This window comes from Solanum stenotomum, chromosome 2, assembly GCF_019186545.1.
Source record: "Solanum stenotomum isolate F172 chromosome 2, ASM1918654v1, whole genome shotgun sequence".
Lineage (NCBI taxonomy): Eukaryota > Viridiplantae > Streptophyta > Magnoliopsida > Solanales > Solanaceae > Solanum > Solanum stenotomum.
In genome coordinates, this window is record NC_064283.1 from 56,645,356 (window position 1) to 56,717,444 (window position 72,089).

The following is a 72,089-nucleotide window of genomic DNA, read 5'->3' on the forward strand; positions in this document are numbered from 1 at the left end:
GGGCGGCATTACATTATTGCCCAATTACTCAATTAATTAGAGCATCGTGTGAATTTCAACTTCAATCAAAAATCAAACTCGTGTTATGAAACTATATAAAACAAGAATAAGAATAAAGTAGGGAGAAGAGAGAACACTTTTGTATTATTTTTTATTATTACTATTAATAGCATTCTTGATCTTGTATTAGATTACTTAACTAAAGGTTGTTGTTGGACATTCTCCCCAACCAGAGCAATAACAATGGTTTATGCGATTAAAAGAGGAGGAAAAATTATCTTAATGCCAAAACTGTAGCTAATTGATTACATGTTTGAGCATTATCGAATGTCTAATGTGGAGTCCAAGTTAGAGAAGAACGAGTGCTTCGAATTATTCCGTAGAATGACTTTCTTACTTTCAAATGTGTTGAGGAACATTGGCTTAGTTGAAGTAGAATATCACTACATCATGCAAAAAAGTAAATGCAAACCTGCAAATATGTCGTACATGTAATTGTTTAATCTCAAAAAAAGAATTGTATTTATGGTCTATCTTTTAGTTGTTGTTTCTTACTGTTAGTTATTAAGATTTTATTGAAAAAAAATATGATGTAACTAAATGTAAAATATTTGGTGAGTTTTGACTTGTGTAGTAGTCTTAGGCTTTGTATCAAGTTTATTGTTAGTTCTTAAGATTTTATTGGGAAAAAATATGGTGTAATTAAATGTAAAAAATTTGGTGAGTTTTGACTTGTGTAGTATTCTTTGGCTTTGTATCAAGCTTATTTTACCACTACTCTGAACTTCTTGTTAAAGATGTAAATGTATTTTAATTTCAATATTTTAACATCTAATGCCAGAGATTTTTCTTCTCAAACATAAGTTGTGTCTTGTATTTAATTCAAGATATTAAAATTTAAATTTGGTTATTTTATCAACATTTTTCTTACAATTCAAGTGGGATCGAATCGGATTTATTACAAACAACAATTTAAAATATTAAATAAAGATAAAAATATCACTTTTAATATATTAAAATGGCAGAATGGCTTGAGAGGCCCTTGTACTACTTGACTCGATTTGTAAGTTGGATCCCTGTACTTACGACTTTGCCAACTTATACCCTTAAACTCATTCAAACACAATATTTTAGACCCCTTTCTCATTTGATGGGTGTGCGTGTATTACACTCATTTTACACATGAAATATTACATCATTTTTTAATGACACATCTTTATTATTATTTTAATGACACATCAGAAATTAAATATTAAAAAATAAATAATATTTAAAAAAATGCAATTTTCTCTCACTGTACCATTTCATTCCCTTCCCACTTCATCTTCTTTGTTCCCACCTTCTACCATTTTCATCCCAAAAAAAAAATCACCATTTTCATTTTTCTTCATAGTTCACACTCAAAAAATTCTTCAATCACAAAATGTGATAGACTATAATTAGTTCTTGCACATGCTTTATGATTCTATTTATTTTGATTTGATAAAAAGAGATATTAAGAAAACTTTAAATTGAAAAAAATATATTTATATGTAAATTCAAGTAGTAGATCTTAAAGAATTAAGTTTATAAAAATGATGAATGGTATATTTTCTTGCAAAAAACACTTTTTTCAATTTTTTATTTGATGATTTTATTGTGACAATGTGTACGTCAAAGAAGAAGAAGAGAAAAGGAGTAGGGGGAGGGGGGGGGGGGGGGGGGGGGGGGGGGGNNNTGAAGAAGAAGAGGAGGAGAAAATGAGTAGGGGCAGGGGAGGATGGGGGGTGGGGGCTGAGGTTGAGAAGAAGAAGAGAAAAAGGGTGGGGTGGGGATAAAGAAGAAGATAGAAGGGGTGGGGGTGGGGCGAGGTGGGCTGGAGTGAAGAAGAATGAGGTTTTTAGTATTTTTTTTTAAAAAAAAAAAATTATTATTGTTTTGTCTTATAATTTTGATAATTTTAAATTAAAAATATTGTATTTACTTGCTTCAAAATGTGTGGTGTCACATATTTGTCCAACTAAGTCATTTCAGTGCCACATAAGCTTGGTTAATGGTCAAAGGGGTTTAAAAAAATAGAGTTTCATTGAGTATAAGGGTTCATTTGGCAAAGTGATGAGTAGAAGGGTTCAACTGATAAACGTAGCCAAGTACAGGGGCCTCTCAGGTCATTCCGCGTATTAAAATTGATATTCTATGCAAAAATTTATTTTCAGTCTAATTTTTTTATTATACTTACCTTAATTTAAGAATACTAAAAGAAAATAAATAAAAAATATGATTTCTAAAGCGAATCAGAGGTAATTATTTTATCACTTTATAAATAGTATAATTAAGGAAACTGTGGTAGGTCTGTATTTATTTAATGCCTATTATTCATGTATTATCATTATTAATATTATTCTAATTATATCGCGTATATGTGATAACTTACCCTATCACTATGGTATAAATACCTCCAACCAAACACATGATATAATAATCCTACATTTTATTTCGGAACGTACTATTATACCTTATACCTCACACTAAACAACTCTTAAGCGTAGCTTTTCAAAAAGTGTTTTGTTATTGGGTGAGGGGGATAACTTGTTTTTAGCTTCCGAAAAACAACTTATATTACTTAATAGAAAACCTTATTTTCTCTTTGTCAAACACCTTGCTATTCTAAAAAATAAGCACTTTTTGAAAAAAAAAATTAATAATAATCACTTTTGACTTTCCAAAAACTTATCAGAGGTAAATATTTATAAGATATTCTATACGATTACCGCTCTCTTTGTCCCATTTTATATGGTATCATTTGAATTTCAAAAGTTAAACAATTTCAATTTGATAGTGAATGTGGGCATGAAATCTTCAATATTTTCTGAAAGAAAATTAATACATTTAAAAACTACGTAAAAAGATAGTATATGTCATAATAATTGATAATTCAAATTTATTTTCTCATTATCTAAATCTCTTTAATAAAAATACAACAATTCATCGTAACTAAACTTTTTCTTTTTTCCCTAGAAAATATTTTGTACTATTACGGTATTCGGAAGCTGAAAAAAATGGTATGTGTTTTGTAGTAAGCAAAGAGAGTATCTTCTACACCATTGTTGTAAGTTTTCTCTCTAGGTAGCAAAGAAAATAGTCATAATAGTGTTCTACAGTACGAGTTCATATGTGTCTATGAAAATTAGTTTGTATATTGACTTCAATTCTATGATACCCAAAAAATTAAATTGTTTCCTTCATTTAATTCAAGTTATGAAAATTTAGATTTGATTATTTTATCAATATTGCTTCTACAGCTCAAGTGGAATCAGATTGGACTTTAGCACAAATAACTATTTAAAATATTAAATAACGATAAAAATATCACTTTTAATATATTAAAATTTATATTCAATGCAAAATTTTATTTTTTATCAAATTTTATTTACTATACTTATCTTAATTTAAAAACTACTAAAAGAAAACAAAGAAAAATACAACATCTCAAATAAATCAGATAATTACTTAATTATAATAGTGTAATTATTTTATCACTTGATAAATAGGGTAATTAAGGAGACCATAGCAAGTCTGCCTTTTATTAATACTATTATTTATGTGTTATCATTATTAGGGTGGGATAAAACGTCCTCCTTCACACTCAAGATCAAGGAAATTATTGTAAGTCACAATTTTATTAACCACAATTATTGTATTATTTTTATTATTAGTATACTTAATTTTATATTAGATTACGTAAGGTTGTAGTTGTACATTTGCTTCAGACGAAGCAATAACGGCAATTTATGCGATTAAAAGAGGAGGAAAAGTTATTCTAATGTTGGAATAGCAGCTAATTGATTGCATGTTAGAGCATTATCAAAAGTCTAATGTGGAGTCCAAGTTAGAGAAGAATGAGTGCTTCAGATTATTCCATAGTATGACTTTCAAATTTGTTGAGTAATATGGTGTAGTTGAAGGAGGAGAATATCACTACATCATGCAAAGAAGTAAATGCATGTCACTCCCTGAGCCTACAACCTGGACCGGACTGGCACTCGAGAACCATTGATGGCCCCAAGTGAACCCTTGGTCTGGCTTACTTACTCAGCAGAAGACTTAAAACATTAAGAAAAGAACTCAAATGCAAGATAACTCAACTGTCTCAAACTAAACTCATAATGTTTTAGAAATAAACATTTAACTTAGCCAAAGTGGCAACTCAAAACTGAACATATGTCAATAACAAGATAAAGACAATGAACTAACTGACTGTCTATCTATGAAGCCTCTAATAACTGAGATGGATGTCGGGACAAGACCCACGACATCCTAATGAACTAAATACTGAAAAGCAATAAAAAAGGATACTTCGAAAAGCAAGGAGGCTCACCACAAGACTCTGAGTGCTCAATTAGATCAACGAGGTATTGGATGTTGATCTTGATTACCTGTNCGACATCCTAATGAACTAAATACTGAAAAGCAATAAAAAAGGATACTTCGAAAAGCAAGGAGGCTCACCACAAGACTCTGAGTGCTCAATTAGATCAACGAGGCATTGGATGTTGATCTTGATTACCTGTGTCTGCATCATAATAAGATGCAGGTCAACTGGCATCAATACATTGAATGTACGAGTATGCAAGTTGGAATGCTAAACATAACTTAAGCTTGAAAAGAATCTGAAAGAAACACTTACCTTGGCTTTACTCAACTCCTGAATAACTCAACTCAAAATGCAGTGTAAAACAACAATGATAGTGCAATTTATACAAAGCATTTAAACAGTAGAAAACAACTTAGTTCATTAAAGAAAATGCAATAACAAACTCAACTTTACTCATATAATAAAGTAATATAGTTTCTGTGGGAGATTCTCTAACCGACAACCACCACTATGAGCCTAAGTGGTGATACAATGTCTTGCCCACGCTGCCAAAACTGTCATATACTTTGCCGTCATATAGAACTATTTAACTTAGTTTATCCACTAGCTTATGCTAAAAGCATCTTAAGGAGTCATCTAAAAAGTATGATTCTTTACTACCCATGATGGCTACATGGTTTATGGAGACTTGAGTTAATATGAACTCGCATCCTCTCCCAAATTGTACTTAGCTCATATGTTTTAAAAAAAACTTCTTTCTTTGGTTTGAGATAATTACTCAAAACTTAGCTTAAAAGCTCTCTTGGAATCGATGTTCCCTTTTCTTGCTCAAATGTGAAAATATTTATAAACTCTTTGGGAATACTTAGTTCCCTTATAACTTTTTGAGAAATGAACTCAACTCTTTACTCTTTGCTTAACTTGAAACTTAAGTCTTAAAACAAAGTTAAAACATTCGTTAAAGACTTTTGAAAGCTTTATAAACTTTGCTTTGACTTGCTTCTTAACTTCTAGACTTGACTCTTAACTTCTCTTGACTTTGATCCTAACTTTCCTTGAATTTCATGATCTCATGTTTATGGATGATTTCATGATGTTTAGATGTACCTTAGAGTGTTGGAATGAACTAGAAAACATAGGTACATTGCTAAGGAACTAGTACGAAAAGATGGGAAACGAGTGGGGAGAACTGGCGTCCCTAGCGCTCTAAGAGGCGCGGGGAGCCAGCCCTCAACATTTAGGGACTGGTCTGGAGCACGCTGGCTGGCGCAGCGCCCCAAGGGTGAAGATTCAGAGACACTTTTGGGGCGTGCTGGCTGGCGCGATGCCCCACCTCTATCCCCAGGTGTTTGACGACTTTTCTTCTCCATTTTTCATCTCTAAACCCTCTAAACTTTCATGGTTCCTTCCCCAAACACTTAGAATCATTTATACCCTCAATACATGATAGATTCAAACCGAAATTACACCCGGAAACATGAATCAAATCACAACAAACTCCAACAAGACAACCCAATAGAAATTCAACGAAACTTTCAACAATGTTCATCAAGAACTCAGTTTCTAAACTTTCAAAGACTTAAATTTGTTGAATTGAATCATGGTTGGCGCGTGGGCGAACTACCAAACGCTATGTGATCTCACATACCTTTTTAGGGATCACCCCCGACAAAATCCACAAGCTATCCTTGACGAAATCGACGAATCTTGAACGTTCTTCTCCTTTCTCCTCTTTTCTCCTCTTCTCCAAGCCCTAGCTTGCAATTCACTTTTCTAAAACTGACTAAAATCTGACTTTACCCCAATTAAACTCCTAAAAACGAATTAGAATAATTAGGTAAGGAAAAGACTAATTTACCCTTCCAAAATCCAGATTAGACTTTCCTTAATCCAACAGCCCAACTTTAAAAGTGTATAACTTACTCATACGAACTCGCAATCGCGTAAACTCAGCGGAGTTGAAAAGATCATTCCAAGAGCTTTTCAACCATATCTGGAAGTACACCTAACTCATCCTGAGCTAGGAGTTATGGCCGTTTGAAGTTGACCAAAACTCAACTTTTCCTAACCAAACAAATTTCCAGATTTTCATTCTTTCCAAAAATGACTATTTCCAATTATTAGCTTCTTCCTAGTTATTTCAAATTGCGAGATGTTACAATGCAAATATGAGGTACGTGTAACTGTTTAATTTCCGAAATAAATCACCTTAATGATATTTCGTTTACATCTGATTGTTGTTTTTTAGTGTTAGTTCTTGAGATAAAAAGTATGAATGTATGAACTTTGGATTTGCGAAATATCTTGAAAAAATGGTTGAAAAAAATGAGTGGAAATAAAAAGAATTTGCGAAAATCAAACATGACATTATCTATAATTTATCATATTAAATTTTATTCATATATTTATTAAAGGGAGGAAACATGATTTTTTCTGTTAAATACTAGCTATGAATCTCAATAATTAAATTGTTTTCAACATTTAATTTAAGCTATTAAAATTTAAATTTGATTATTTCATCAACACTTCTTCAGCAACTCCAATGAGATCGGATCGGGCTTTATCACAAAAAACTATTTAAAATATTAAATAAATATGAAAATATTACTTTTAATATATTGAAATTGATATTCAATGTATAATTTTATTTTCTATCTAATTATTTTATTATACTTATCTTAATTTCAAGAATACTTAAACAAAATTAAAAAAAAATCGACTTTTCAGGCAAATCGAAAAACTACACAAATATAATAGGATCATCATTTTATCATTTTATAAATAGGATATTTAAAAAGACCATAACAACTCTGCCTTTTATTAATACTACTAGTCATAGATAGTTATTATTTTGTTGGGAAGAAAAGTCCCCCTTCACAGTCAAGATTAGGAAAATTATTGTAATTCACAATTTTATTAATCACTATTATTGTATTATTTTTTTATTATTACTATTAATAGTATTTTTAATCTTATATTGAATTACTTAACTAAAAGGTTGTAGTTGGACATTTGCTTTAACTGGAGCAATAGCGGAAGTTATGCAATTAAAAGAGAAGGAAAAGTTATTCAAAGTAGTCTGGTGGCATGGATGTCTAGCATCATATGATTTGAATTCGGAGAGTCCTGAAGATTGGATTTCGAAATTTCCTCTTCTGTTCCTGTGATTATTAAGATTGAGCTGATTATTAAGAGACTTATGTTTGTCTCTAGTAGGGATTTGACATCAAAGATTATCCTGGTTCGGCTCCAATGAGTTCCATATTTCCCATGCCACCAGACTACTTAGAACATCCTGAACATATGGAAAAGATGAAGGGTTTTGCTAGACGGGACAATGAAAAATGGTATGCTCTAGTCACATTGTCTTTCTAGTTTTCTTCTATAGAAAGCTGATTGTGTATTCTTTTAGGGCACTTCATATGTGGTTAATGAGATTCTCAAGGTTAATGGACATGGCATCAAACACTTCATATACTATATTACCCTTTCAGTCAAGAACGAATATTTTCAAGTTAAGGTGGTGGATCGCCTTCATCTATTGGAATTCCCAATCGTTAGGCCAAGGGTAATGAGATATACATTCCTTTTTACTTTATATTGATTAATGACTAACTCTCTCTCTTCTACTTTTATGTAGGCGAAGGCAAAGGGAGGTTTGGACATATAGTAGATGTGAAGTCTCTACATTCGTGTTGGCTCGTGCTCAAGCTTTAGCTTTACATTGATAGATCTCGTCAATGTTGGATATTATTACTAGTAAATTACAAATCGTTTTTTAGTTAGTTCATTGTAGTAGTTTAGTTGGTAGTAATTGAAAGTGGATCATCTATTCTAGTCTTGTGTAAAAAGGAGAAAAAACAATTGTGACATTTGAAAGTAGGTCTTTCTTAAATATTAGTCTGTCTTCAAATGCAGGAGCTCTTAACATTCATTTTTGTATATGATTTGAAGTAGTGAGTGTCAAAAGAATGCCATAGAATGCGTGCGTGTTGTATCCTCCTAAACTTGTTCATTTTTTTGAAGATTTGAAACAGATGTTGTTATGAACCAAGTCCAGTCTAATATGGATACAAAAGTCACACAACTAGTTGTTGGGCTGACAAGAGCTGTTAGATTGAGAACAAGCAATAGGGCCGGATTAATTTGGAATTTGGATTGAGTAGTGGGTGTGAGAACAGTTTCATCAAAAAGGGATAGTTGTATGTGATTCAGGGTTTATGCATATCGAAGAAAAATTATTGTCCTTTCTTCTTCTTCTAGAGTCTAAGCTTCTCATTCTTATCAATATCATTAGTTACTTATTATTTCCATTATAATTCAATAGTTTGGGTGTTGCAAGTACTATTCTAAAAAGTTATAATTGCGTTTCAGTTATGAGCAATTTAGGTTTGTTACAGATGCAACAACATTTTTTTGAGAGCCTGAACAATATAGGAGCAGAGTACCATGAATAAGGTATCTGATGGTTGTATTAGTATCTAGTCAAGTATCATGTTAGCCACAAATTATTTAGCGATAAATTACTAAATATCGTAATTGATTCATATTATTATTGTAATAGCTAGAAAGATTGCATTCGTCATATTTCTCAATAATTATTGTTATTATATATCTTAAAATAAGTTGTGACATGAACAAAAGGCGTTTAACATCCCTCTAGTGACTTGTTAATTTAGTTTAGTAAGTATAACATGTACTAGAAAATGCTAGAATATCATACAGTATACACAATTAAATAAAAATGTTTGGTGACAAATTTAATTTGGTAAAGAAATAGATACTAGTCAAAATCATGCATGCCTTTTTAGCCAACTATCCAGAAGCAATGGTTTTTCACTTGGACATGTGTCACAACTAGAGCCAATTTAAAATTATGGAGTACTTGTTTTTCCCTAATATTAATTAGTATAAGTGGACTAATTATTCGAATAATCTAGGTACACACTTGGACTATTCTATGAAATACTTATTAACTTTCAGTGACAATATCAATCCAACTCGCTCATTTAATACAAACCTCTTACTAACTGTTATAAAATAGTTCAATTACTTTAGTCGAGCATATTTTATTTAATTTTTTATCAATAGTATATTTTGTTAAATTATCACTTTAACCTTAATTCTCAAATCAAAGACTAAGGAGCCCTTGCTCCCGATTCACTCATCAAAATTTACTCGCATACGATATTTACACTAAACATATTTAAATAATGGTTGTGTATTTATACTTTTGACGCGAACCATGATTAAGCAATGTTTGTATTTTTTATATATAATATAATAGTGACTTAAAATTAATTTGTTTGATTTTCTCTTCTCTTTTTCTTTTATTTCTTTCTTCTATTTATTATTATTTGGATCCTTCAGACCAACCAATAGCCAATTACAAAAATCCCAATTTTTTTGTGCCTATAAATAAGTGCACAACCCATCTAATTCTTTAAAACAAAACAAAACAAAAACATCAAGAAAAACCAAGTGATTTTAACACTTTTCATGGCTGGCCTTCAATACAATTTCTTCCCAACAGATCTCCTTTATCCTCTCCAAAAAACAAACAAAAACATCAACACTTCCCAACAAAACTCTCTTTTAATCAAAACCAAAAAGAATAGTGACAATGAAATTTTAGATGATTCGAAATCATATAATAAATTCATTAGTAGCACCAACAACAATAATAACATCCTTAAAGCCAATTCCTCTTTTGCCTTGGCTCCCATTACAAAGCACGAGGAAAATCAAGATTACGATCAAAATCAAGACTTCTGATTTCAATAAGAAGATCTTGATCATATATTAATTTTGAGATAAGTACATATTATTGTGATCTATGTGAAATCTTCTAATGATCAACAACGACAACAATAAGGCTCTCAAAGTCATCTCAAAAGAAGAAGAATAAAGATTAAGATTGAGTATATTATTATGGTTTGATATATCCTTTTTTTATAGTCGAAAAATCTCTAAGAATCAGGCGTGCATGTATCTCTTTGTTTCTTTTGATGAATATATGTGTATTTGGAGACCTTTTGGTGTTGTAAAAGGCTTCTCTAAACTCATCAAATGTTATTGATGTATCATATTAATAATAGTTTGTATCATATTAGTTATGAATATTTTCCAATATCCACATGTTTAAGGCTAAAAGAGAGGTAAAATTTATCCTATATATATCACCCTTCATTAATAAATAAATAAAAAGGTGATAAAGATATCATTATGAATCTTCTTCCTTCCATTAAGTCAATTCAATTATGCTCATAATCAATTAGTCAATTCAACTTTCTTGTTCATTAGGGAATGCATCAAAATGTTCAATCCAATTAAAATATGTAATTAAATATAAAAGGAAATAAGAAATGAATATTCTAGAATGTATCTAGAATATTCAAGATTGATAAATAAAGTTTAGTTTATTGATCTTTTGACTTCATGAAAAGAAAGTTTTGTTTAATTCTTACAAATTAAAATTTGTTTATAAATAAAGTGTAGTATCAGTGTTTGGAAGCAATATATTCTTTCAGTGATGCTATTTATTTATTTTTTGGTTTATTAACATCCTTTGATAGCTCAGGAGTTTTACAAAAAAAAAAATTGGTCAAATATATAATTAAGCTACATCACATAAGATGAAATACAACANATATAAAAGGAAATAAGAAATGAATATTCTAGAATGTATCTAGAATATTCAAGATTGATAAATAAAGTTTAGTTTATTGATCTTTTGACTTCATGAAAAGAAAATTTTGTTTAATTCTTACAAATTAAAATTTGTTTATAAATAAAGTGTAGCATCAGTGTTTGGAAGCAATATATTCTTTCAGTGATGCTATTTATTTATTTTTTTGTATATTAACATCCTTTGATAGCTCAGGAGTTTTACAAAAAAAAAATTGGTCAAATATATAATTAAGCTACATCACATAAGATGAACTACAACAAATATAAATACCTTTGTCATTTTTATAAAGTAGAAGTAGATTTGATTTTATTTTATTTTGTATATTTTACACAAAACTCACAGTGTTAAGAGTTAATTACATCATATACCTACTCTATTCCAAATTACAAAAATCTCTTAAAATTTAAGGATTTTGGATATATCATTCAACGTCCCGATAAATCGCGTTTCGATTTCAGATATATTACTCAACATCTGATACATCATATTTCGATACATTACTTTTGTTGATACAATACACCTGTCACAATACATCACTTAGTGTCCCCATACATTACCTTTGTTGATACAAGACACACCTATCCTAATTCCAAGAATATGAAAAAGTAGAAATTTTTATAATTTTTTCAAATAATTTTAGAGAATATGATAAAATAAATTGTGTATTTAAATTATTATTATTATTTGGGGGGTGAGGGTGAAGGGCAGCCTAAAGAGATTATTACTAGTAGTTAATTGACTTCTTATAAAAAGTTGTGGTCCTCAAAGGACTTTAACCAAACAATGCACGTGAATGAAAAGTGGTCTATATTTTCATTCTAGAAGGTTGGTTTATTATTAGAAGCTTAGCCTAATGTTGATCGATTGATAATTTCGATCATAGGGGGTTTTATATTGGGAATCAAAATTATTAAAGCAATATTCTCCCTTTTAACTTTTACTTATTAACTATTGAATTATGAACAAGTTACAGAACTAATTAGTTTATTAAAAAATCGAATTAGCAATTTTTATCTCAATTATTAGGTGGATAAAATTGATCGATGGTCTTAGTTTGAAGATGAAATAGGGTATGGACCATGATATTAGAAGAATGAACTTTACTTGGTTGCCAACATAAACATTGAGTTATATTTTAGCAATTATCCACTTAACTAAGTAGGTAGAGTATGGCCAAAAAAAATACTAGCCAAAAAAACACTTTTATATAATGATAAAAGAAAATAATTTTATTCTATTCAATCACTTAAAACATAATTACATGAGATAGTCTATAATAAGTGGAACTTGTAACTTAAAAATAATACAAACATCATCCTACAACAGATTAATTAAGTAAACTCATAACATAAAAATTCTTTTCACCATCAGTGCATATGATTTTAAGGGCATTTTGGGCCTCCTCTCTTGGTCTTCCAATTATTGTAACAAGGGCAAAATTGTTTGTTCCCATAAGTCCCAGCAGGAACACAAAGACACTTTGCACAACATTTTTGGCAAAAGAACATACATGGCTTCCTATATTGTGTATTTGAGCATCTATATGTGCACTTTGGTAAACAATCTGCAAAAAATAAATAATAAAAAAATCAAGTTCACATAGTATATTATAAATTCAACGGCGAAGACAGAAATTTCGCTAAGAATATTCAACTGACCACCCTTCGACTACTGTAACTCTATCCTATGAGTTCAGTAGCCAAGAGATCATAATTTGAATCATACATAATAATAAATATAAGGATGTTTAAGGGGAGTTCAAGAATTGATGTACATACATTATAAATTACATTATATTTTTTTACGAAAGATATTTAACTGATCACCCTTACTAGAATACAATTCATTTTTAATTACCTTGAGGATGGAGACTACCAGGAGTAGTACCATTCTGCAGAAAAATAAAAACAATTTTATAAGTAAGAATTGGCAAATTTCATAACCAAAAAAAAAAAAAAAGGACAAAAAAAGTGATAATTCAAACAAGACTTACCATTGGTAAAGTGTTAGGAGGTTGTGGCTGAGGTGCTGGAGACTCTATTATTATTGTTGCCTGACATAAAAAAAAAAATTTAAAAATTGTTGTAAGAAACAATTAAAAGAAAGGTCTATATTAGTTCAACTAAACTTATTATTTCGAAATATATAAATTACTTTATAATGTACAAAATTCACTGACTCTAAATTTGAGTTCGATTGTAATTATGAAGAGTGTGTGTGGTGATAGCTTACATGGGTTCCAACAAGAAGAAGCATTATTAGAAGAGGGAGTAATAGCACTAGGCAAAGTTTCTTCTCCATTTTGTTTTTTTCTTGATATATTATATTGAACAAAAGAGAGAAATGATGTTTGATGGTTTATGTTGGTTGGGAATATTAGATAGATGAGGTATTTATAGGCAGTTGGAAACTCAAAAAGTGAGTAGAATTCTATGGGTATTTCTCAATGTTCTTTGATAGCAAACATGATTATATATAATATATACCGCTATGGGTTGTGGTGGGACGATAAAGACTTTTTCATTTTTAACAAAAATTTCAATTTCAATTTTGGATATGAGTATTCTTTGATAGGAAACAATAAAATGTCCTAGTAAGCTTCTATCGCATGAATTCAGGAATCCTAATTAATTTGATCGATCAATGAATTTCGTATATCATATTGTTTTGTTAGTTTATTATTGTGTTGAATAAAGCGAATCGAGATTAATTAGTTCAGTGGATTATATATACCAAATATATTTAAAAATAATTTTGTGAGTTTATTGTATTGGATCAAACTCAGCACTATTTATGTATATATTGTACAAGTAGAGTTTTACGATAAAAACTTAGTAATTAGTAACCTAGTAAAAATGATATAAAAAGTTGAACTATCTTGATAATGTAAAAATTATTTAGAGTGTATATACAAGAAAACAAAGCAAAAGAAATTGGTGGTCAATTTACATAGGGAAAACAGCCAAGAATCCATGTGAAAATCCAGAATATGAAAATGAAAGTAGAAGAAACTTCACATGTGTTGATCACTAGCTCACATGTTCCCAATAAGATTTTAGAGGTCTGCAATGTTTTTGAAGACCTAACAGATAAAAACTTACATAAACCATATAACATTCAAAAGAAAACAAAGCTCTTATCTTCAAAATAACTACTTTTATTATTTAAAAAAATTGTCTTCATAAACAAGTGGTAGCTAGGAAGATCATTCAATCTAATAATCTATTCAAACTTCTAGTGAACCATTGTTTCTTTTTCTTTTCTTATAAACAATAGAATTCAGATGCGCGCATCTCAATTAGTTCATTGAATACTTAATATGGGGTTCATAAGACACTTCGACTATGTACTGAATAACTTTGTCCACTGAGTCTTGGATAGATGAGAGAAAACTACCTAATATTTTTTATTTGGCTCTATCGATATTTAAAACCAAGTACACTATGCTAAACTTCTCGTGAACCATACTTATATAATTTATCAGTTTGCAGGAAAATTCTAGTAGTTTGTTATCTTCTGTTATTAGCTTTTGTATTTTCTTGGAAGTTAGTGAAAACTTGGAGGTATTTAGCAGGTTATGGTATGTTGGTTCACTTTAGTAGCCTCGTGACTTGCTTTTTTTACCATTTTTGCTTGTTGTCAATCAATAGGGATCAAAATTATGATATATATTGTAATAGGACCAAGATTGAGAGATTTCATGTTCTAGCATAATCATTTAATACAACAATAACATACATAGTATAATCCCACGAGCAGGATTTGGAGAGGGTAGTGTATACACAAACCATACCCCTACCGTTAAAGGTAGAGAGGTGGTTTCTGATAGACCCTCTCTTCTGATGGCTGCAATAGAGGTACCGAATAATTACCTAATATGATAAAAATTGCATTGTCAACAGAATCAAATTACTTAATTCAAATGGCTCAAGCAGTGACAATTTTTTTTTGCAGTAACGAAAATATGAAACACTAGTTTACATAAGTTCTTCTTGATCAAAGCAGCCTAGACAAAACACTCAAAATTAAGGTTGTTGTGCTGCAGCTCCTGCTGGTTGAGGCTTCTGCTGATAAGCAGCGTGCTCACCGGTAGGAGGTGGGGGAGGTGGTCTGGCAGCTTGATAAGGCGGGGGATACTGCTGATAATGTGGAGGAGGTGGTGGTGGCATATACCCATAGGGTGGTGGTGGATAGTAAGGTGGGTAAAATTGACCTTGAGGTGGAGGCACCGGTGGATATGCATAGTGTTGTCCTTGTGGGTGTTTCTCGGACCCAATCTTGTTTTCAGGCCCTGACCCTGCAGCTGAACTAGAAGCCCCATCCTGAGATGAAACTACGGCACCCATCCTTTGAGGATCCATTGACGGATAATATGCTCTTTCCTGCTGAAGCATTGGCGGAATGTTGAAGTATGGCATCGGTTGTGGGGGTTGTTCCTGAGTGCCTGGGGGTGGAGGAAGCTGGTTCTGTTGTTGTGATATGACAGCTCTGGGCAACAATCCACTGTGAGTCACTGCAGCCTGCTGCCTTGCTTCATCAGACAGTTCGGTGTCTGGTTTAGGAGCTTGTGGTCTCCCCCAGAGCAGCTTCAGTCTCAAGCCCTTTATCACTAGCTTGTTCGCTAGTTCCTCAGCCGCCTTCACTGCACCTTCTCTTGTAGTGTAGGTTACAAAAGCACAACCACGCTGCAACACCATTTTAATGGACTCGATTTCTCCATGTGCGTAAAACTGGTCCCTTAGGTCCTGCTCACTGATTCTTGCATCAACACCACCCACATAGAGGGTTCTAATGCTCTCGTCATCAGGGGGCTCCAATGAAGGCATTTCACCTGCCTTATTAAGTAGCTTCATCGCCACAGGATCATTAACTCTGCAAGCATTGCAGGTAACACAATGACAACACTTCTTGAGCCAAAAATATGAACAAGATAGTAATATAGCTTTTTTAAGTTAATGAAGATCATTAGGATAATTAACATTCAGGAAAGAGGACATGCAACAAGATGTCACTAATCTAGCCACAGTGAGGGTAGACATTTCAAACTATAAATGGTACAGTATTTGCTTCTTGGAGTATGAGAAAAATGATTGCTCCAGCATTGTCTAATAAACTTATAATCCAGAAAACAGAACCATGCAGCTACGATGACATCACTAGTCCCACCTTATCACCTGTACTTGACCTAAATCACCTAGACCCGTTAAGGGATGCCAGACATCCATGTCTCTAGAGGTGATTGATTTTCCAAAGGTTTCATATTTAGGAAACAAGGAAATTAAAAGATCACCAACACTGATGAAAGGATATGACTATTAGGCAATGTCTGTGATCTTTGACTATCAAATATCTTCTCAAGAAACAATGTGAATGGGCGTTTACATGCAGAGACAGTTATTGTGATCACATTGAAGAACTTAGGAAACAAGGAAATTAAAAGATCATTAACACTGATGCAAGGATTTGGCTAGTAGGCAAGCAAATTAAGGTTAAATCATAAATGTCTGTGAACTTTGATTATCAAATATCTTCTCAGAAAAAAAAGGTGAATGGTCGTTCACATGCAGAGATAGCTCTTGTGATCATGTGGCTCAGCCTCGAGTCTATATTGAGGTGCAGACACAAGTTCAGCTACGCATTATCAGAGTTCAGGCAACATAGTCCCTAACCACATGTGTGATCAAGCAACTTTTTTGATGTCCACAGGTTTTAAAGTAGGCAAAATTTGAGCAAGAAAAAACACAGGATCACTATTGAGTCAGCTGATGTTGCCTGTTGCTGAGCTAGGTTCCATCTTCTCCTGGTGATCCAGGGACCAGGGCATTTGACTGGATGACAGATTCTTATCCTGCACCTCCCGACCAAGCCAAGCATCAAACCTCTTTCTAACTATCCTGTATGTTGGCTCTTTTGTTCCATGTTGAAATAGAACCTTAATTGTTACTACTTCTTATTATTGGTCACTTATAATTAGATTTTAGATTAATGAATTATTAGATTGTATTGGACAAGATTTACGAAAAAAATTATTTTTTCAATTTCAAAAATTATTTATACAACATAAATTATCAAACTAAAGTATGAGCAAGCAATAAGAAATATGCTATAAACAGCCTGGAGATATTGAAAGTTTGACATCAGGAGATTAAATGTCAAAATGATCATATGAGATTTATTAAAACAAAAACCATTCAAATTAACAGGATAAAGATTCAGTTGCACATACCCATAGTAACGGTCCTTAATGTTTTGCTGTGACAACTCCCCAGTCTCTGGCATTTCGTGCCTATAAGGGCACTCCAAACCTCTTGTGCATTGACCACGTATATAGAAACTGCAAACATGTGCCCGATTTCTCTTGTAGTATGGAGTTGTTCTTTGGAGCTTCAAAATAGTGTCATTTGCACGGACTTTTCCATATGAAGATTCATAATCAATCCCTGCTCTTGCCTGTTCAGAAAGAAGGCATAAGTCAACAGGAGAATATAGAAAAGCAAAGTGATTATCATAGAACAGTTTTGTCTGAAGCTAATCTTTTATGTTTACTATCTATAAAGGTTCTACATATATTTTATATATATATATGTATATATATGTCCTTCTCATTCCTTATGTACTCCTCCCTCTGAGGTGAGGAAGGAGGGAAACCCAATAATTATACAGCCCAATCAATTTTGGGCTAAAAGAAAGTTTCAGCACAAAGATTTAGTAACTTTTCGTATAAGCTAATCCACATTTGCACTCTGAAAGTTGCAAGTAAAAATTGTTCATGGTAACAAGCACATACCCTCAGTAATAGATGAGTATTATTCTAAATTTGTGTGGGGTGGGCGTGGGGGTGGGGGATGACCTTTTTATGCATGTAACTGTGAATATGCAGGTGGAGCACAAAGGCATGTTATAATAAGTATTAACAAACTTCAAGTTGAAACTTCACATACCCTGCGGTCATGCTCCTCTGCGAAATATTCTCTATTAACGTCACTCTTGGGAATTGCATCATTAGAATTGATACTGAGAGCAGTGTCTCGGACCTGAACTGGCAAACCATACTCAAGATCCAAAAGACAAACTTGACATACATTCTTCAACTTGCTGCAGGTCTGACAGATCTCAGATTTTTTGTATCTTGCATCCCGACCAGGTCTCCATCTGAACACTGTGAAGGGTCGTGTGCATATCTTGCACTCCTTGTCATAATCTGCTTTCGTCTGAAAGGAACAATGACAAGATCAAAAGGTTCAATACTTGAGCATGGAAATATAATGTAACTTGACCACGTCATAAAACTCAGATCAATCTCTATGCCTTGTACAAAGAAAACTGACATTTTGACAACAGGAGTGGCCAGTAGAAGCAATCAAGTAGGAAACAGCTATTTATTAAGGGGAGCTGTCATCAGTTAACAACATGTAAAATGAATGTAGAATCTATTTTGATAAGAACGTGATGCAAGCAAGCGTATAACCTAACCAATAATCAGCAAACAAGGACTAGAAAGAGAGTAATAAGCCTAATAGGCTAACAGCCTTTTCCTTTATTAAGAAAGGACAACTTATTCTTTCCCTATGACTCAAAGAAAATACTTGACTTGTTATCTTCATTAAATATGAGCAGCCAGATCAATCACACGTCATAATTACTTCAGTAAGAAGCTGAGGGTGTGAGGCGTATCAGATATAAAAGAATGGCGCTCTAACCTTTGATGTTTGATTCCTTAGAAAAACACAACTACACCTTTTAGTTCCTAACTGAATAAAGTGACCCTGTTTATTATAGTTTTTACCAAGTAATGCAAATCCTGATTGCTGAGAAACAGATGATTTATCTACTTTCCTTATTCCTGATATGCCAACCCCACTATACAGAAACAAGCTTTTGGATATTATCAATGTAAGAGTGCTATATACAGGGGCTGTCATGCCAATGTACAACATAGACTCAACGAATTCAATTTTTAAACGGCACAGCAAATATTAAGTTCTAAACCCATAATTGCAGAAGTGCTATAGTTCAGTGATGAGGCATAAAGATTGAACCCATTTGGTTTAAATCCTGGAACGCTCTGATTATATTCACCTAAAGTTAAGACAAATGACTTCCTCAAGTCGGTACGTATGATGTATGGTGGGTGCACGTAACAAGTTAGAATCTGAGTTGTGGACAAGTCTAGTATTTACGTGGAGAAGGGTAAAAAGGCATACCACTATCTACCTACTGTCGAAGTAATTTCTCTGTGGTAATAAGAATAACTTCATCAACTTCTTTTTCAAACATTAGAATGTGTTAACCAAAGTGAGGCTTTTTCTCTTTAATCTTTTAACCACCTTGCTAAAGGTGGTTAATGAGAACATAGCAAAGACCAAAAGGTCTCAAATTATGTCCAATTTCATGCTTGCATTCTCTCTGCTAGCATGCTGTTTCGTTTAATTTGTTGGTATAAATACAGTCAACACATTCCTATGCATAGGAGGGGAGATTCAAATAAGAAAAAGGTGTGATCTTTTTAAACCAAAATTAACTAATTTGAATGGAAAAGGTTCAATCAATTAAAAATTAGCACAAAATCAGTTCCTAAATTCCATAAACACACAACCCCTCAATTCTAGTTCAAAAACACCATAAACATAACAAACAAACCCTAATTCTATTCACAAATGAAAACAAAAATGAACACCAAATCATGAAATTATTCACAAAATAATAGAAAAATCAAAGAAGAGAAGTTCAAAATATTACCATTCGCACATAAGGACTATCCCCGAGACAAGACTCACATATAATCGGAAAATCAGATCGCTCCCATCCATCTGCTTCTGCATCTCTAAGCAACCTATGCGCCATTAATTACTATATTCCTGTTTCACAAAAAACAGAAACTTATCAACTGAAGCTTTTTCTTCACACCCACTGCATCAAAAATTTCCAATTTATCAAAATATAAGGTACCTAATTAGGTTGATTTTATCAAAACGAAGCACAAACTTTACCTCAGTGAAATACAGCGATGGAGCTTACGGCGGCGGAAGAAATAGAGCGGCGACGCTTACGGCGGTGGAGGAGATACGGCGGCGGAGCAAAAGGGAGGAGAGGAGAAATAAAAAAAACCACTAATATTAATGTGAAGAAGAGGAAAAAATCGAAATTTTAGTAAGTTTAGTATTATTAGTACGTTTAGTCCTTCTAATATAAATATATTATAATTTTGATCCTTATATTTCTGGTTAGGGATATTTTACTTTTAGGGTGTGTTTGGTACGAAGGAAAATGTTTTCCTAGAAAAACAAGTAGATTTCTAACTTATTTTTTCATGTTTGGTTAGCTTAAAAAAAATTCTGGAAAATACTTTTTAATGTTTGGTTGGTGAATGAAAAATATTTTTCAGAAAATATCTTTTATTTTTGGCTTGAGACTAAAAAATACTCTTTAGAAAAATAATTTATGATCCGAATATCAACCTTGATAATTGATCTAGGATCCGACCCCGACACCCAAACTAGGACAAGACCCCGGTGACCGTTTTAAAATCCGACCCTAAGATTTGACCCAGGAAAAAAATTTCAAAAATAGTTTTTAAAAAAAAAATTGATGGTGTTGCGGCGGGAGTGGGAGTAGTGGGCGGGGTGGCATAAAATGAATTTTTGTAAAATTTGAAATATTTTTCAAAAACAATTTTTTTTAAAAAAAATTGATGTGCGTGGCCTGGTGGGGGGTAGGGGTTGGGGTGGCATAAAAAATAAAAAATAATTGACAGGAATGGCTTGGGTAGGGTGGCAGGGGAAAGGGTAGGGGTAAGGGGTGGCGTAAGAATGAAATTTTTTTAAAATTTGGAATATTCTCCAGAAACAATTTTTAAAAAAACTGCCAGGGATGGCCTGGGTGGGGGTGGCGTAAAAAATGAAAGAATTTTAAATTTGAAAATTTCCTAAAAATAATTTTTTTTAAAAAAAATTAATTTTGGCGATGTGGCATTGTGGGGGAGGGGGGGTGTGGCGTAAAAAAAATTAAATTTGAAATATTTTTCAAAAGCAATTTTTTGGGGGTAGGGAGTAGGGGTGGTAGGGGTTGGGTGAGGTAAAAAAAATCTTAAAATTTGAAACATTTTTGAAAAATAATTTTTTATTTTTTTTGTTTGGGGGGGAGGGGAGGGGGAGCTGGTTTGGTGGTAAGGATAAAAATATATTTGAAATTTAAAAAATAAGAAAATTTAAAAATTTAAATTATTTTTTTTTAATGGGGAGGCTCGAGTACGGAGTATGAGCAGGGTAAGAAAAAATATTGAAGGATGAAGTTGAGTTTTGGAAAATGTTTTCCTTAATTTTGGAAGATAAATCATTTTCCTTAAATTTGAGAAAAATGAATTGATTTGGAAAATATTTAAATCAATCAAACATGGAAAAATTGAATAATATTTCCCAGAAAATGTTTACCCCCTACCAAACACACCCTTAATACAAATTAATTTGTATACTCTTTTTTTTAATAACTAACGGTTTCATTAATCACCAATGTAAAGCGATTACAATCTTCATAGCTGACTACACACAGCTAGCTATCCAATACATCAAAGAGCTCCTACTCAGTCACAACTAAATCTGAAAGTAGACATGAGAGCACTAATCTTGGGTGGGGCTCGAACACTACAAACAAAAGTTATCTCTTTAGCAATGGCATTTGACTCTCTACTCTTTTTCTCAAAGATTCGCATATTTCTCTCTATCCACAAACAGTGTACGAACTTTGTGTAAACCATTTTGAAAACTTGAGTTGCTTGTGTCTTTCCTTTCACACACCTTAGCACTTCAGTAAGATGTTGATCACATGGCAAGGATTGAATTGGCTTGGCTTGGATCCACCGCTACACTATTCTCCAGATTCCTACCACATAAACACAAGAAGTGAAAATATGATCCCTAGACTCGTTGTGCAAAGTGCATAGGGGGCATATTAGAGAAACATATTTCCCCCACTTGATAAGTCTATATGTAGTCAATAGCTTATTATGCACTTGCAACCACAGTATAAATCTTGTTCTTGGCCTAGCTGCATTTTTTTACATGAAGTTCCTCCATATTACTCTAGGTTTTGGGTTCGGCAAGTGCATGTAGAGTTGCCTTGTTAGACTGCGCCTACTTGATTTATCCACCTAGAATTGGTCAAAAGTAGTTTTAGCTTCAATTATTTTCTATATCATCCAACACGCTTGTGTAGGTACCTTCATTGTCTCAAGTTGTAGCCCTTTTATATAATAGCTATGAACCCACCTTATCCAGACCTTGTCCTCTTTTTTGGCCAGTGCCCAATGAGTTTTAGCAATAGCTGCTCTATTCCATACATTCACATTAGTCAAGTTTAGTCCATCAAAACATAGAGGAGAGCAAACTTTATTCCATGTTACCAGTGCATTTTTGGTGATACTATTACTTGCAGACCATAGGTAACTTCTACAATAGCTATCAATTAATTTTATTACCTTAGCGGGGAGTACAAATAGTTGAGCCCAGTATGCTTGGATGCTAAATAGCACATATTGGACAAGTTGTGTTCTACCCGCATATGAGAATTTCTTTGAAGTCCAAGAGGAAATCCTAGCTATCATCTTTGTGATCAGCGGGTACCATTGAATTAAAGAGATCTTCTTGGTGGACAAAGTTACTCCGAGGTATTTGAATGGGAGATCTCCATAGGTGAAGCTACTACTATTTCCTTTTCTTGTGTAGTTACCTCTCCAAAATATATGCAGTTTTTCCCCATGTTTGCTTGTAGACTTAAAGCACCTGAGAATAGTCGAAAACATTCCATCATAGCCTGGACAAAAGATCTATCACCTCAAGAAAACATGAGTAGATCATCAGCAAAGCACAGATGAGTGATTTGGAGTTTAGCACATCTCGAATGGAATTTAAATTGCTTTACTCCTACAAGTGTGGTGAGACATCTACTGAGATACTCCATAGCAATCGCAAAAAGGAATGGTGACATTGGGTCGCCCTGTCTTAAACTCTTTGCTGGTGGAAATGGTTTTGTTGGTTCCCATTAATAAGTATGGAATAACTAATAGTTTTCACACATTCCATAATCCAAGAGATGAATTGATTGGAAAAATTCAACTCCTGCATCACCTGCTCCAGATATATCCATTCCACACTATCATATTTTGTAAATCAATTTTGATCATGCACCTAGGTGATACATGTTTCCTAGTATAAGACCGTACAAGCTCATGTGCCATGATGATATTATCTCCAATTCTTCGACCAGGAACAAAACCTGCCTGAGTGGGATTGATTATGGTAAAGACAACCTTTTGTAATCTAGTAGCCAAGATTTTCCCAATAACTTTATACATTACCGTGCAGCAGGCTATTGATATGTACTCTTTGATGTTCATTGGGTTGGAAACTTTAGGCACAAGAGTAACTGCAGTACAATTTATGTTCCAATATATCTTCCTTGTGATAAAGAAATGTTGTACAGCACCAGTAACATCATCTTTAATAATGTTCCAAGCTTTCTTAAAAAAAACCACGTTGTAGCCATAAATACCAGGGGCTTTGTCTTCCCCAATTGCCTTCAAACTATTGATGATTTCGAGCTCTGTCACAATTGCACACAGTTCCATCCTTTGTTGATGCCAAGGTAGGCCCTACACTCATGACAAGCTTATTAACTGGCTTCACTACCTCCTTTGAGATCCGCTTCTGCACTACCTTTTTCAGGGCTCTTCTGCGTCTCATAGACTGCTCATGAAGACATTCATGACCTACTACTTGGCATTTCTGGCAGAAAATAGGCTTCCAGTCATATTTCACTCCTTGCACTATTGTTTTCCCAGTTGGATCCATGGCATTGATTTTATCAAGTAGTGGCTTAGTAACATCCACCTCAACCAACATTCTAGCAAAAGAAATTCTCATCTGCTTAGTCGTGCACTCATCTGCAAACATTGGAATTCCAATGGCACTTGCAATCCTGCTTAATGAATCACAACCCCAGCAGTTCATGGGTAGGTTGGGAAATTTAACCCATATAGGGATTTTTGTGGGGAATTCCTGATCAACATCAAAATCCTTTGTCCAGTTCTTTAAAATTAGGGGTTTATTATTTATAGAATACGGCCCGAAAAATATGATAGCTTGCATATCTTCCACAGATTGGAACTGCACTATGAAATACCCCTCCTCATGCATGAATATTTCAGGCGCCACTATCTCTGTCCAGGTCTGGCTAATATATTTATGCATGGTATTGTATCCTGGAGACTCACCAAGGACATACACTATCAGAGCACACTTCCACTTTGCAATTTCCCTATCCACATCTGTTTTATCTAAATGTATGACTGATTTTCCATCAATTACTTGAGGTGGGATTTAAGATAGAGCCATACCATTTGTAACCGATCTATTTTTAGCAAAAAGATTAGCCCATGATTCAATCGGAGCTTTACCTTTCTCTATGGTTGTAATGAGAGGTGCCCCAGTTACTATATCATTGGTACTCACCTCGCCTTTCTGTTGCACAGTCGCAATTACTGGTTCTGTCTTGCTAGTAGTAGCTCTCGTACTCAAGTGGAGTTGTTTGACCCCATCAGTTGCATAGATCGGAGTGGGCTCAGTTAGGGTTCCTCGAGCATGTGTGGCAGCAGGGGTTACTTTTCTCTTCCCCTCTGGTTCTAGTCTTGCCTCATTAGCGCTACCCAAAGTGAGAATAGTTTACCATTTTGGTCTTCCCTTTCCTCTTCCCCGTCCTCTTGCCATGGTGACACCACTAGCTTAGGTTTAGCTAACATACGCTGTCGGCATGAGAGAGATGACTTGTATACTTTTTAATCCCTTAAAATTGTGAATTTTCATTTTGAACGTGCTAAACTACTCAATAATCAAATTACTATGTCTAATTTATACTTTTACTTTATATTTGAAAATGATAACATTATGGAAGTACTTTAAATATCACGTATTTCTTATATAAAGAGATCCAAGACACGTAATTTTATTAGTTGAAGATAAACTATGCATAGTCAAATATTATAAGTAGGTGTTTGGGCATGTGATTTCATATGGCGAGATGAAATCAGTGTTTAGACATACGATCTCACGATGATGTCATATCATGAGATGAAATTTTAGATTCTCCAAAAATCATGATTTGAGATTTTTTAAATATAACAATTATCCAACAAGTGTATATTTTGTAAAGACAATCATACATTTATATTAACTAACAATTTATTTCATATGTAAATAAAATGTATAATTCATATCATTACTTTTAGAATCATTTATATCACATATAATGATTATTATCACCAACCTAAAGTTTATTACTCTCTTTATCCAACAATAGTTGTTCATTATTAGTCTGACACACACCCTAAGAAACAATAAATAATAAGAGTATACTCCTCTTGTTCCACATTAGTTGATCACTTTCCTTTTTACATGCATATTAAGAAATCATAAATAAGAAGATAATTTTATTAATTCATCCTTTAAAATACTTATTGGGAATTTTACAAAGAAATGTGAACACTTTCAAAAAAGAATTAATTGCAAGAGTAATATAGGAAAAAAATAATTAATGCTTTCTTGATTTAGTAACGTGGACAACTAATATGGGACAACTATTTTTAGTAAGATGATCAACTAATATGGACGGATGGAGTATTAAATTTAATGTTTTGAGAAATGTATTAGATGTTGGATAGTATTTAATAGCAAGGGTGAAACAAACATAAAAGGGTAAATTATGTTTTGATTTTCCAAAGTGGACAAGTACTGTTGGACCACTATTTTTAGTATAGTGGACAAGTAAAGATGGACATAGGGAGTATTACTTTCAAATCAATTCCTACCTTACTATTTATATTCAACAATTTTTATTATATTTGACTTACCAACCAAATTAACCAAGAAATGGCTAAAAGTAACAATGTTGGTTCATCTTCTCGATCGTATAATTGAAAAATGTAAGTTCAACGTGAGAAGGTTGTTTGTAATATGTGGGAAGAATATATTAAATACTAGTACACTACAACTTATGTTCAATTTTTATTTTTTATTAATTTAAATTTTGATCAATAAATATTGTATTTTTGAAGAATAGTTTTGTAATAGTGTAATATATATGTGATCAATAAATGTGATTGTTCAGAGAATATCTCCTATAAACAAAACTCTTTAATAACCACATTGTGGATACTCTTACGTCCTTGGTATGGGAAGAGGATCTTTAATCTATAAAGTTCCAAATGTTTCCTCCAAAGAAAGAATAATCAAATGTGAAAGAAAATTATATTTTTCTTTACTGAAAGGTAAAAGCAATTATGGTAATGTTTTAACTTTCCTTTTAGAAAATAGTAAAACTCAAATATAATAAGAAAAATCGAGGCAAAACTCTAACAAACGGGATGGTGATGACCATGAATATAATCGTAATTATGGGGGAGGTAAGTATGGTAGCAACTGAAGATAGTAGTTAGCAAAGGTGGTAAATGTGATGACATAGGTGATTGGTAGTAGACAATGGTAAAAAAGTTATTAACAATGATGGTGACAGTGACAGTTGTAGTTGTGATAGGAGAGGTGGTTAGTAATGATGGTGGTTGTGATGACAAAGGTGGTTTAGTGGTAGTAACTAATGATTGTGGATAAAGTGATGATGAATATTATCCTCACACGTCACACAAATACCTCTTAATAATATTAGACTTTGTTCTAAATCTTAATAATTCAAATATATTCAAACTCACTAACTGCTTTAATGCGAAAGAAAATCCAAACTTCTTTGTGATCCCAGTGTACAATGTAATTCTTTGTTCTCAAATGTGTCTTAACATAGCAATTAATGCAAACTTATAAATCACATTTCTCAAATAAGAGAAGAGATACCAATCATATTTCTTATATATATGATTGTCAAATGTAATTTGCATTTAAATATCTCTTTTTCAAAATATAATAATTTACAAGTCTTATTCACTAAACATATTTTACAAATTCTACTTGTGAAATACAATTTAAATTAGTAAAATATAAAGTCACTCAAAATACAACCAATAAAAAGGGAAAAAATAGAAGAGAGATATAACCAAGAAAGAAACATTCTTCCACTTTACTTCCCTACTACTCGCAACTTCCAAAGCGAATCTCTCTTCCCCAGTCACTCCCCTCCCCTCCAATGTTTCGATCTGTAATTCTTCTCTTTGCAGAGCTTTCAAAATCCCACAAAGATCTGTAATTAACTCGCAAAAAATCCACCCAAAAGCCACAAAAATGGAAGATTTAGACACCCAAATGGTCAAAATTTTGAATCAAAAGTAGAAATGAATAGACAAATGAGAAGAACCAATAGAAAGTGCAGGCTTTGGTGGCCAACCCATCTTTCTTGTTTAAATCAATTGACTAATTTGCATTCCTATGCTTTCTTGTTTGGTTGGTTTATCTCTTCATCTGATGCTTCTTTCGACATTGTTGTTGCTTTCGCTTGCGATGAATCTTCACTTCTTTCTATGACGACCCATATGAATCTTGAGGTAAAATTTCTTAAATAACCCTTCAAAGATTCATAATTTTGCGCAATCTGGGTTTATGTAATTTAGTGTCTGTTGTGAGAAAAGTTGAAAAAAATGCCTTAATGTGAATTGGGTTAATCTCAAAATGTGAAAAAAGATGAAACATTGGTGAGCTGGGTTGGTGTTCAAATTTCACAATCTGGGTTGATGAGAATTTAGTATCCTAAGTTTGTGTTTTTTCAAGTTTGTTGTGATGTGAATTGAGTTTCTAAGTTTATCTTTTGATGTGAATTGAGTTTCTAAGTTTATCTTTTCAAGTTTGTTGTGATGTGAATTGAGTATCTAAGTTGTGTTTTCAAGTTTGTTGTAAAAAGTGCATGTTGCCTTACTCTAAAAGTTTGTTGTGAAAATGGTGAGCGAGTTAATGTCAAAGTGGTGGAATAAAGGGTGACCTGGGATCATTTTCAAATATGAAAATAGTGAAATAAAGGGTGAGATGTGATCATCTTCAAATATGAAAAAGATGAAACATAGTGAACTGGTTAATATTTTAGGTGTGGAAAGGGGAAGTGGGTAAAGGTTGAGCTTCCTTCCCTCTCTTATTTAACTGCTTGACACCATTTTATGGAGATGAACTTGGCAATGAAATTTTTCCTTTTTATTTTGAAAAAGAGATAATGTTTGGCATCTATAGAGTATAACTTGTGATGAATTAGATTTTTCGTTGATTGCTAAAAAATTAGGAAACTTTGGGACTAATAATCTTTATTGGCTATATTTGAGGAATCTGCATAAATAGATGGTATGAGGACATGCGGTTAATATGAGGGTAGTTAACGTGGAACTTCCTCCTTGTTCCAAATATAAGCCACATTTATGCTAAGAAATACAACAACAACAACAACATACCCAGTGAAATCCCACTAGGTGGGGTCTGGGGAGGGTAGAGTGTACGCAGACCTTGTCACTACCTCGTGGAGGTAGAGAGGCTGTTTTCGAAAGACCCTCAGCTCAAGTACAACAAATCCAAGTTAAAGGGGAGGAAAACAGTGTACAAAACATACCATCCAATAAGAAAGATAGTGAATAATCAACAGAGGAGACAGTAGCCTCAATAGCACAATGATTTATGCTAAGAAATAACCAATGAAAATGTGGTAACATTCTTTGGTATGGTGCTTTTAGTAAAATACCATTTTCTCCCCTTTACACACTTAAAGCTTAGGTACTAAAGTAAATGCATTTAATTTAAGGAGATAAAATTTCTAAACCTCAAGCAAATGGATCAATATGGTTGGTCTGAGCAAGTTTCTTCTGGTTTTTATTTGATATGAGAAGTCTGGATGATAATCATTGAACATATGTCAACGTGGATTTAGAGATGTTTGGGATCAATTATACACCCACAAAAACATGTACTGTGTAAGTGGCTTTTGTGGGTGATAACCCTCCGTCCATTATAGTTTTGTCCAGAATTATAGGAAATCACATTCTTAGTACTTATACTTTGCAACTATCCCATGCTAGTTCATGGATTTGATTCATTTGTACAGATAACTATGTTGTATTTCTTTACATGTGCACTATATATATTTTATGAAAACTGTTTTTTATTCTTTTACAAATTTGTTGATTATCTTGTACTAGTATTTTTGTCTAATTTATTATATGATGATTTCTGTTTCATTTTATTAGAGGGTTCTTCAAGGCATAAACAGAAAGATGCCTGTGTTTCTACAAGATAAAAGCAAGCTATCTCTGCTAGGTTATTATGCAGCAGATTTCAGCAGCAATGGGCAGTTGCTAATGGTCAGAAGCAAAGGGAAAAAGCATGTCAACTCTACTAGTAAGAGGACATGTGTGTGTGCTGAGCAACATGCACCTGAAGGGAAACGTGGAAGATGGAGATGTGGATGTCACAAATTGGATGCAATACTAGAGCAGAGTAGGGCATTCTCCTTAAAGGATAATATTTGGGCACAGATTGTATGTGATAATTCTCAAGCTGTTAGCAGAAAAGTAGAGCTAATACCAAAAGTTCATCATATACATAGGATGGGAGAAACCATATTCCAATTAGATGTCCACGTATGTAAGTCATAATAACCCATACGACATCCTTAGATTTACTTGACTTTGTCTTGCAGTTCCTTATTGTTCTATTTTTCTTCACAATAAACTCAGGTAGTGTTTTATGGAATTCCTGTGTTTGGTGGCCACCATTACTCATTGGGTTTCAAGAGTTCATCTGAGCAGGTGACAAACCATTGCAAGAAGCCTGAATGGGTTAAGGATCTTAACAGGAAGCGGCCATATCTTGACTTGGTATACCAATTATGAAGTTTAATCTTACCTGCACTGTTAACTGATTCTAAACCTCTTTGCTTTCAATTATCTGAAAAACAGGATGCTGTAATTCTATCTATCAACACTGCTAATGCAGCTAGAGTCTTTACAGAAGCAAATTATTCTGCCAAAAGATCCAGGGCTCCCTTCCATTTCTTTTGCATGTAACATCTTTTAAACTTTGACATGCTTTGATTTTCTGCTGCTTCATTGGTTTCTCTGCTATTTCTAATAGCTATCCAATGTCTTGCCAGGTTTTCTAGTTTGACATGGCAACTGCTTGCTATATTGCTTGCATCATTCTCTACTATCTTCTACGTCATCCTTCAGTTCTTCCATGCATGCTTGATCCATGTGTCTCACTCATATATCTATGTTGCGTTGGAGAAGGTATTCTCCAATACATGCAAAAATATGGAAATTCGATGCTGCCAGCTCCTCTATTGGCCGGTTATTCTCAAAGATTATGGTCTCAGGTAAACTTTCTCTGATAACCTTTTTTTCTGAACCATCCTGCTATGTGTGTTCTGTGTATTCTGGATAGAGCAAAATGAATGCATAGGATTCATATAATGAACCTGGTGCAATTGATTGATATGTGTATACTATTTTTTCTGCTATGCTTTCTGATTTTAATTTCTGCACTAAGAGGACTTGTATTTAGGTCTCAATCCTGTGTGGAGTATGCTGAGAAAGCGGCATTTCACAAACATTCCATGTGGGCAGGCCTTGTAGTTGATCTACTTCTGGGGAACTTTCTTGGCATCATATTGTGGTCTCGAGCTAGAGCAGCTTGCGTGTGGGTTTCAAGTTTTTCTGAAAATGCCACTAACTATCTTCTGCGTACTGGTTGTGTGTGGCTTATGGGAAACCCAGCGGGATTCAAGTTGAATACTGAGCTAGCCGGAGTTCTTGGGACAATTTCCCTGATTGCTATTCAAATTTGGTCTACCCTATGGTGGTTATTGGGTTTCTTCTTGATTCATCTCATTAAAGTAGTAGCTGTATTTGGTTCATTGTTTGGTCTGACAGCAGCAGCTGCTCTGATCATCGACACAATTTCACTAGCAACTACACATGTTTCTGCTCTTCAGTGGTTGCTTACACTGCTATATTCGTGGCAAATACAGGCAGTAGATGCTTTATGGCGACTTTTCAGGTATCTTTCCCTGTAATGCTATCTGCACTCTAAAGTATCTTGTGGACTGGTATTGATCAATTAATCCAGGGTTAATCAACTTCTATCTTTTTGAGGTCACTACGTGGTTTAGACATGGTGACCAAAAATATATAGTCCTTTTTCTTTTTGGCATACAACAGAACTTGGTTCATTCTTGTAGGCTACTTAATAACATTGGAAAGAGGAGGTAAACATTGAAGCTTCATCACTCAACACTAAGTGCTCCCTATGAACATTCAATCCAAATGCCCTAAAAGCTAAAAATAAATCTTTCATCATTTTTAGTGAAGTGTGAGTTGAACCAGTTCTCCCCTTTTAAACTTAAAAAACAAGGATCTTTACCTTTGTCTGGAATTAATTAGTCAATAATTTTACTTCCGGGGTGACTGGAAAAAATTATGGATATTAACCATGGCGTAGGGATTATTTTCTGCTGGACAACAGATCGGAAAATGCCACCATTTGCTAAAGTAGGAACTGCAGGAAAAGAAGGAACAGAAAAAGGGGGATATGCAAGATCAAGATGGGGAAAATAATGTGTGATCTATGTTAGGGTCATTCCTTGAGTAGGAATGAGGTAAAAGAGGGACGTGAATTTTCGCTAGGTTAATATTGTCTAACAATATAGAAGAGGAGTGTGGTTATCAAAAGGGGAGTGTAATAGCTTCACACTTTAATTTGGTTATTCATCTGATACAGTGGGGAGTTTAGCAGCTGAAAGGAAAGATGACTAACCAAAAATACCTAACCTCGCTGTCTATGTTCTGGTTATAATCATTATTTAACTTATATGGAACAAATGTTCATTTTTGACGGCCTATTTAGTCTATGCTTTCTATTATATTTACTTGTCTCTTCAATTTTTATTCCCATGGTTGTTTTTCCCAAACTGTGCTCACCAAACAACTCTTTCATGGACATCCACCATAACTTTGCTTGGTTTTTAACTGGAAAGGACTGCTTAACTGAGCTATTTTCACAAAGTCACTATATCATTTTCTTGCGAAACCAGTATAAAGCATGTTGTGTCAGGTCTTTCCTTTTTATAGATCTCTTTTGTCTTTGTTACTCACCAATATGCTTCTGTTGTGGTGGTTGCTTAAAAAACCACTAACATTTTGCCTCCTTGAATTGCAGGGGTAGGAAGTGGAATCCTCTTCGTCAAAGACTAGATAGCTATGCATATAGTGTGGAACAACATGTTGTTGGGTCTCTCCTGTTTACTCCACTTTTACTTCTGCTACCAACGACTTCATTGTTCTATATTTTCTTCACCATTATGAAGACAACCATTAGCTTTGTTTGCATAGCCATTCAGTTTGGCATATCTATAATTCATGCCACACCTTATATTAAGATTTTCTTTTGGTTCATGAGGAGGAAACGATTTCCTAGTGGATTATGGTTTGAGATTGTTTTGTGTCAGAGAAATGCCACTAATTTAGCAGAGGTTAAATCTGCTGATAAGACTGTTTCAGGATCTGAGGATCCCCGCCACTGTAGATCCGCAGTTCTGGTTTCATTTCTTCACAGCAATTTTTTGAGCTTAAGTAAGTCCTTGAGCATTACTATTTAATTCTTAAAATTTTGTGACCAAAGAGGTGAAGGATAACATATTTATTGCTTCTAGAGTTTGTTTTATTGGATGGGAGGTCTCCTCTACGTGGTGTGATCCTTTTTACTGCAAGTCCAACTTTTAAATGTTAATTCCACAACATCCTCACCTTTTTCTGATAGTATCTCATTCATGTAGTGGTATCTACAACTCGGGGAGCAAACATTTTCTTCAACAATTGATTGAGCAAGGGCTCTTTAGTGTAAATTTGACAGGATGTTTATTGTTTCTCCCATAGTTACACATTTCCCCTTTCCAAGTAATAGAACTTTTCTACTACCACTGTAATGACACCAGTGAAGTAAACCGACAAAGAATAATATACATGACAAGTTTTCACATAACTGTTGCACCATTTTACCATGTCAGTGAGTCAAGCTGGAAACTAGAACTAGCTTCTATCTGTTCCCAGCATATCATACTTTCATCTTACTTGCTCATGGTTGTATAACATCTTTGCTTCTTGTTTGTTCTTTTTTCAAGTGTGTTTATTGTGTTTGCTAACTCTGCAAAAATATGTTGCAGGACAAGTAGTTTGGCCACACTATAGAAATGTTTTTTCTGATGTATCTAGATCTTCTATTGCATTGTCAGCTTATGGAGTTCTGACAGGGAAAAGGTATTTCAACTTTTCTTCAATAGATCTTCTCTTACACCTTTTAACTAATTCTTGAGATATGTTTGGTTTGACGGAAGTCTTTTTTCAGAAAAATGTTTTCCACGAGGAAGTCATTTTCTAGTGTTCAGTTACAAGAAAATGTTCTTTGAGGTCCCATCAAAAGAGGGGAAATGACTTTTCTCCTTTATGGACAGAAGTCATTTTTCCTGCTTCATATTACTTGCTACTTATTATTATTAATATTAGTCTTTAATATATTTTTCTTAGAAAATATTTTCCAATCATCAATCAAACACCGGAAAACATTTCTCAGGAAGTGTTCTTTATAATAAATGACTTGTGTCATACCAATACACTCTTAATCTTGCTGGCTTTCTCACTTCTGTTTACTTTCTCATTATATAGAACTCCATCTGCTCCAAAGATTGGTCTTCCTCCGACACTGCCATGGGTGTCTATTCCGTACAAAGAATACTGGCGCCTTTGCCATGAAGCAGTCCTCGATTGCAGGCAAGATTGCTACTGCCAATTGCACCAATAGTTGTCAAAAAAGGTAGGACAACAACAGAAGACAAAGAATTCTTTAGCGTGCTATGTTTCACACTGCCATTCCATACGCGTATTCCTTTCATTATTCTCAGTGTCAGGAATTGTTTCATAAAATTTTGTACACGTGAGGGCGAAAGGTAGTGTGGAAGAGTTAGATATTTGTGTATAGTTAGAAGGGTTTTTGTTTTTAGGCCATCTTCTATCCATGATACAGCAATTTTGTTTTGTTATAGCACTGAATATTTGATGAATGGAGTAATGTTCTTTTCCTTCTTAGATTACTTACCCAAAGTTCATCTCTATATTTGTTATTGCAATGAACAAGTGTTAACAAGGTTTGTGTATAGTTAACTAGGTGATTTGTTTCAATCTGTCTAAATCTTGATGGACAAAGGTCGAAGTTAATACATTTGGATATGACTTCTTATCTTTTCCCCATCTCCAATTTCGGAATATTATAGTTTCTTTGTCCTTCAATTTTGTTGCTATTTGAGAACAAAAGACATTGACAATACAAATTGGTACAAAGGGAATAAGTCTTGTGACAAAGTTGCTTTATATATATGTTTGCAACAGAATAGTTAAGGTGTGTTTATACTAGTTTAGTTTAGATATCACCATTTTAAAAAATAAACTACATGTAACATCATCAATAAGATAAAATATATACTATTTATTTTGTTTTCTTATAAAATCAATTCAAAACATTTGAGAGGAGATGAAATGAAAAAATAGCATAAGCACTAGGTAGCCAAATGTGGCATAACCTTAGTATATTTATAATGTCCTTTTATTATAGGTGAACATAATTTTATCTTGTTAGGTCTATAGTACTATAAAATAAAGTTATAATTAATGACTAGAAAAAGTAGCATAATAATCTTTAATTAATTAATTAATTAATCATGCATGCCTATAAAGTAAATTCAATGAATTGATTTGGGCGGTTTACCTACCAAACTTAGCCACGTGACCAAATGCTAATTATAAGGATCCAGTTGTCAAATAGGCCCCACATTGCACTATTTTTTGATAAAAATAATTTTTAAAAAACAAACTAGTGATAGCGTCATATCAATCGATTCAATTCTATTTTGAAGTTCATTGACTTTATAAATGGAAAAATACATAAAAATTCCCCTGAACTTAATCGAATAATTTACTTTAATACTTAAACTATACGAGCGTTTAAATACCCCCCTTAATACTTTTGAAGTGATTTTTTTTCCACGGTGAGACTATAACACCACTCTCACCCGCCACATCATAACCATGTAGGCACCATGTCATTAATTTTTATTTCTTTTTTACTTATTCACTATTTTTTCTTAAACATTTTTGAAAATTAATTATATCAATTGATTAATTTATAAATGCATACCCCACACCTCTCTTTCTTCTTCCTTGTTGTTCACCACTATTCCAACCTTCCATACTTTTTTTTCTTCTTCTTCACTATTCAACAATTTTTAAGTCACTTTAAAGAAGAAAATTCACTAATATTCACATTATATTTTTTGAACCCTCCCAACGAATTTACCCACTTGGAGAATGGATTTTTTTGAAAGCCCATATTTTCTTGACAACTCAAATAAGAAATGAAGATTGCATAAGAAAATTAGTCCAAAAAAATATAAATTTTATGAGAAATGTTTGAATGGATCTAGAAATCAAAATGGGTCACTCAAAATTTAAGAAAGTTTATATTTGTCAAATCGACACCAATAATATGGAGTGAAATCGATGTCAATAAAATGACATTGGTATTGAATTTTAATAATTAGTAAAAGACTAGTGAAATGAAAATAGTGGATAGAGGTGGGGATGAAGATGGAGGAAAATATGTTTCAATGGAGAAAGATGTGTATTGAGGAAGATAACAAAATGAAAAAAAAAATTAAAGAAATTAAAAGGGGACCCACTAATTTCATTTACCTTTTAATAAGAAAATTTACATATTTTAAAGATTTAATATATATAAAAAAACTATTTAAATAATTTGTTATATATAGGCCAATAAAAAAAGGCCATGTGTAGGTCTTTAAAAATTCAGCTTTTTTTTTCTCTGTTTTCACGCACTTTCAGGAGAGTGCACTCACTCTTTCTGCCACATCATCCCTTAGGGGGTGTTTAAATCACTTCAAAGATGTTTAGGGGGTATTTAAACATCCGTGTAGTTTAAGTATTAAAGTACGTTTTCGTGCCAAGTTCAGGGTTTTTTATTTGGATAAATTACCTATATACACACCTTTTTTTTTCATAATTCCCATTAATCCCTACTAGTTCTAAATTTTTCCAAAATCCCTTATTTTACTCCCAAATCCTAGATACATAAATCCTAACTCTCAAAATCAATATTTATCCCTTCCTTATTTCACTCCACAAATCTCTATTTTTATTTAGCCTGATAAATAACAATCTTCGAAAATATTTTGGCTTTAAATATGTTTTCAAAATTCACAAAACAAAAAAAAATCGAAGAAGATAAAATAATATTTTTTAAAAACATATATATTTCATTTTTTTCCTTCTTCAAACGCAACAGCCACACTTTCTCCTAAACTTTAGATTTTGATATTTCACATTTGTAATCTTGATAACATCTCGTCTTTTTTTTTGTTATTATTATTTTTATTTCCCTTTCTTTTGTTTTATAATTTTTGTCAATATTGATCATTTTTTTACCTTCTTTTTGGTTTCTCAACATAATATTTCTAGTATAAAATTTATTGCCACAATTTTTTGTGGTCAATTCTCATCTTAAAGATAGCATAGTTTAATATGTTTTTTAAAAAATATAAGATGAAAATAATGATATTAATGGATATTAAAATTTATGTGGAATATCTTGTTCTTACCAAATTTGGAGAATAGTTTCCCAAAATTTGTTAACTTAACTATGGTTACAATACTTCTTAATATAATATAATCTTGATCTTTAAAAATTGAATAAGACACATGTCTCTCATCTAGAAGTGTACTTGACGAAATGGATGGAAAGTGTAATGGAGGGGAGCCAAATCCGTATTTGTTCATTTATAGATACACTTTATTTCAGCCTACATATATCTTTCTTTCACAACCTTATTATATCAAATACATTATTATCAACTACAAAATGATACATTATGTAAGTTATACGTATCTTTCAAGGCAAACAATACAATACTTATCAATTTAAACGAGATACATAATAGTATTGTATCATGTACTAATTTTTTTTAGATATGATATATACGTAAATTCTAATTTATACTAAATGTATCGATTACATATCAATTAGCACACGGTAATGTATCAATCTCAAATCTAACATCTTATGGGCAACAATTACTTATTTAATGTATCTAGTATAAATACAATATTTATCAAATTAAACGAGATACATAAATAGTAATGTATCATGCACTAATTTTTTAGATATGATACGTAAATTCGAATTTATACTAAATGTATCAATTACATAGCAACTACCACACAGTAATGTATCGATCTCAAATCTAACATCTTATGACAACAATTATTTATTTAATGTATCTAGTATAAATACAATACTTATCAATTTAAACAAGATACACAAATAGTATATAAAATGCTAAGTAGCAAAGATATTCATGATGTATCTTCTCAATTTTTTCGACAATTTTGAATCAAAATTGAAAGGATCTTCAATAAACTAGGAGAAGAATTTTGTATCTCAAAATTTTCAACAATTTTGAATCAAAATTGAAAGGATCTTCGTTGAATTGAGAGAAGAAAGAATCTTGAATCTCAAAATTTTTTATATTCTTGAATCAAAATTGAAGGATCTATGAACTTGAAAATTCAAAAGGATATCGTTTGTCCAACAACAATTCCATCACTTTTGTATCCTTCATAATTCACTTCGCTTACCCAAAAATTCAACAAAAGATTTTGAATCAAATCTGAAAGGTTTCTTTGTTGAACTGGGAGAGCAATTTGAAAATTTGAATTTCTTCATTCTATTAGGATTTTCCTATGTATGATTGAGAGTGAGAATAAACATAAGCATAATTTATGGGATTTAATTAATTTTCAGACTTTATTCTATTTTTAGTGCAACAAAAAGATTTTTTCTTGTATTAGAATTAATGTATCCGAATGGTGAATTAATGTATCCGGATGGGAACTTATGTATCCGGAAGGTATAAATTTTAAGGGATTATTGTAATTAGGAAAAAAGTAGGGATAAGATGTAATTTACTTCTTACACTATGTGATTTATGTAAGTTATACTTTTTTTTTTATGTATTTTCCCTTATAGAATCATTAATATATTAGTTTATCGGCTATAGATCTATCAATTATTGATCATTATCATTTTAGTTATCGATTTAACCATTAAGGTTTGGCATACAATTTTTTTTTTAATTAAGAATCACTTATAAATAAAGTGACAAACCAAATAAACTATGCACATGAGTTGATATATTACATCTTACTCAAAAGCAAATACTAGCACATTGTAGAATCAAAGAGTTTGAGACATTCAGAAATAAAAGTATGAAACTAAATCTTAAGTCAAAAAATTTTATATACTAAATGGTATAAATATAATTTCTTAATTTAATATTGAATTATCAGTTAATTCGAAAAAAACCTCAAACCGTTAAGAATCAATAATCCGATAATTAAAATAAAAATCAAAATCAACACCAGAACTCCTAAACTAATAACACATTATTATATTTTTAAACTAAAGTATTATTATATTTTGAAATTATAGCATTATTTATGATTTTTTTCCTTTTGAAAAACGTCATCATAACTACCCAATCCATTCTGAGCCATTAGATTAAAAAAAGGCCTTTTTATATAATCCGTTGGATCATTTACACTTGGCCCACAATTACAAGCCCATAACATGCTCTGTCGGGCCCAATAATTTTCTCTTTCTCGACTTGAATATGAACGTGTACATGTCTTTAACACTTTACCGGCTACTTTGTCTCCTCTACCACTCCACCACCAAACACGCACATCGATTAATTTTACGAGATATTTATTTTCTTTTATTATCACAAACAAGTACTTCCTCTGTCTCAATTTATGTGACTTACTTTCCTTTTTGGTCAGTCTAAAAAAGAATGACACATTGTTATATTAAGTAACAATTTAACTATAAAATGTCTATTTTACCCTTAATGAAATGATTTACAGTCACACAAATTTCTATCATTCATTTTGGACCATAAATTTTAAAAATCTTCCTTTCTTTCTTAAACTCCGTGCCGAGTCAAACTACCTCATATAAAATGGGACGGAGGGAGAAATAGGTTCTACTAGGTGTTGGATAAATGGGATGAAATAGCATTATCTCGCGCTAGGAGTGGAGGTGGAAATCTAAATACGAGTCCAATTGAATCTAATAATTTTTGTTTAAACAGTATATTTGTATTAGAAAACTTCATTAAGCATATACACATCAAATTTAGAATATACAAGTTTCAGGTTTGAGTTTCCTTAGATACTGAGTCGTCTTTGTTAGAGAGCATTTTATCCTCACAATGTAGGACTTTTCGATGCAAATCCGGATTTAGTCGAACTCCAATGTAGGTATCGAACACCATTTGGGAAACAAAAAGGAATTAAAAAAAAATTAGAACATACTTATGTATAGTTAAAGTTATATTAAAATTTCATGCTTCTTCTATCTCAATTTATAAAAGGTAGCAAAACGACACTTGATTAACTAAATTACGTTATAGACTTTTATGGTGGAGTCTCCTTTTTCCTTCTTTAATAATACATTATTATTATTATTATTATTATTATTATTATTATTATCTAGACACTGTACTTTGCGTAATAATATGCTTTATAAGCAGTCACTAAAAAAAGGATTAAGTAGTTCATTTGGTTTTAAAAATGTCACCCAAGTCTATTTATTTACTATTTTCTCAGAGACAAAAAAAATGTCACCTATCATGTTTGTCTTCATCTCTTAATATCAAATCAATGTAATTTTTAATCTTTAAGATACATCCCTTGTCAATGATGCTTTGAATTAAGTATGTAAAAGAATGTATCACCAATAGTGAGGTGGGAGAGTGAGACGATATTTCTTTATTTGTAAAAGTTTTTAAATTTGAATTTAGAAATATAACACGTTTAAGTTATTTTTATCAGACATACTTGTTGTTTGTCAATCTCGTATCGATCAATACTCCATTCATCTCAATATTATTGTCTATCGATTGAAATTTCCTCATTAATTAGCAAGAGACGGAGTCTGTTTCTTTCTCAACCATTTTTCAGAATTAGAGATGGAAAAAAAAGAGAAAGGAATTAGGATTTCTCGTCTTTAAAGAGTAAAGAGTATGAAAAAGTGTTGATTTGAATTAATCGAATCAGTATATTTTAAATATTGTATAATTAAACTAAAAACAAAGGCTAGCAAATTTTTTTCCTCCCAAACTTTCTATTTATATAGTTTACATGATAAATAATTGCCTGAGTATTATTTTCACCTTCTAAGTAGTCAAACAGTATCTCATGTCGAAAATATTTTGACTCAATCTAAAAAATTATTTGACCTATTGATATTCTCTTACATATAACTAAAAAAAAAAAGTTGTTGTCCCAATTAAATCTTTGATAAATTCAACAACATGGAGACCACTACCTTTGCACTACCAATATGGATAAAGTCATTATCCACAAAGGTACTAATATTTATTTCATAAGAAATTACATGGAAATCATTATAAATAAATAAAAATATAAATCATAATTAAATAACATATTTCGATGTGAACACACTTTTATCAATTACTATATTAAAATATCATCAACAAAAGTAATTAAACAAGTTAAATCATAACTACGATTATATTATTTCCAAATTATATATACTAGGGTAGCCGGTTGGTGATAACAAAAATCTAGATTTTAAAAATTTAGAATAAGTTATTATAGGAATATAATTTAATTCTTGTAAGTCAATCATTAGGTTGCCTTGGTCTTCCCCGAACCTATGCTTCGGTTACGAACCTTCTAGGCTTGGTGTTCTTGCTATAAATAGTAGACCTTTTTCCGATTGGAGATAAGACTTCATACGTGTACGAGTCGCTTCTGTAGTTGAAAGATATTTTCTCTTCAATAAGGTACTGTAAATATTGATATTATAGCTATTAGTTTCGAATTTTCTGGTTTTTGATTTGAGATTTTGTATTTCCGTTCACCGATCTGTTGAATTCTGGTTGAAATTTGGAATTTTTGGATGTAATTTTTGCTTAAAATGATTGATTTTTGGTTCTGATTAACTTTTTTTCTAGCGATCGTGAAGTATATTTGATGAGTATGAAGTTTGACTTGGAAGTGAGAAGTTTGACTAGAAAATGATTGATTTTTTGGTTGTTTTTATTGATTGATGAACATCTTTTAGCTGAACTGTAATTGATCAGTTGGAAGATGGAATTGAAATTTTAGTATTAAATTTCCGGTTTTTGATTTGAGATTTTATCTTTTGTTTCTCCGATCTGTGGAATTGTGTTTGAAATTTGGCTTTTTTTGATGTAATTTTTGCTAAAAATGATTGATATTTGGTTGGGATGAGTTGTGAAGAACAGTTTTTCTAGCGATCGTGAAGGATATTTTGATGAGTATGAAGTTTGACTTGGAAGTGAGAAGTTCTACCGGAAAAATGATTGATCCAAATATATTTCCCAAGTCAAGGTCAATCAATCAACTGAAAAATGTTTGACTTGAAAAATTTGATCAGTTGGAAGATGACTTTAAAGTAGAGACTGCGACTACAGATTGTAGTTTTGATTATACTTTTCATTGATTGATTGACCTTGAATTGGTCTGTGGCGATTTATAGTCGTTAATTTTATCTAAATTCCAAAAGGTCATTTTGATGATTATGTGAAATTTGTTTGAATAGATCTGTTAGATTTGAGGAGTTTTCGTGGTTAGAATTCATTAGTTTGGTTAAATCTGAAAGAATGATGGAGAAACAACAGTTGTTTTAGTAAGTTGAAATTGCAGTGGAAGTGAAGTATTCTTTTGATAGATGTTAATTCATTTTAATTAGAGAATATTTGTTTGTAATCGGTACGTTTTTGTTATCATCATAGAATCATTCCTCAAGGGGGGTTTGTTAAAGTAGTTTTGCTGAAATTTCTAGTTTTCTATGTTCTAGTTATTAGTTGAATGTTTGAATTGCAGCGTCCTAGATTATGTGATCATATTTGGCTCTTTGCTGTATTTATGCACTAATATGTTGGATTCATTCTTTTCTCAAATGTCTTCAGATAGCAATTTTGGAGAAAGAAGAATGGCTTTAGTTTCTGGAGGAAGGTCGTCAACACTGAATCCGAATGCACCTCTCTTCATCCCATCTTATGTGCAACAAGTGGAGGACTTTTCACCTGAATGGTGGAATTTGGTAACAACTGCAACATGGTTCCGCGATTATTGGACGAGCCAGCATCAAGGAGAGGAATATGGCGATGATGATCTTGGGTTTACTGGAAATGATGTTGCTGACTTGCTTCCCGAAAACATTGATCTTGATGTTGATGAGGATATTTTGAATATGGAAGCTCAGTTTGAAGAATTTCTTCAATCATCTGAAAGTGAGCAACAAGGCATCAAGTCATCACTCTCTGGTGTCAATGGTATGTTTCAATTTGGTATATACCAATCTCCATTATCTACAATTCCATAATCTTGATTCTCATGTCGTTGGTTCTTACTCGCATTTACCTCTTGACTACAGGCTTACCCAAGGGTTCTGAGGCACTCGTAAGGACACTGAGCATGCCAAAGCCAAAATCTCCTATTGAGCCTCCAAAGTTGTACGAGAAACCAGCAAAGATTGTTAGCCCAAAGAACAGCCTTCGCCGCATCCAGCAGCCCCGCTAAATGTAGTTTAGCTTAAGCAAAAGTTCTTTATTTGTAGTTTGGGTGTTTGTTAGTTCTTAATCTGCAGCTTTTAATCTTTGAAAAGCAGCAATTGAGAAAGTTTCAAGAGTCTTTAGTTCTTGTTATCTTTTGTATAGAGCAAGGTAGAGGTGGCACTTTTGTATCTAGCCTTGTTCATAGTTTTAGTATATCTTTTCATCAGTTTTTTAACTTTGTAAACATCAAAACTTGTCCAAAGTGAAAAAAAATATATGTAAAAATCAGTTGACAAAAAGAGCATATCTTTTGAGTCTTATTTCTTGAAGAATGTTCTAAATTTCTGCCTTTCCTCATTAGTTTCAGCCTTTTGGGGGATGCAGGCCATTATAATTTTTGGCAATTCCTTGAGCCGTGGATGATCTATCGGAAATAACCTCTATTAATTTCAAAGGTAGGTGTAAGGTCTTGTGTATACACTCGTGAAATTAAGCTGGTATGTTGTTGTTTATATATATTAGGGTTGTTTTGAATTCAAATCATGATGCAATTACGAGGTCTCAGTCAAGTGTTGTTAATTGATAGGTACGCTCTATCAATCCTTTCTTGGCCTTGTGTCTATGTCACTTTTGGTAATGGTTCTATCAATAATCTCTTTAGGTCACCATTCAAATTTCAATATTCTATTTGTCTAAACATTAATAGGTCATCTTTACTCAATATTTATACTGATTAAAAAAAACACTAAATACATACAAAAGATAATTAAATTAGGTACAAATTAGCTCCAAAATCAGTGTCATAAGATATTGTAGATTGCTTTTCGAAAATAACATGATATATTTTAGAAAAAAGTCTAAAAGATAAGCTTAATGAAAAGGTCCATTAAGCTAAAAGATCTTCCTCATCATTGGGCACTAGCTAGGAAGAGTCCAAGCTCCACTTTATTTCTTTTGTTTGGTTTTGGTCTAAGTTCATAGTATTAATTAATTAAAGCAATACTATATGAAAGTGATCCCACATTTTGTCTCTAATTTCATTAACAATAACATTTAGCACGTAGACCCCAATTAGTAACAAGTGGACAACACTATGATTTCATTTAGCAGGTATAAATTATAATTATGTTTTAGTTTTTTTTTCATTAGGACATCTTCATTACTATATTCTTTTTGGTATATTGCTTTAAAATGTTTTACTTAAATTAAAGATTTATCAAAAATATTCTTATGTTTTAACAAAATAAGAATAAAATGTGTATGTATAGTATGTTGTTAACTAGTTAATGTAGCAAATAAAAGAAGAATAGGTCCATATGATCGACCTAGTGAATAATACTCATTATTTCTATAGGATCGACGTCATTTTTTGGACTTTTGTGGTCACAAATCTTTAATTTGAGATTATTAATTTTTCGTGTATATTAGTCCATAAACTATACAGATATGACCATCCGATTCCGTTTGGCCCCAAGGTCAATTTGAAATGACCTAGTGAATAATACTCATTGACTTTATAGGCCTAACATAATTTTTTTGGAGTTTTGTGGTTACATGAAAAAATTCGGGATTATTTCAATTTTTTATGTATATTAGTTTATGAATTTTTTGGAATATAATTGATCGATTCTGCTTGACCCCAAATTTTGTGGTGTGGCGGATCGGGATATATATAAATTTAGTTAATCAAGTAAAGATGTATTTTTAAGACTATCAATAATTTGGAAATGAAATTAATAATTTACGACTCGATGATTGTTATTTTACACTATTTTCATTGTGACTTCCCCCAATCCCTCACCCCCACCAGCCACCAAGAGGCTTTTTCTGTTTAGCAATTTTCTTGACTTTACAACATTCATGGCATCAGCCAGCACCAGTAAATACTTTAAAAAGTTTTTATCTTTGTTTTCAGCATTTCATTATTTCTTATATTCTGCAAAATTTGATACTCATTCACTTCTTTTTTTGTGAGTCTTTAAACATTTTTGATTGTGCAAACAATTTGGATTAGTGAAATGAGTTTCATTGCTTCTTAATATATACTAACAATGTAAAGGCATTGTCTTTTTGTGTTTATTTAGTTGGAAATTGAAATATATCTCTAGTTCAAATTCATAAAAGGGGGAAAAATTTGAGAATTTATATAAAATTACTTTATCCCAATTTATATGACTTACTACTGACTGGCTAGTCTAGTGCACAAAATATGCGATCAAGTAGTGTCCGGGGAAGTTTTGCATCCAAATATCAATAGTTGATTCCATAGTTCGAACCCAAGGCCACTATGAGGCGAATATACTGCAAAACTGCAAAAATTCTAACTTTGTTGCCATATTGCATCCTGCAATGCTAGTTAAATGTCCAATCAAATGTAAATCGTTGAAAAAACCAGAAAAAAAGAGAGAGATCATGTTAGAACAAATTACGTGTAAAGATCATGGTAGAATAGAAGGTTAGTTAGTAGTCGGGTTCTTTCTCTTTCCTAGAGTTTTAGTACTATTCGTTTCTTTCCCTTATTTTTAGATTTATATCACTACTTGTTGTTCCAGTATCTTATTATCTTGTTATTGTTTCTATTTGTTGCTATTGCATCTTTTTCACTGTTTGCTTAGTCGAGGGTCTTTTGAAAACAACCTCTCCACCTTCTCAAAGGCAGGGGTAAGGTATACGTATACTGTATACCCTCCTCAGCCTCTCTACACACTAGGTTTGTTAACCTCTCCTATAGTATCGTCATTAGTAGAGTTTAACCAACCAATTTCAGGATGGATTGGTGTTAGAGTGGATAAAAGTCCTACGTTGGTTCGGGAATGGACTGGTGGTCTCCTTATATGAACTTGGGCAATCATCCCCTTATAAGATAGCGTTTGGGGTTGAGTTAGGCCCAAGTGTCATATCTTTACAACTGGTGTGGTTCTTCCTCTATGTCTAGGACACCAGGATATCGAACCATGAACGAAGAAAGGCATGAGAGAAATGCATATTGGCTAGTGAATTGTTGTTGGGGAATTGATTGAAATGGGCTGCTCTTTAAGAGGATCAATGACAGGTCCCATGGATATGCCAAAAGGAGATAAGCTCGTGCTGAGGGGTTTAAAGTTCCATGGATATCACGGGGTGAAGCCAGAAGAAACGAAGCTGGGACAGAAGTTCTTGGTGGATGTTGATGCTTGGATGGATCTTCAACCAGCTGGTGCTTATCAGATACTCTAAGTTACACTGACATATACAGGTGAGTAGTCGTTGCAATCGTGCTTCATTTTCTTCTTCCTGAAGGTTATGATGGAAGATAAGAAGTTCTTTTATTGAAATAAACCCGTAAGAAGATTTAGTCATACATTGGCTTTGGGAAATTGTTCAATCAACTGGCCTGATGTTAATTTGCTGAGCAATTTTCTCTGTTGATCCTTATAATTATCTCGATGTGACATTGATTTGATATCATTTTCATCTGAGAATTGGCAGAATAGTGAAAGAGACTGTAGAAGGTCCACCTAGTAAACTTCTAGAGAATGTGGCGGAGCTCATAGCATCTACAACATGTATCCGCAGGTATCTGTTGTTCGTGTTCAAGTTGGAAAACCTCATGTGGCTGTTCAAGGACCTGTTGACGACTTAGGCGTCGAGATCATCAGACGCTGCAGAGATCTTGATGTGTAAAGCCAAGACATACATGTTGCTTGTATTAGTTTTTGTTATTCAAAATCCTATTGTTCAATGACTTCTTTTGATTGCAAAGCTAGTTTTTTCTCTTCATGTGTATTGTAAAGAATCTTTTCCATCTGCATTTGTTGAGTGCATGATTGAGAATGAAAATAAAGAAAACACAACAAAAAAGTTGATTCCTTTATATATTGTAAATTGTAACCCAAGAGTTGTTATTTCTCATAGTGATTTCTTTTCGACTACGTAATGGATAGAGTTACTCGATACATGTATTTATACTCTCATGGCACATGGACTATGGATAGTTATTACGAATTACGAAGACTTTTTATATACTTCATTCATTTCTGGTCCCAAGGAAATTATCATAATGGCAAAACATTTGTTTGTATTAGCAAAATTTGAGCTTTGATTCATGAAAAAAGATATCACATGGCTACTACTAGAAAGAGGGAGAACGGAATGATCCCTTTCGATTAGAAGGGTGTTAACCCTTTAGCGGTTAACATGTGCCTGAGGCAATTTGATACACCAAACATCTCGCATTCACACAAGGTCCAATGTGATGCTAAGAATCTAACCTAATGCTTGCATTAGGGGCTACTTCAATGACTCGAACCCATGACCTATCACATAGAGACAATTTTATCATTACACCGAGACTCCCCTTCAACCCTTAGCATATGCTTATCCAACACAAATAAAAATTTGTGGGAGCAATGAATTTCAGGTACCTGATAGTTAAATCGAGAAAAAAATTAGAGGTATTTCAACCCTAAAATAAAGGAGAGAGTGTTGCCTCGCAAGAAGAAAACAGAAACCAGGGATTAACTTAAGTTACAGCTCTTGCAAAAAAAGAAATGTGATGAGAACAATGGATTTTCATCAACCACTGATCTTTATGTAATTTGCATTGGTTTCTAAAAACAAAAAAAGAACTACAGCGGGGTCGTGGCTCATTCAGCAACAGCACCTGTGCCACTACTTCTAGCTTTGCCCTTGCGGTTCCATATTGGAGTAGTTTCGATGAGCTTATGAGGGACAAGACGTCTTTCACGTTTAGTTAGCTTTTTGAAGTTGTGTACTCTCAACTTAGCTATCTCGGCCTCCTCTGCCGGTGTTATCTCCCTAAGAACCACTGTCAGTCTACATTCTGGCCTCACCATCATTCCACACTTTCCTTTAGCATGGTAGGACAACCTTTTCTTAAAGAGTCCCTTCCCAAGAAATGCCTCAGCTGCATCAAACATGAACAAGGATGAAGTACTCCAAGGGTAGAAATGAGATGAAAACATGTAAAGTTATTGTATGTCATTTTACCAATAAGAAGACGATCCGGATCAAATCCATAGTTATGCACTGCATTTGCTCGAGCAGAGTGTATAACCTACACGAGAAATGTTCCCGTTATATCACACTTGAACTATGAGTAATCAACTTCTTTATACTTCTCATGTTAGACAATAGTAGTACAACTTGGGAGGGCTTGCTCTTTGGTGTTTGGGAAAGAACACTTGTCAAGGTTAGTATACAGCTAGGTGTGCTTTCTTGTGGATAGATGTGGCCTCCTGTTTTGACGGAACCGTAGGCAATATATTTGTCATAGAAGCAATTACTTTTAATATCAGATCTGCAGTGGCCTTACCTGATAGACAGTTTTGGCAGCTCGCTTTACCGTCACTTGCAACTGTAACAATGCATCTTCAACACGCATACCACGAACTAATGCAGCAACCAAGTTCACCTTCTTTGGGCTCTGAAAAGGACAACATGTTAAAATATAAAAGAATAGCAGGTCTAGGATTATTAGCAGTTGCTGCTGGTGGGAGTAACATCAACAAAGATTGTCAGTGATCCCAATCCAACAAACAGCAGAATTTTATAACAACCACATGCACTTCCAAGTTTGGAAAATTTATCTGAAAATCAGACAAGATTACAGACTAGGTAAAGGGGAGATGTCATGACTTGTAAAAATACAGACAAGTTATAAATGTAGAAAGCCCCAACAAACTGCTTGAAATGATGAACCACTCAAACTCCACAAAGCATAGCTAACTCCAACCTCAATTAAAGGAGGGTTGTAGTAAGTTAATAGTCGCCGAGAAAAAGTTTATCTGTAGTTTAACTATGATCAATTCTTTGAGAATAGATGATTCATATAGGCAACCACAACTATTTCTAGACTCAAATGTAGTTGATTTGATATAAAAGTTGAAATAAGTCCTTTTTAACAGGAGAGAGATTTGCTGATACAAAGGATTACAATAGATTGGGAACAAAATTTGTCAAGAAAAATCAAACGAAGATGATAAAGAGAGAATTCCGAAAAAAATAAATGTTTCAGTCTCTGAGGGGCTGACCTAGCGGTCAAAGAGAACCAAGGGAATCCCAGTAAAGTGCAAACTGTGTACACTGGTAAATTCTTCAGATCTGTCTAAAACCTTGGTGAGTAGAGTTACCCGATAACTACGTTGGTGAGAGGTAACAGGTAAGGATGGATTAAATGAGGTGCACATAAACTGTCCCCAACACCAAAGATATCAAAAAAGAAAAGCAACTCACCCAATCTTAATCGTGGAGAACTATTTCCTGTAAATAAGGCCAACTCCCTTGGCCGACAGAGAGAATCTGGTAGAAAAACTGTGTGGATGGCTGCCCTGTAAGGAGAGAATCTGGAAGAAGACATTTTGGAGTTCGGGAGACTTTCCTAAGCAGGTAATGCTAGATTAAAGGTAGCTGCAGGTGGATGATATGTAAGGTGAAGAAGAAAGTTCTAAAAACTCCACCTAGAAAGAAGCAATAAAACATATAAATCTCATAAAACCAGAAGGCTGTGGCATCTCATACCTGTTTTATACCCTTCAAAATAGCTTGAACTTTTGAAGGTTTAGAAATTGCTTTCTCTGCTTCTGTACTTCCCGTACTTGATGGTAACATTGGTGTTAATGGAGAAGAAATTGGTGTTGCATCGTCGGCAAGTAATGTCCTTGAACTAGACAAACCCTATCAAAAGTAAAATAAACATTTAAAAACAATGGAACTGTTTGAACCAATTAAATTCTAGTTTTGCAGGTGAACCATTTTATAGCTAAAGAACATAAGCCCCGACACCACAGTTATCAAAAAATAAAGAAAAAAGAAGCACAAGTGCCTTTTGTAGCTTGCAAGTTGTAAGTCATTATAAGTAACTGAATAGGTATATCTATACCGGAGAAGTAGATGTCAAAATAAGAAAAGCATTTGTAAGAAAACATATTGTGTTAATGTCCTTATAGATATAACTATTAGTGTATATGCATAAAACTTTCTTGATAGCTAGTAATTATGTGTACATTAAGGTACTCATATTTAGATCGTTTTGTAAATATCTCAATGCAGGAGTTAGCTGCTTGAATGACGCATGCTTTAGTCTAACACCCTAACAACTATGAACATAAGATAAGAACTCCAACTAATGAATATTTTGTTACCATGAAGCTCTACCACATAAAATGTTTATCCCACTGAAACAAGAAAAACACAATCACAGAATATCAACTCAGCACACCATAAATGGGCACAATAGATCAAGTAAAGGACATTTCAAGTATTACCAGATGTTGTAGATATTGGTACAATGGCCTTGAGATGCAAGGGGAAAGTGTATTCTGCAGCCTTGGTAAATAAGGCACCTCACCTAGAAAATGCATTATGTTCAACCATCAAATAAGTTGATGTATAACTTGAGACATCAGAAATGAAAAGGACTTGAAGGCAACTAAAAGCAGATCTTTGAACCCCATAATCGATTTGCTTTTACTGTTGTTGCATCGTCTATTTACACTGATCATGAGACACTCCTAACATCAGTTTTATCATACTCCACACAGAAAAACTAAGATTTACCGAGTACTGGAGTTGCCTTTGAGTGAAACAATGAATTGAAAGGAACAGTTAGATTTTGTTGATATCTCTTCCCAGCCTGACGAAGTATGCACTGAAAATGACGTTCCCAGCCCACCATTTCTTCAGCTAAACGAAATCCCCCTCAATACCTCTAGACAATCTCAGTTCGTCTACAAAGCAGAGAAGCATAATAATTATTTTAGTCTGTTAATGCAAGTCAATGTTCCCTGTGAAAACATTAGAAAAGAATGAAAAGTAAAATAAAATTCTCTAAGAGCACAATCGAGAGAAAAATATGATCTTCCATCTGCACAGGTACAAACAAGTACATGTAGAAATCTCCAAGCATTTTTTCCACTATTGAGATTTGCTAGATCACACACTTGGGTGCAGCTAATAGTTTCCCAATAGTTTATACAAGAGATAACAGAGAACATTGTCACTGTAAACTTAACAAAGCACAATTGGACGTAAAAGTTGTCTACCTATGGTCACTTTATATATACACTAGAAAGATGACAGCCATGCATTGACAAGCCTAACATATTAAGTATTCAATTGTTGTTTCCTTTTATTTCAGTGTTCTTGTATCAATAGAAACAATGGTCCATGTAAAATAAAAATACATAAATCATTAGATAAGTATAATCAGATAACTTTTACTGCCTAATCAGATAATTTTACTGCATAATAGGACATTTTTCTTTATTGTATAATACTTGCATATGAGAACCTTAGAATTATGTACAATTCTAAGCTACTCAGGGTGTATCTTCAAGGACAACACAAAAATCATTTTATCCATTTTTGCACAGCTTGCCAGTGAGCCTTGGTCATTGCAAAACAACATAGAAGAAATTTATAGTACCTCTATTTGCAATCTATGTGCTTATTACATAGGCATCAATTATGGATATTTTACATGGATAGAAAAAACCATGGATTTCTCACATTAATCGAACTTGTAAGTTGCATGAGTAGAACAAGCTTAGACCATTACCAATATCTGATACACATTATCTTCACAATGTGGTTGGAGACGCATAAATTAGGAAAGGGAAGGAGATGCAGTTGGATCAGCTGAGCTTTTTAGATTCAGCTCTTAGCTCGCAGTTGCAATTAAAAAGACAGCTTCCTCTCATGTGATCTTTGTGCATATCTGATGCGACATATATGCGCAAGGCATACACATGTGTATATATTTGTAAAAGGCACAGGCTTAGTAAGAGTCTGGACTTTATAAAGTGTACGGAAGATTGCAACATGACCGATGCTGGCTATTCGGGGGACATTTTCACCTGGACCAATGGTAGAAGGCACAGTAAGAGAATACTAATAAAACTAGTCAGGGTTATGTATTTTGATAAATGGTCTCGGAGCTTCCAAATGGTTAAGGTCAGACATCTTCCAAGAACAGGTTCTGATCATAGAATGTTGTTAATGACTTGTGGTACTATCAATCCTCCAAAAGTTAAGTATTTCAAATTCCTAAGCTTTTGGATTGATCAAAATTATTTTATTGACACCGTAAAAGAGTCATGGCAAAACGAGATTAAGGGTAATTCTATGTGGATTCGACAACATAAGTTGAAGAGACTGAGCAAATGCCTTAGCCTATGGTCTAAAACATCTATTGGCAATGTTTTGAGAAAGTAAAAGAGCCAGAAGAACAGGTGGAGAAGGCAGAATTAGTTTATGCCTCTCACAACAGTGATCAAAATAGAGGTTATCTTCATGCCAAATATGCTGAGCAGATTCACTGGTTAAAAAAAGAATCCTCCATTCTAAAACAGAAGTCAATAATTAAATGGCAGGAAGATGGAGATAGTAACACTAAATACTTTCATAGTGTTATTAGACATAAAAGGAAGAGAGTTCATCTCTATAGAATTAAAGATGAGCAGGACAACTGGATTCAAGGTGATGAAAGGATTGCAGAAGCAGCCACTAGACACTTCAACAGTCTATTTTCACAAACCGATCAGCAACCGGAATTTAAGATCCTGGATAACATAGAAAGTATTATTACTGATGAAGAGAATGATCTACTTACTGGCATTCCAAACTCAGAGGAAATCTACCAGGCAATAACATCTCTGAACCCTGATAGTGCCCCTGGTCCTGATGGTTACAATGGCAGGTTCTACCAAGCTACTTGGGATACTATAAAGGATGATGTGAGTAATATGATTGTTGATTTTTTCAGCGGAGCCAAACTCACAAAATTTTACACACAAACTTGCCTTATTTTGCTACCTAAAGTAGAGTCCCCTAGTAATTTCTCACAACATACAGCTGATTTACTTAGTTGTTGGATCAGGAGAGGAGGTAGCAAGAGACGGAAGACCTGGTGGAATGTAATTCCACATTGCATTTGGTGGACAGAGTGGAAGGAGAGGAATAGTAGGAATTTTGAAGATATATCCAATTCCATTCACAAGGTTAAATGGAATTGCATTGTATCTCTATATTTTTGGTGTAAAGAGATAGGATTAGAGGATTCACATCAACTTTTAGAATTCTTAGGATCCTTGTAAGTATCCCCAGCATATCCTTAATGCTGAAGGATATAATGTTACCAATTCTCAGAAAAAAATATCCTTCCACGACTTGTTTCTCAGAATCAAACTGGTTTTATTAAAGGCAAAATGATCACTGAGAATAGTTTACTAACTCAAGAGTTGGTTCGTGATCATGAAGCTTGATATGGCTAAAGCTTATGACATAGTTCACGGCTTTTCCTAAAGTCCGTTATTAGAAAAATGGGGTTCTCTAAGATATTCATTGATCTAATTCAGAGACTGATATCAGAAGTGTGGCACTCTGTCATGATCAATGGTATAAGGCATGGTTTTTTCCATTCTACCAGGGGTCTCAAACAAGGAGGCCCTCTATCTCCTGGTTTGTTTGTCTTGGCTGCTGAAACTTTATCCAGGGCCCTTAATCAACTCTATGATAAACAAAGGATGCATTGGTTACTCTATGCACCAGAAGGGCCCTTTGATCAATCACTTGTGCTATGCTGCTGACATAGTCATGTTCTCTTCCGGCAACATGAGAACTATCAAGATGATCATGAAGACTTTGAGACAGTATGAGAGGGAGTCTGGACAAATGATCAATATTGACAAAAGAGTCTTCCTGACTGCCACTCACTCACCTGATAGTACAAGAAGGATGATTAACAGAATCAATGGTTATAACCATGAACTGTTTCCTATGAAATATCTTGGATGCTCTATTTTCCAGGAAGAAAGAGGGTTTAAAAACTTTGCTGATATTGCTAAAACAATCATGAACAAGGTTCAAGGATGGCATGGGAATATTCTTTCTTCAAGAGGAAGGTCCAGCATTATAAAACATGTACTTCAGTCACAAACTCTTCATATTTTGGCTGCTATGTCCCCTCCTAAGGACATTATCAAACAAACTAAAGGGTACTTTGCTAACTTTTTCTGGGGGCAAACAGATAACAAAAAGAGGTATCACTGGAGTTCTTGGGCTAATATGTGTTATCCCCTTAAAGAGGGTGGGACAGGATTTAAAAGACTTGAAGACATATGTAAAGCTTTTGCTGCAAAGAGATGGTGGAGACTGAGAACTGAGAACAATTTATGGTCTCAATTCATGATGCACAAATATTGTCAAAGAGGCCATGTGGTGGCTAGGAAGATTCAAAGATATCATTCCTCTATTTGGAAAGATCTCTTGAGAATTAAAGCTGAGGTAGAGGCTTTCATGTTGAGGAAGATTAATGACGGTCAAATTTCCTTTTGGTGGGACAATTGGAGTGGCATAGGTTCACTAGTCCTTTATCATCATACAGACAGCAGTCCAGGAAACCTCACTGTTGCCGATTGTCTAGATGGAGATCACTGGGATATGGATTATATATCTAGATTACTGCCTAACAACATTTGCCAAATCATCCAAAGCGTGAATATTGGTCCCAGGAACTGGAAAGATCAGGCTATTAGGACAAGTGCTCACCAGGAAATTCTCTTGCGCAAGTGCTTTTCAAAACCTCAGAAGCACTAGACCTGAAAATTTTATCTGGAAGTGCATATGGAGTAAGGATCTTCCTTCCAAAATAGTGTTCATTACCTGAAGAGCCATTAAAAGAAAACTGCCAATGTTTGACAGAATAAAGAAATATGGCACGAATGTTGACCATATGTGCAAATGTTGCACACAACCTGTCGAGGAGAGTATTCTAAATGTCTTCATTCACGGGGAGATGGCTACTAGAGTCTGGAAATACTTTGGGGATTCTATGGGCATTAACATGCAAAATTAGAGTATTCAGGTCATGATTTTATCTTCGTGGCACTGCAACTCTAAGAACTCTATGATGAGAGTGGTTTGCCAAAGCATCCCTATCTTTATTTGTTGGGAAATTTGGAACACATGGAGCTCAATAAAGTACAACCAAAAAAGATATTCAGTGGGCAAGATATGTTATGAAGTATCTCAACATCTAATAAGATTCATGAACAACAAAGGCTACAAGATGGACACAAACTACAATTGGAGTAGCATTTGTAAAGCTATGGAGTCTTATAAGGCCAAGCTGTCCAGTTAACCAATTACATGGAATAAGCCTCCTGAAAATATTATTAAAGTTAAAACAGATGGTAGCAGTGCTATACAAGAAAACAAAGCTGGAATAGGAGGCATTGCAAGAGACTACAAAGGGAATATCATCATGGCATTTGTCAAATCTATATCGTTCTGCTCCAATAACAATGCAGAAACCAAGGCTGCCTCATTTGTCTCAACTGGATAGATTTCAATGACACCAGAGATAGTATTTTGGAGGTGGACTTCATGATGGTGGTAAAATGGTTGGAAGGAGCCTATATTGTTCCTTGGGATCTTGAACACGAGGTGGAGCATATGAAGAGAATCATAGAGAAAAGGCATATCAAAGTCCAACACTGTTTCAGGGAAGCAAACACTGTAGATGATGCTTTGGCTAAATTTGGCAATAAATCTCCAGATAACTTGATAGCTAATATGTTCATCTCATTGCAGGAACTTCCACATGAAGCTAGAGGACCAATTAGAATGGACAAACCTCAGCTTGCCAACTTCAGAATCAAACATAAATGAAGTAAATGAAGCACAACAATGGTAAAGGAAGAGGGAGCTGCACGCAGCAGAAGTATAAAGATACACAAAACATCAACGATCTTTATCTTTTGTATAGCATAGTAGTTTTTTTTTTTTGGTGTAGCTTGGTAGTAACTTCATACTGAATGTACTACGTATCCAATGTAAAATTAGTACCTTTTATTTACTTATGATGTTCCTTAAGGACTTAGGCTAAGAGATCCACTCCCACTTTTTGCTGAGAACATAGCTAATTAGAGTGTCTTTAATCAGTAGTGTTCTCTCTAAGGAAGTGTTCAATTGAAGTCCGGAAATATCTTTTGATGTGTAACTAGGGAGATATGGCGTAGCCCTCCTCTCAAGTATTTTTTGAAGTTTTATTAACAAGGTAGGGGGTCAATGCCAAAAAAAAAAGTGTTCATGTGTGCGTTCGTACACCTTAGCCACTTATATATATATAAAAAAAAAAAAAAAACATAGAATCCAAAAACTAAAGTCTGAGTAACATAACAAGTAATAACTGACCTATAGTTAATGTATTGACTGATTGTAAGACTGTAACAATGAAATAAACCCAAATTCTTTCATAGACATTTCATCAAACAGGTTACATACACAACATAAACTGAACAAATACACTTCTGGGTACCATTGAAATCCAACTTTTGAACAATCAAGAATCAATTTTTCCTACATATATCAAGAAATAGACACAAACCAACAAAAACCCAAGTTTACATTTCCATTATTTTACCATTAAAAGTGCATTGTATCAGCTAAACAAACACACTTCTGGGGTACCATTGAAATCCAAGTATTTGAACAATCAAGAACTGATTTTTCCTACATATATCATCAAATATACACAAAACTATATAACCCAATTGGCAATATTCACTAAAAGTTCATTGTGAGAAGAAGAAAATCAAAGAAAAAACTTACATCAGGTTTCGCCGGAGAAAGATGGAGAAGAGCAAACTGCAACTAATTAAAAATTTGGGCCCTCATTTGTAGTCTATTTTATTTGTTTATTTATCCAATTTTCATTGGGCCTATAGATCCATAAGGTGTAGCCCTTTATCCATTAAGCCCAAAACATTTTTGATCCAAAAAGTATTTATATATTTATATAATTTAGGGAAAATTACTTATATATACACATTTACTTACCTTAATATCCATTTATCCCTATCTTTTTAAAAAAATTCAAAAATCCCTTAATTCTCCCAATTCATAAAATCTTTCAGATACATAAATATTTCACTCCTATTTTCAGCCTATACCTATGTTTCCCACTCCCCATTTCACTCCTCCATTTTATCCCTAAATTATCTACACTTCTTTAGCAGTTACAAATTTCAAATTCATTTTGATTTTCAGAAGATCTCTCTCAAGTTTATCAATTAATCTATTTTTGAATTTCAAATCTTTTCTATTTCCAATTAATGATTTCAAATTATTCAAGAGGTAGATTTCTTTTCATCACTTCAATTTTCGATTTATTTTATTATTATTTTTTAATTTTTTCATCTTAAAAAATAATAATAAAATTACCTTCGCCTCCTGCCCTCATTGAAATCTTATTGAATCTTTGTAATTGTAGTTAATCATATTGTCGTTGAAAATTTTTCTTGAAAAATATTTATTTTCTTTTAATGTTTCTACTATTGAAAAACGTCCAAAAAAAGAAGAAAAAAGTTGGATCTACCATAGCACGGCCATAACTATCAAAGATACAAATTTTTAATGTATCTCGTTTATTTTGAGTCTTAAATTAGTCTTTGTTAGTGTTATCATTGATCTAATATATCACTGCTACAATAACATTTGTTTTATGCAATGTATAATGTTCATATGTAAGGTATTGACACACAACTCTAATGTTGTTGAATCTTTGATTAGTGTTTATCATGTTCAATAGAAATGTACTTGATACATAAACTTTGTGTTATTTATCACACACAAAAAAGAAGCTTATTTGAAACAATTACATGTATAATGTACTCCCTCCGTCCCATTTTATGTGGCAACATTTCCTTTTTGGTCAGTCCCAAAAAGAATGTCACATTTCCTTATAAGGAAAGTATTTAAAGGTACAATTCCTTTTTTATCCTTGTTGGTCCCACTTAATCTTAAAATAATACTCCAATACATTTATGAGGAGAGAGAAATTGAGTCTACTTTTTAAAAGGGCAATTTGGTAAACATTTCAAAGTCTTCATTTATTTCTTAAACTCCGTGCCCGGTCAAATGTTGCCACATAAAATGGGACGGAGGGAGTATTTTTTTTTAATTTTAAAATATAGTATTTCTCAAACAAAATAAGATACATAAATAATAATGTATCATACACTAATTTTTTAGTTATGATACGTAAATTCAAATTTATATTAAATATATCTGATACATAACAATTACCAAACAAGAAAGTATCAATCTCAAACTTAAAATCTTATGGGCAACATTTTCTTATTTAATGTATCTAGTAGAAATACAACACTTATCAATTTAAATTGAAAGGATCTTCATGATCTCAAACAAAATAAGATACATAAATAATAATGTATCATGCACTAGTTTTTTAGTTATGATACGTAAATTCGAATTTATACTAAATGTATCTGATACACAATAATTACCAAATACTAATGTATCGATCTCAAACCTAAAATCTAATGGGCAACACTTTCTTATTTAATGTATCTAGTAGAAATACAACACTTATCAATTTAATTGAAAGGATCTTCATGATGTATCTTTTCAAATTTTTTGATAATTTTGAATCAAAATTGAAAGAATCTTCAATGAACTAGGAGAATAATTTTGAAAGTCAAAATTTTCAACAATTTTGAATCAAAACGGAAAGGATCTTCAATGAACTGGAGAAGAATTTTGAATGTCAAAATTTTTGACAATCTTGAATCAAAATCGAAAGGATATTCGATGAACTTGAAGATTCACAAAAGTAATCGTTTGTCCAACAACAATTCCATCACTTTTGTATCCTTCATAACTCACCTGGCTTATCCAAAATTTCGACAAAAGTTTTTATGAAACAGAGAACAAGAAAAAGAAATTTAATTTTTGAATTTTTTGGTTTGTTACACTATAGGATTTTGAATTCTTGACAATAATTTGGAATGGAATAACATAATTTATGGGATCTTAATTTGATTTTCAGCTTTTTTTCCCCTTAATTAGTGCAACAAATGGATACTATGAGATCTTAATTTGATTTTTCAGCTTTTTTTTTCCTTAATAAGTGCAACAGATTGATACATAATGTATCAACAATAATGTATCCGGATCCTTAATTATGTATTCGAAATGCCTAAAAAATATGGGATTTATGTAATTACAAAAATAATAGGGATAGAAGGTAATTTAGATTTTACACTATGGTATTTATGTAAGTTATACTATAATTTATGGAAGAAATTGGAAAATAATAATTTTTGGACTGTCAAGAATTAATTAAGTTTGAGCAGTTTTAAAATTATTCGATTATTTATCACTTTTTAATATGAAAATGAAACTTTGATAGAAATGTTTTTAGTTATAACATGAAAAAACTCTAGAATCTTTTATGGAATTTAAATAGATAAATATCTAAATTTCATAAATTACTCAGATAGTTTGAAACTCTCATAAATTTTTAAATTTTTTAACACATCAGTGTGAGGCTCCATTTGTCAAGACTTTAAACTCAAACATCATGCATGAACGGAATAATTTGAGGCTAAAATAAAAAGCAATGTGAATTCGTGATCAGTTCATAATACTATGTATTTTATGTACATGTTCATAACCTATGATTGCCAACTTTAAACTGATGGGATGCTACATAGAAAATTTATACACTATAGAACTTGTATGATGAATTTTGATTTTAGCGACATTTGCTAGTTACATAATTATCATTCGTTGTACTATTTAAATCATGTCACTAGTTAACTATCTAAGTAATTTGTTATTAATTAAATCTCATCCATAAATGCCTACATATAAATTGTGTCACTGACTAACTACTTAAATAGTTCGTCATTAATTAAATTTCATCCATCGATACATACATAATTCGTGGCACTAGCTAACTACATAAGTCTTTCGTCATTAATTAAATCCCAGTCGTCGATACTCGATACCTATATAAATCGTGTTACTAGCTAATTACAACTTAAGCCATTCATCATTAATTAAATATTATCTGTGTTACTAGCTAATACCTAGTTAAACCGTTCATCGTTAATTAAATCTTATCTATGTATTTAGATTCGTTCATTAAATTTTATATGTGTATCTATCCAAATCGTGTCACCAACGAATTACCTAAATCATTCGTCATTAATTAAACCTCATCCACTGATACCTATATAAATCGTGTCACTAGCTAATTAGTTAAGTCACTCATAATTAATTAAATCTCATCCATCGATTCTTACATCGTTCAACATTATTTTACCATAAATTTTAGACAAATTTTATTGTCTAACTACGATCTTCTTCTCTCTTTTTTTATGAAAATGAAAATACGCAAGTATCATTCGTTTCCTACCTTCTTAAGTTTCAATTTGATTCATTTAATTAATACAAAATTTACTATGAATTTTATTGTTGGGTAAAAAACTTAAGTATCGTAATTACTACTATATAACAATACTTTTTTTCCAATTATATAACAATAGTTTTTTTATAATACTAGAATTTATATTTAAAATAAAATAAAAATAAAAAAGAAACGTACAAAATAGTCAGCGATGCTTATCCCATATCCCTTAATTTTCTCCAATTATTTTACCTTCCCTGATTTACTTAGTTTTGTTATATATTCTTTCCCATGAAGAGAGGTTTCTAACAAAAATAAATCTCCATGTCAACTATGATCGACTATTCAAAATGGATACCAACAATTTTTTAATTCTAATACAACACAACGGGCGATGAGACTCATCAGGTATTTGAATAAAAAAGGATTGATTTGGTATTTTTTTTACGTGATAAATATATTTGATTTTTAATCACCATCTGTGTTTAATTTTTTTGATAATTAATCGTTGGTTTATAAAGTACATTGTTATGGTGTAATATAAAATTTATATGATTTCGTTAATAGTCTGATGCATCGATTGGATGGATTTTGTTGTTGAATAAACATTAAATATTAGTAGTCGTTTTTGGTATAATATTAGGTTTTTGGTATATTATTAAATTTAGCTGATAATGAACATCGTTTTTTTTTTTCTGCAAGTTATATTTTTTGGTGGTATGGAAAAGAGCTTTGGTTGTTAAACCGTTTCATTGAATATTTTTTGGTATAACATTATGTTTGATTGATTACTGCACTAGCGTAAGTTGTTGTCCATATATAAACACCTAATTCGATTTTTTTTTATTATATGTGATCTAATTTAATTGGTATGTTGCATGCATCAATTAACAGCATACATCAATAATTTTTCTTGATGTGTGATATTTTGTTATTGGTATTTTTTAAGACCTTATACAAAGATCAACTTCAAATTAATTTTCTGGTACATGTGTTGGTGTATTTGTTTGTCTGATTGGTGTGAAAATGAATTTTATACATTAATTCTCAAATTCTTATAGTATGCGATTTGGTGTAATTATTAACTTTTAGACCATGTGTAAACACCAACTTCAAAATTGACTATCAAATATTTTTGGTAAAATATTTGGTACATTTATTGATGTATTAATTTTTCTGATTTGGCATTTATAACATGTTTAAAGAATTATTGAGTTGTCTACTTTGGTGTAGTTGATAGTGTAAATTATGCTTTGGTATGTGATTTGATAAGTGATTTGGTTAGTGATAGTTACCATTCATGGTAAGAGATTTTGTAAGTGATTTGATGAAAATGTGTAGTTTTATAGAATTGTGGTAAGTGATTTGGTACATTTAGGTGTAATTGATAGTGTGCATAAATAATAAAGTTTTTAACCACATTATGCACCATTTCGTATATAGCTTTTTTGGTGATATAAAAAAAATATGATTGTGTATTTTAAATTTGATTGTTATAACTATTGTTTAGTAGGTTCTTTAATTTTTTTTTGAAATTTATTGCAGGAAGGTATGTGGATTTCAAGATTGAAGGAGTGACATGTGTTGCAAATATCAATTGATTTTTTTTTTTAAGAGATCTAAAGTAAATTGTAGAAAATGTGTTGTAGCTTATTGAGGACCACAACAAGAGAACTTGTACTGAATATTTATTACCGAACATTGTTGAGTTAAGAATCTAATTGAATGATATTAGCGGATTTGAATTTTATTCGTTGTTTATTAAACATTCTTTTCAGAATCATATTTAATCATATGATGTAATTAGTTCTATTATTTATGTTGGTTTCCCTTGTGGTATAAAATGTCATTTGAAAAAATAAATGACACGAAATATCAATTAAATTGATATATTATATAGGGTATAATTCAATAATTGTTGGCATATTATATGGTACAATGTTAGTATCATTATATGGTATAATTTTGATATTAGAAATTTTTTATGTTATTCATAAATGGTGTCATATAGTTCTAGTATAATTTCAAGTTCTCAGGTTTGTACTAGTGTTAATTTTAAAAGATAATACTATCAAAATAATATTTTTCGTTTTGTTATAAATTGGCAATTTGAAAAAAAAATAATGACAAAAAATATCAACAAGTTCAATTTATTAAATAGTGCAGATGTAGCTATAATATTTGTATTTCACATAATACAATATTGATATAATTTTGATATTTTAGATGATACAATGCTAATATAATTTTGATATTTTAGATGATTATATATTGATATAACTTGGTGTTTTAGATGATACAATATTGATAAATTATATGGTTCATATATTTCTTTTACACAATTTTGATATATTATATGGTATATATTGAGGTGTAATATAATATTAACATATTATATACAACTTTACATCAAAGTTGTATGAAAATCTATATAATATGCAAGTTTTTAATTACTTTATGAAACTTTCTAGATTTAAATGGTTATTTAAGTTATGCCATACAAAATAAATATTTTTTCAAAAAAGATAAGGTAGATAAATTTCAGAAAAAAATTTGTCACAATACAAGAAAAAGATATTTGTATAAAAACAATTTTAAAGAGGTGAGAGAAGACTACAATTAATAAAGAGTATAATTATGATTGAAAAGTAAAAAAGTAAACAATAATTATCAATTTCATAAATTTAGCACATACCCCCCAAAAAAAAGGAAATAAATCGGATACTAAAATAAACAAAAAAAATCGAAATTCAATATATGGATAAAAAAAACAATATAAACAATATAATTATGATTGGAAAGCCAAAAAGTAAACAATAATTATCAATACACCATAAATTTAGCACATAATCCCCAAATATAGGAAAATAATCGTATACTAAAATATACAAAAAAAAATGGAAATTCAAGATATGAAAAAAAAATATATAAAAAATAAAATTATGATTGAAAAATCAAAAAGTAAATAATTATCAATTCCATAAATTTAGCACATAATCCCCCAAAAAAGGAAATAAATCAAATATTAAAATATATATTTTTTTAAATCGAAATTAAATATTCTATCATATTTATAATTTTAAGCTTAGTTTTGTAAATAAAAAAGAGTATATACATATATTGTATTGTTGTAATTTTCACTTTATTGTTTCGCCATCGCTAACTTTTTTTTTTCTTTTAAGGTCAAATTTTTGGTGGCCTTGATGGCCATTTTATTAATAACTAGCAAAAGCCAAATCAGTTTGGCCAAAACGCTACCTATATAGCGATGAATGAGTTTTTTTTTTTTTTTTAAGTTAACTTTTGAGTTTCATTGATATAAAGAAATATAGCGATGAATGAGTAAAATTAGTGCCAATATAATTTAACATCATTACATTTCTACTTTCTATTTTGCTAATATGAATTGTTATATGTAATTCGTTTGTCGTTAAATTTCTATTTTTCTGTTTTACTAAAATGTTAAAAGCATAATTCAACGTAGTTAAATTTTCTATTTCTCAATCGAAAGTGTGCGATCAACTCCCACTCATTCGTCGTTAGGTCCTATCAATATCCAGGAAAATTATATATATTTTTTTCTAATAATAGTTTCCAATAATTTGAGCAAAATTGTTACATTGACATACTCATTTACTCTCTAAGACTTTTAGGATATAGAAAATTTAAAATACAAAATCCGTCATTAATATCTCACAAAATTTATAGTAGGTACGAGCAATTTAACGACGAATTAACTTAATAACAAAAAAACTTCTTTTTTTTCCAAACTAAATTTTCCGAAAGGCACAAACATTTCCTAATTAATTACCACAACACTTTTAAGATGAAAGAAAATGTTGTAAATACCTAAGAGCATCTTCAACAAATAAATATCTCCAACTTACTATACTCAAAATCCCAGCACTTATTTTCTCCACCATTGCTTTTCCATCTTCAAGCTTCAATCCTAACCATAAATCTGCCACGAGACCGCTAACGGTCTCGATCGAGCAACACCCGGGCGGTGGTAGCTCCTCCGAAAACCATCCTTCTAACCCTAAAACAAACCTACCTTTCCCTTTACAATTCATCACATTGAAAACCCCTTTATACCCTTCCAAAATTACGTCCCACATTATTCTCACGTCTCCCAGGGTATCGAACGATCCCAAATCCCCGTTCTTGATATTAGTGACGGAGCCAGGAATCCTAACAAAGAAATTCAAAAAAATAATTAGGGGTAAATACACTTTAAGTATCCATAAAATTCGACAATGTGTGTATACATACACTCCCTATGTCCCAATTTTAAAAATTTGATCAAAATTCAAACATAAAAGCTTCTTAATTTTTTTATATTTGAATACTACTTTAAAAAATAGTACTCGTATAAAGCATCGTTATTAATAACTTAATATAAACTTTGATCAAAATTTGAACATAACACTTCTATCCGTTTGAAATAAAATTTATATATTTGAAAGCCAAATAATAAAAAACAGTATAACCCACCCTAATTAACAACTTAAAATATTTTTTTTAAAAAACAGTATAAACCACCTTGATTAATTAGGGAAAATATTTTAAAACATGATTAAAAAACTTGATTGACTCTCGTCAAAGAGAAATAACTTTCTACGAAAAGAATTCAATTGAACACACTTACCTCCTCCGATATTGCTCAACATCGATATCGAATCGAAAAACGCCTTTTTTGTCGAAACTAAGTTGATTTCCATGCTTGACTAAACTCACCACACACGTAGAGTTTTTATAAATGTTTAGTGCAAATATGACGTTTTTAAGCGAAATACAAGGTTTTGATGGCGGTTTCCATCGACGGTTACTCGCCCTCTGACCGAGGGCGAATAACCGCCTATAAGAAACACTCGAATCATCGTCGTCATCATTATTATTATTATTATTATTATTAAAATTATGAAGTGTTGATAGAGAAGGATAATGAGAACAACAAAGGGGTTGCCATATTTGATCTAAAGACATAGAAATTAACCATGATTTGCAAACACATGAAGAAATTGCTAGGGTTTTTGGATCAAGATGAGTTGCTACAAGAACAACAACTTGCCATGGAGGTGGTTGTTTTTGTGATGATAATGAAACTATGGACATTTTTTTTTTAATTTTATATGAAATAAGATAAGATACTCTAGAGAGTGAAATTTTATCCGATTTTAGTTAATTTTCTATAAATAAGTTTTAGTTAAGTGTGTATATATATATATATATATATATATATATATATATGTGATGACACGTGTTGAGTTCTTGAAAATTTTGCATGTTTGGTGGCATGCCACGTATATGTAATTTGGCTACTCACACATTAGTCCTAGTTTATTGACACGCTTCAAGGATAAAGATTATGTTTTTTTTTATTCGGTGTCCGGAATGCATTATTCATATTAAATTAAAAAATCAAATTAAATTTTAATTTGAATTGATTTTTTATATTTTTGATTTAATTTTGGATTAATAATTAATTTGTTTGATTTTTTTAATTTGATTTCGGATTTAGAAAAGAAAAAAAAATAAAAAAACTAATTTTATATATAAGTTTAGAATTAAGTTGGAGTTAACCACTTTTGTCCCTTTTTAGTTATTACCTTTCATTATGATTATGTTCATATTTTATGTTTATTTATAATTGATATGCCTATAAGTATTGTATTTTAAATTTTACTTATGATTTATATTAGAAAGTATATTCAAGGGATTCAATACTCACTTCTCCTAGTATATATATATATAAATTCAAATTACAAATATAACTATGATTATGTTATTAATTAATGACATAACCGAATAATCAAACCAAAAAAATCTAAACCGAATAGAAAAAAATCAAACAAATCAAATCTATTTTGATTCGAATTGAGTTACACCTTTTCAAAAATTAAAAATTAAAAAATTCAAATTAAATCAAAAAATCAAGTGCACACTCTTAAATTCTGATATCAATAATGAAGTTCAATAAATTTATTTTATACTGAAAAAATTGGAATAAAGCGTTGTGATGTTCAAAATATTTATAGTTCATTAGCAAAGTTCACATAATAATTCGTCTCCCTCGAGACATATTGAGTAGTAATTCTATCGTCTTCGATAAATATTTATGATCTTTAAAATATTTACATGAAAATTTGTCTTTTCTTTCGATATATTTATCAATTGTTAATCGTGATCAGTTTATTATCTTTAATAAATATTTATAATCTTTAAAATATTTACATAATGATTTTGTCTTTCCGATCGACATATCAAATCATAATATGTTTTTGTCTTCAATAAATATTTACGATCTTTAAAACATTTGCATAAAGATTTATCTTCCCTTTCTACATATATATTAAAGACTAGCTTATTGTCTTCAATAAATATTTACAATCTTTTAAGACATTTGCATAATGGTTTATCTTTCCTCCCAACTGTCCCGACATATCAAATCGTGACCAGCTTATTTCTTGAATAAATATTTACAATCTTTAAAATATTTACATAAAGATTTGTCTTTTCTTCCGACATATCAAATCGTGATCGACTTATTGTCTTCAATAAATTTTTATCATCTTTAAAGCATTTACATAATGATTTGTCTTTCCTCCAGACATATCAATCGTGACGAGCTTATTGTCTTCAATAAATATTTACAATACTTAAAACATTTACGTAATGATTAATTTGTCTTTGCCCCCGACATATCAAATTAGTAGTAACTTTGTTGTCTTCAATAGATATTTACACGAAGATTTGTCTTTTCTTTCGGCACACAAATCAAAGTCGATTGTGACCAGTTTATTGTCAATATATATACAATCTTTGCAATATTTACATAGTGATTTGTCTGTGCTCTCGACATATCAAATAATGTTCAGCTTATTGTCTTCAATAAATATTTACGATCTTTAAAATATTTTACATAAAGCTATTTTTCTTCCCTTCCTACATATATATATATATCAAAGACTAGCTTATTGTCTTAAATAAATATTTATAATTTTTTAGGATATTTATAACTACTAGAAAATTATAAATTACCTGCGAAATTTACTTAGGGATTATTTTCGTAGCAATTTCCTACGATTTTTCATGCGGAAATATGAAATTCCTAAATTCTAGACTTTTTTACATGCGAAAGAATTTTTTTCAGAAAGATTGGTAGGTAAATTTGGCGTCTTTTTCACAAAACTATTTCTTGGAAAGTTATTTGGGGGGAATAATTTGCAAGTACCATTTTCATAGTTAAATTCTCAAGTAATGAAAAAAATATTTTTTTTATCTATTTGCAAGAAAATTCCTAGATAAACTTATTTGTGAATTTAGCTAAAAAATTATCTAAATTTTTTTGTATATGTGGTATTACTTGGGAATTTCCGTTTCACAATTTTTTGGGGGATTTATTTTTTAGAATTTTACTTGGAAATTTTCTTACTTGAAAAATTAATTGGGGATTTCATTATTGTGAATTTGATTGAAGATTTTTCGAGGGATTTACTTGAAAATAGGCATACTTTAAAAAATTTAAATATAATTTAAATGGAAATTTTCTCTTGGAATCTAAGGATTTTTAAATTTGGAATCTTCGAGGAATATTTCCTTAAAAATATATTTACAAAAATTAGAAAATTATAATAATATATAAAAATGTCATTGATATTAGAATAATTTTATTGTTAAATATGCATTCTACTTTTTAGGTTAAATAAATTAGTATACAATATTATCAATCTAATATGATGTTGGAACATTACCATAAATGTCAAAATCAATACGATTAACTTATATAAAATTAATATTTAATCTCACTAAAAATCAAAGATGCCAATTTTTTTTTTATTTTTTGATTTGAAAGATACAAAACATTAAAATAATATGACTAGTTTTTATCCAATAGAAAAATAATTATCATAAATGTAATCAATTTTGATTTAAGATTATTTTATATTAAATTGTGTATTACTATGTAAATCAAGCACTATTTTTAAGTAGAGAAAAATTCAATTATATATATTATTACGTGAAGTTTAATTACCCCTTGTTGATAAAATTATATGAAATGAAAAATCAATATTTTTTTATTATACATTCCATTGATATATCTTTTGTTTACCAGCATTAAAAATGATCTAATTTCTCTATAGTAAGTTATTAAGCGATATTTATTTGCAAATATATAATCAAATTAAAATTATAAATACCATCACTATCTAATAAGATATGCTATTGATTATTGATTATAACTTCCTTGCACTTTAAACTTATAATTATATTTATATTTTTAGTTATTTATTTTAACAACTTTGTATGTGTAATTTAAATTTTGTCTATGTTTAATATGTTTAGTTATGAATCTTATCTCATAGAAAGTGAGTGTTAAAGAAATTTAAATAATAATTAATATGTTTACAAAGAATTTTTTTTAAAAAATTATTAGAATATATTCACGAGGCTAGTAAAAAATTTTGTAGTAGGAAAATTCCCTTATTTTTAGTATATTTTGTAAGAAAATTCGGAAGTTGGTATATTTTGTATGAAAATTCGCAAGTAAAAAATAATTACCTACTAAGATTTTACCTATGTAATCCACACTTTTCTAGTAATTAGATAATGATTTGTCTTTCCTTCCATCTGTCCTCACATATCAAATCGTGACCACTTATTGTCTTCAATAAATATTTACAATTTTTAAAAACATTTACATAAAGATTGGTTGTTCCTTCTAACATATCAAATCATGATCAACTTATTGTCTTCAATAAATATTTACATAAAGATTTGTCTTTCTTTCCGACATATCAAATCGTGACCAACTTATTATCTTCAATAAATATTTACAAAATTTAAAGCATTTGCATAAAAATTTGTCTTTTCAATAGACATATCAATCGTGACGAACTTATTGTCTTCAATAAATATTTACAATCCTTAAAACATTTACGTAATGATTTGTCTTTTCTCCCGACATATCAAATCGTGACGAGCTTATTGTCTTCAAATAAATATTTACAATCCTTAAAACATTTACGCAATGATTTGTCTTTTCTCCTGACATATCGAATCGTGATGAGCAATTATCTTCAATAAACATTTACAATCTTTAAAACATTTACCTAATAATTTATCTTTTCTCCTGACATATTAAAATCGTGACCTCATTATCTTCAACAACATTTAAAATGGGACGGAGCGGATAGTGTTGTAAACATGGTTAAGTTAATGTGTACGTAAGGGATGGAGCATGAACTAAGAAGGAAAGAAAAAAAACTGACACAAATTATCCCAAGTTCCAGAAAGTCTTGATCAAATAAATGTTATTCCTTCGTTTTAATTTGTTTGTATGATTTTATGAAATCATGGAAAGTAAATTAAAGATATTTAGAATGTATCAAATGTCCTTTAATCCAGTGATTTTCACATGCTGAAAAGTTGAGTAAAAAGAAAAGTAAGACAAACAAATTAATATCGAGATATTTCCTTATTAATTGGAATGAAAAGATACATACTTTACACAATCTCAAAGCTACAGTACAGAACCTTGCTAATTTAATTGTCAATAATTCCCAATAAGTATGTAATGAGCCTCATTTGGCTTTTACAAAAATTTCTTCCTTTTTATGCCTGAACAAATAGTGTAAAAATTACATATAAATCATAGTTGCCTAGTTCTTCGAAACAAGGATAGTCGTTAGTTCATGAATGGAATGCGAGGAAGAAAGATAAGCATTTGGCAGGGAGCCAGAAACCATCCGTTATCGAGTGGAAAGAAGCTAATAAACCTAACAAATTAACGATCAATGAACCTTGTTAACGAGTAATTTTACTCTAAGCTAGATCGAGTGATCTCATACGCCAAGAAACAAGCAACATTTGCAGGAATACTACGCGCCATAGCCGATCCAAAGCCCTTGTAAAGGCCTTTTACACCCTCTGATGCAACAATCTTTTTGTGCCTCCTACCAAGTACTGTTTTGTCTCTTCGTAATACACACTAAACATAGCAGCATTTTCCTGTACTTCACATGCCAAAGTTGGGAACAAGCCCTTGAATAGACCCCTTACACCTCCTTCGAATTTAAGAACGTGTCTTGCAACGTCCATTGGCACTGTATACTTCACTGCCACAACAGTTGAGGCAACACTTGCCAATGCACTCTGTGAAATGACAAATGTACTTTTCATTAGAGTTTGAGTAGAATTATATTTAACTATGATATGATAGCCTAAAGTATATGAGCAATATCGATTTGTCGTAGGTCTGAACCCTACATGGAGAGATGTGATTGATTCTGAATGAAGGAGCTCGCTCTGCCTGTTAAAAGAGTAGGTAACCCGTCCCATGTCTTTGTTTCTACTATATTCTATCTCATCGTATCACATTTTGTGTCGTATGCGATCCCTAATTCTTGTTCACCCTGAATGATCGTGTTGGGTGAAAGTGTAACCTCGTATGATTGTGTCGGGTGAGCAACAACTAATCTGTAACAATACTTACTTAAAGGCATTGATTTGAATTTTTCCCCAAATCAGACTTCAAATCAATGCCAAATACAAGAAATAAAAAATAGCTTACGGTTAATACGAAAAAATGCAAGATTCTTTGAAAAAGAGTGGGTTAACTCGGAAATCTGGGACCTTGGCTTAATAATGAATGATGGGAGGCTAGTAAGTAACTAAATTTAATTATGATATCGTAACCTATAATATAGGAGCAATACCTACTATAACGGATTAAATTACATTAATAGAATGAAATGGACGTGGAGAAAGTGTCAAACATGCAGTTTATCAACAAATAGAATACTATGTAGCAAGATAAAAATTCTCTAAACTTATGTCGAGTGAGTTATGTCCGGATATATAAAGGTACTTTGGTCCATAACTTTTCATTTAATGAGCACCAAGGATAAAATTTAAAAATCGTCACATTTGAGGGAAAAAATTAAAGACCACCCCAAAATAAAGACAATCCATACAATAACTTAGGATCATTTGCACTTTAGCCTCTATTTTGTACTATTTGTTTTAAAATTTTACCCTTTAGGTAAACAACTTTTTGTTACAAGACATAAATTTATATATTCATATCATAAAATTCATCAGTTACTTTCCATGCTTTTAAAAAACTCATGACCCACTTATAGGGCTAGGCATAATATGGTTAAAACCGAAAAAATCGATCAAATCAAATTTTTTTAATTTTGGTTTCGATTTTTCAGTTTTTTTGATCGGTTTCGACTTCAAATTTCAATATTTCAATTTTTCGATTCGGTTTTCGATTTTTAAGCTGAAGAAAGTCGATTAACCAAAATATATATATCAATATATATATTCTCCAGTCTTTACACTCTATTAACTAATCACTATTCATCCCATATATTTGAACTATATCTTTGTTGATGTAAGATAAACAGGTGATTATGTATATGATTTCATAGATAATATATTCTTTAATTTTTATTTTTATTTTTTAGGTAAAAAAGGAAACCTTTCTCAGTTTAGTATGGACAGTTAGATATTATCTTTGATTTATGTACACATTCAATCGAGAAATCAAATATGAGAGCTAACAACAAGAGCGTCATCTATTATGTTATAACTTATAAAATAAAAATCAATATAAAAAATAATATTTAATTATTCTCTTCACATGTTCGTGTGACATCTAAACAGTTTAACGTGAGATACGTATGCAAAGCACATCTCATTAGATGATACGAAAAATACACAGATATCATCTATAAAGTAATATTACTGAGATACGACTAATTACATGATTGCACCTCATCAATTTTGAAATAAATATATACATTATTGCATTGAACTAATAAATTTTTTCATTCTATCTTCGTAGGTTCGCGTGATAAGTGATATTTACAACGATCAACATTGAACATTCACAAAAAAATCTACAATATTATTTTGTGCAAAACTGATTATTCAAATCTTCGCTTAAATAAAAAATACAATATACTATAACATATATTTTCTGAATTGATAATCAGTTACACGTGTCGAAAAACTAGTATTCATATGACCCAAAAGTCAAAACCCAATTTTCCCAAATTAGAAGACAGAAATCCTAAACTAAAATCCCCACGCAGCTCATCTCTCAAGTCTCAACTCTCATCTCTAAC

The 72,089-nt window shown here is 31.9% G+C and overlaps 6 protein-coding genes and 1 pseudogene across 8 annotated transcripts; 3 read left to right on the forward strand and 4 right to left on the reverse strand.

The window, feature by feature from the left end:
• Window positions 1–12,246: 12,246 nt before the first annotated feature.
• On the reverse strand, window positions 12,247–13,468 carry LOC125856739 (protein GAST1). Its single transcript, XM_049536365.1, has 4 exons — window positions 13,278–13,468; window positions 13,039–13,098; window positions 12,903–12,936; window positions 12,247–12,609 (listed from the first exon to the last, which is right to left on the reverse strand). The coding sequence occupies exons 1-4, from the start codon at window positions 13,344–13,346 to the stop codon at window positions 12,428–12,430; spliced, it is 345 nt and encodes a 114-aa protein (XP_049392322.1). The 5' UTR covers window positions 13,347–13,468; the 3' UTR covers window positions 12,247–12,427.
• A 1,436-nt stretch (window positions 13,469–14,904) lies between these two features.
• Window positions 14,905–20,190, reverse strand: LOC125856702 (zinc finger CCCH domain-containing protein 49-like). Its single transcript, XM_049536322.1, has 5 exons — window positions 20,036–20,190; window positions 19,785–19,903; window positions 17,987–18,256; window positions 17,272–17,495; window positions 14,905–15,917 (listed from the first exon to the last, which is right to left on the reverse strand). Exons 2-5 carry the CDS (start codon window positions 19,887–19,889, stop codon window positions 15,071–15,073), a joined length of 1,446 nt encoding a protein of 481 aa, XP_049392279.1. The 5' UTR covers window positions 19,890–19,903; window positions 20,036–20,190; the 3' UTR covers window positions 14,905–15,070.
• Window positions 20,191–27,133: 6,943 nt separating this feature from the next.
• On the forward strand, window positions 27,134–34,142 carry LOC125856689 (uncharacterized). 2 transcript variants are annotated; one of them, XM_049536297.1, is made up of 9 exons: window positions 27,134–27,582; window positions 29,257–29,653; window positions 29,750–29,886; window positions 29,968–30,071; window positions 30,162–30,383; window positions 30,572–31,066; window positions 32,225–32,637; window positions 33,228–33,321; window positions 33,727–34,142. In XM_049536297.1, exons 1-9 carry the CDS (start codon window positions 27,373–27,375, stop codon window positions 33,860–33,862), a joined length of 2,208 nt encoding a protein of 735 aa, XP_049392254.1. In that variant the 5' UTR covers window positions 27,134–27,372; the 3' UTR covers window positions 33,863–34,142. The 2 variants fall into 2 exon arrangements, with proteins under 2 accessions (XP_049392254.1, XP_049392255.1); XM_049536298.1 differs by having other exon boundaries at window positions 29,257–29,649; window positions 29,746–29,886.
• A 6,708-nt stretch (window positions 34,143–40,850) lies between these two features.
• LOC125856731 (protein EARLY RESPONSIVE TO DEHYDRATION 15) lies at window positions 40,851–43,036 on the forward strand. Of its 2 annotated transcripts, none has more exons than XM_049536355.1 (3): window positions 40,851–40,997; window positions 42,150–42,530; window positions 42,617–43,036. In XM_049536355.1, exons 2-3 carry the CDS (start codon window positions 42,173–42,175, stop codon window positions 42,760–42,762), a joined length of 504 nt encoding a protein of 167 aa, XP_049392312.1. In that variant the 5' UTR covers window positions 40,851–40,997; window positions 42,150–42,172; the 3' UTR covers window positions 42,763–43,036. The 2 variants fall into 2 exon arrangements, with proteins under 2 accessions (XP_049392312.1, XP_049392313.1); XM_049536356.1 differs by having other exon boundaries at window positions 40,855–40,997; window positions 42,150–42,515.
• A 2,448-nt stretch (window positions 43,037–45,484) lies between these two features.
• On the forward strand, window positions 45,485–46,594 carry LOC125856737 (dihydroneopterin aldolase 2-like; annotated as a pseudogene).
• A 579-nt stretch (window positions 46,595–47,173) lies between these two features.
• On the reverse strand, window positions 47,174–56,416 carry LOC125856719 (54S ribosomal protein L22, mitochondrial-like). The gene is made up of 7 exons (XM_049536342.1): window positions 56,349–56,416; window positions 50,295–50,464; window positions 50,003–50,085; window positions 49,257–49,412; window positions 48,052–48,162; window positions 47,727–47,793; window positions 47,174–47,643 (listed from the first exon to the last, which is right to left on the reverse strand). Exons 2-7 carry the CDS (start codon window positions 50,410–50,412, stop codon window positions 47,363–47,365), a joined length of 816 nt encoding a protein of 271 aa, XP_049392299.1. The 5' UTR covers window positions 50,413–50,464; window positions 56,349–56,416; the 3' UTR covers window positions 47,174–47,362.
• A 7,357-nt stretch (window positions 56,417–63,773) lies between these two features.
• Window positions 63,774–65,067, reverse strand: LOC125856718 (probable F-box protein At5g04010). The gene is made up of 2 exons (XM_049536341.1): window positions 64,601–65,067; window positions 63,774–64,143 (listed from the first exon to the last, which is right to left on the reverse strand). The coding sequence occupies exons 1-2, from the start codon at window positions 65,065–65,067 to the stop codon at window positions 63,774–63,776; spliced, it is 837 nt and encodes a 278-aa protein (XP_049392298.1).
• Window positions 65,068–72,089: the final 7,022 nt, after the last annotated feature.

Excerpts from the sequence above, each read along its gene's own strand:
- LOC125856702 (XM_049536322.1), bottom strand. The coding sequence starts at position 19,889 with ATGGCGCATAGGTTGCTTAGAGATGCAGAAGCAGATGGATGGGAGCGA. Across the intron at positions 17,496-17,986 it reads CAGAGGAGCATGACCGCAGG|GCAAGAGCAGGGATTGATTA; the intron begins GTATGTGAAGTT and ends CTTTCTGAACAG. Across the intron at positions 15,918-17,271 it reads ATTAAGGACCGTTACTATGG|AGTTAATGATCCTGTGGCGA; the intron begins GTATGTGCAACT and ends CAATGCTTGCAG.
- LOC125856731 (XM_049536355.1), top strand. The coding sequence starts at position 42,173 with ATGGCTTTAGTTTCTGGAGGAAGGTCGTCAACACTGAATCCGAATGCA. Across the intron at positions 42,531-42,616 it reads CAATGGTATGTTTCAATTTG|GCTTACCCAAGGGTTCTGAG; the intron begins GTATATACCAAT and ends TCTTGACTACAG.
- LOC125856739 (XM_049536365.1), bottom strand. The coding sequence starts at position 13,346 with ATGGAGAAGAAACTTTGCCTAGTGCTATTACTCCCTCTTCTAATAATG. Across the intron at positions 13,099-13,277 it reads TTCTTCTTGTTGGAACCCAT|GCAACAATAATAATAGAGTC; the intron begins GTAAGCTATCAC and ends TTTTTATGTCAG. Across the intron at positions 12,937-13,038 it reads CTCCTAACACTTTACCAATG|AATGGTACTACTCCTGGTAG; the intron begins GTAAGTCTTGTT and ends ATTTTTCTGCAG.
- LOC125856689 (XM_049536297.1), top strand. The coding sequence starts at position 27,373 with ATGAATAGACAAATGAGAAGAACCAATAGAAAGTGCAGGCTTTGGTGG. Across the intron at positions 29,654-29,749 it reads CCAATTAGATGTCCACGTAT|TGTTTTATGGAATTCCTGTG; the intron begins GTAAGTCATAAT and ends AAACTCAGGTAG. Across the intron at positions 32,638-33,227 it reads CAGCAATTTTTTGAGCTTAA|GACAAGTAGTTTGGCCACAC; the intron begins GTAAGTCCTTGA and ends AATATGTTGCAG.
- LOC125856719 (XM_049536342.1), bottom strand. The coding sequence starts at position 50,412 with ATGGTGGGCTGGGAACGTCATTTTCAGTGCATACTTCGTCAGGCTGGG. Across the intron at positions 49,413-50,002 it reads ACCAATATCTACAACATCTG|GGTTTGTCTAGTTCAAGGAC; the intron begins GTAATACTTGAA and ends TACTTTTGATAG. Across the intron at positions 47,794-48,051 it reads CTGCCAAAACTGTCTATCAG|GTTATACACTCTGCTCGAGC; the intron begins GTAAGGCCACTG and ends TTTCTCGTGTAG.
- LOC125856718 (XM_049536341.1), bottom strand. The coding sequence starts at position 65,067 with ATGTCCATAGTTTCATTATCATCACAAAAACAACCACCTCCATGGCAA. Across the intron at positions 64,144-64,600 it reads GTTGAGCAATATCGGAGGAG|GATTCCTGGCTCCGTCACTA; the intron begins GTAAGTGTGTTC and ends TTTCTTTGTTAG.